Genomic DNA, 72,089 nt, shown 5'->3' with positions numbered 1-72,089 from the left:
ATTTATTGTAAGGATTTCAGGAATCCAGAAGCCTTGATGATATGGATATATATTTATCTTTTGACCTGATGCCAAGGTTGTAGTTAAGTCAGTGGGAGTATTACATCTGAAATTAAAGAGTATGAGGATATTAGTATTAGAGAACTATCTTTATGCATAGAAGTGAAACGCAATCTCATTCTTATTTCACTCTTAGTTTATAAAAACTGTGTTGTTATTTTGTAAAACTGGTTTTATAAAATTGAATAGATATGCGATTGCTTTTGGTGCATTGAAAGATGGTTAATATACTATAATCACAAACTCTTAAGATTTGCAGGATGTAGAAACTAATGTTGCATCTTCTAGATTGAATGTTAAGAGAAAAATTGTTATTCCTGACTCATTGTATTTTTAATGTCTATTTTTGGGTTGTTATCAATCAAAATAAGATTCAAAGATTGGTCAAAGAAGGTTAATTACCTAGTGAGGCAGGGGAGCCTAAACCAAACTTGTGAACCCTGTTTTAAAGGATAGATAACTCTTAGGGCTTAATCAGCCAGATGAAATAGATATAAAGGACAATTGGAGTCGGTACACACTGACACGTGTGGTCTTATGAACATCCAAGCAAGATTACTCACGTTTTGGATAAGTTTATCTGATGCAACACAAGTCTTAAACTCTTGGTATTTTTTGAGAAGGTTAAGACTGATGTGGAACACATATTAGGTAAACTTATCAAGACACTTCGATCTGATCGAGGATATGAGTATTTCTTGGGATAGTGCAAAGACTATATGGTCAATGAGGGTATTATGTACCAGTTTTCTGCAATTGACGCTAAATGTATTTAGGTGTCAAATAGGAATAACAGAATTCCACTTAATATGGTTAGATCTATGATCAGCTATGCTACATTATCTCTTTCATTTAAGAGTTTAGCGTTAATGACATCGATGCGCATTATGAACTGCATTCCATCTTAGTCTATCTCAAGGATACCATTGAGCTGTGTTTTTTTACTAAATATTAGTTTGAATCATATGCACATATGGGGTAGTCTTGCACATGTGCGCTTGATATGGACAAGTAAGTTGGAAGCAGATCATAAGCATGCTAGATTTGATAGCTACTCTAAATGTCACTAGGATGGATTATTTTATGATCTCAAAGATAAAAGTTGATTGTTTTCACTCACTGTTTATCTATAGGAGAATCATATTATGAATCACATACCTAGTAGCATAATGTTAGAGAATTTGGTATGAGTACCAAATGTACCACATGTGAACACACTTATTATAGATATTGAGAATAATATATGAATTCCCTATTGATGCGTTAGCATCATCTACTACACAGATTATTGCATCGATACATTGATGTAGTGGGAGGATTATCATCCAATTCGACAGAATCATGTTTTTAGGTGAGACCATTATGGACATCCCTGTTAAACATGAGTTGGACCCAGTAAGCTACACGGAAGCGTGAACCGATGTGGATACAGATCGTTTTGGTGAGTTACTATGAAATCAGAGTTGGAATCTATGTATTCTAATAAATTCTGGGATCTTGTAGAACTTTCTAGTAGGGTGATTCCTATAGAAGGCAAGTTAATCTACAGAAAGATACCAGAAGATTTCTTAGTGAATAAATCATGAGTGTACAAGGGAATGTTATTATTTTTCTAATTCTATATATATTGATGACATCCTACTCATTTAGAATGATGTGGAAGTTTTGTCATCAATAAAGAGGTAGTTGTTCAATTACTTTTAAATGAAGGATTTTCAGGATGTAAGCTAGATTCCTATGATCAAGCTTTTGCAAGATCAGGTTAAAAGGAAAATAGGCTTATCTTAATAATCCTACATTGATAAAGTTTTGACCAGGTTTGGTATGCATAACTCAAAGAATGAGTTCTTACTTTATTGATATGGATGGCTCTCTCTAGTAAGTAGTTTTTTAAGACTATCAAAGGAGATTGAGCAAATGAGACTGGAACAATATGTTTCGGCATATGAGAGTCTCATATATGCCATGGTCTATACCAAACAGGACATCCGCTACATAGTAGGGATAGTCAGTAGAGATCAGTCCAATACTGGACTTGACAATTGGTTTATTGTGAAAAATATCATTAAGTACCTAAGGAGAACCAATGATATCATATTCATTTATGGATGTGATGATATGGTCCTAGTCAGGTATGCTAGTTCTGATTTTCAATCAGAAGTAGATACTATGAGGTTCATGACTTAGTGTATGTTCACTTAATGGAAGGGAGATCAGTTGGTAGATTGTTAAGCAGATTTCAACTGCTGACTCAAACCTGTAGGTGGAATATATTGCAGCCTTAAAGGCGACAAAGGAAGCCTATTAGTTTGATCTCACTGATTTAGAGGTTGTGGAGTATACTAGCCTGCCTATTGAGCTATGTTGTGACAATAGTGCAGAAGTAGTCCAAACCAATGACCCAAGATTCCATAGAGGAACATGATACACTGAGAGGAAGTATCATGTTCTACATGATATTGTCCGGCAAGAAAATGCACTTGTAGTTAGAACATTGCATTGGAACACAACTTTGTTGATCCATTATCAAAGGTGTCATTGATCAATAATTTTGATCATCATCTGGATAACATTGGAGTTAGGTGCAATTTGAATTGGCTATGAGGGCAAGTGGGAGCTGTTTGGATTTATATGCCCTGGCATAGCAAATTCCTATCTGGATTATAGTGACATATGTTTCTGACATATCTGAAATATTTATGATTTATGTAATTGGTGAATTCAATGTATTATGTTTCGATTCACTATGAAATTGATAGTGTCCATGTAATTACAAGAAATATTTATATATATATATATATGTGATGGCAATCAATGCATGATATATAAATAGTAATTATAAATTGTTCATAGTCGGTAATTATGGATGGACTCATAATTAATTAAGACTTGAACTGGATCCGCGTTAGGTTGAGATATATTGCGAGAGCCGTCGTGTGCAATTACTCCCTATCACCGTCATGGCATTTGACTCTTAAGCATGAGAAAAGTATAGACTCTTTTATTAATTAATAATTACTTTGATTTGTTCGGCGGATTCTTCGGGATCCTTAGACCGATACTTTGGGTAGTTATGTAATTAATAGTTAGAGGGTTATATTTTCAATATTTGCATCATTGCTACTTGTATTTATTTTGTATTGATTATGGTTGATCACAAAGTAAATTCGAAGGCCTTCGTGTGTTTTTAGACAAAATCATTTATTATATATTTATTTATTTAAATTATTATTTTTGTCAAACAAATGTTTTATTGTGATCGAGCCATAAATAATCAGAGGTACCAAAATAGATATATTAATTAAGTAATCGGATTGATGGCTTTATTTATCCGATAACTAATTATGCATAGAGGGGTCAAAGTGCAATATTGACTTAGAGGTTATTTATTATTTAATTGGAGTTCAATTAATTTCTTTTAGTGGAGTAGAATTTAATTTATGAATTAATTGAATTGGGTCCATGGACCGGGCCAATTATTAATTCATTGTAGCCAATAAAATAATAGGCTCAGTGGATTCTCACTCATAACCCAACTTGATATTGGAATCATATTAGATTTGAGACATATGAATTAGAGATGGAGAAGGATTTGTTGTTTCCTTTTCTTTATTTTTATGTTGCCTATAAATATACATGGTCTATGTATATTTTAGGGGGTGATTTTTAGTAGAAGGAAAAGGAATATATTTTTTCTCTCTAGAAAATTAGGGTTTATGTTCTCATCTAATGGAGGCTCCCACAAGCCTAGTTTTCCAAGGTCATTCATGGAGGCATATGAGTGATTCCTAAAGGTAAAACAATTACCAAGAAGATGGATATTCAAGAAGAATGCATCTTGCTAAGGAATGTACAATAAGTGAGAATATTCACTTTAGAGGAGAGATCTAAGGTTTACTCAAACCTTGATGTAAGTATTCAATCTTTTAATTGAATGATACATCATGTTTTATTTTTGCATAAAACTTGTCTCTATGTAATGAATCAAGGTCTATGAATTTAAATCCCTCGAAAAGTTTTTAAAACTTGCACGTTTCCTAACAATTTTATCGTATCCCAAAGCAAAGGAAAATGCCAGGATGCAAATAAGATCACAGGTACAGCAGAAATAACACTTGCAGGAGCAAAAAACCATGCTCTGTTCTCACCAAAAACAAGGTAGAGTGTGGCTTCAAAGGCCACCATCATAGATACAATGGAGATGAATATGGTTACCAGACCAGTAATCAATCTTCTAGGTAAGGTGTAAAGAAAATCAATTTCTGCGTAACGCGAGGTGAGAATAGACAAGAACATTAATAAAGACAAAGCAGATGAAAAAAGAGCTAATGCAACTGATATAATAAAAACTTTGAACGCTATATCTTTAGCGAGAATTGGATGGCCGTTATTTCCATCATTTCCACTTGGTACCGTAATGGCAGCTGCAAATACTATAGTGACAATCAAAGCTGCAACAATTGTGCATGAGTTAGCAGTGTTTTTTAACCATTTCTCTCCTTCTTTCATCAAGTCCTAGTGCGTTTCAGAAAATATCGTTGCAGGGGTCTTTTTTCCAATTTCCCCCTTGTTTTCATGATAATATGATAATTTTTGTACTTCCTGCGTTAAATGGATGGTTTGCGCTTAGAACGCAGATTTATTCCGATTCAGAAGTTGAGGTTTCAAAATATAAGATGATATGAAGAAAATTTAGATTTCTTCTATTTTTCGACCAAAAAAAATGAATTTTATGTATTCCTCATGTTGGCAAGTGAAACATAAATTTCTCTACTTATGCATTCTGAGCACTTGCAAAGGTGCATTAGGGGTTTGGGTTGGCTAAGCAGTTATATTTGTCAAATCTTTTCTTGTGGGAAAAATAAATATGTATGTGTGTGTGTGTTAATTGGTCATGCTTCTTCTAGCATTTGAGGAACAATGAATTTTGCAGGTCAGAATATAAAATTTGATACTCAGTTTTTTATTGGACCATATAATATGTCAAATCCAACTGGCCAATGCTTGTTGGTGCCAACTCTAACCAAAATCTTCATATTAATCAACCATTTTTCGTTTCATTACTTCTTATATTATATATATATATATATATATATATATATATATATATATATATATATTCTTACATTTATAATGCAATATTTACTATTAATTAAAATTAAAGGAATATATAAAACATTATATTATAAATAATTTTTGGATACATTTGTAATTACATATTACTTCTTTCAGCAAGGCCATATATTGAAGACCTAGTGATTTAGAACATAAATAGAAAAAAATTTCAAAAGTAAACTTATTGTTCCTAAAGAAAATATATAGGAATTAGTAGTCATTTAATGAGAAAAGTAAGACATGAGGAAATTTTTTTAAATAAAAAATGATTACCTGAAATCACTGCAATTCAAGTTGCATTTGTAGAGCTGCACCAATTGCATTAGTTTTAAGTTTGAGTTTTTGTTCACTTGTCAAATGTGCAGCTAGATCCAGACCAGTCTTGTCTGATGAATTTTGCATTATTAAAGCACATTAAGCTTGTCTCTAAATTGACAAATGAGCTTGAATATTGTTTTTTGACGGTTCAAAATCGTAATACGAAATAAGTTTTGATCCTCGTTTTTGAGATAAATTGCTTCACAAAATACTGAAATGATAACTTTAACAATTTCAGGAATTCCAGAAGTTATTGCAGTTGTTAGTGAAGTTTTAATTGTATCTTCAACTTTTAGGGATTCTGATTCCGCAAGTTTCAAGCAAAAATATCTGAAAAATTCAACAGCGTGATAATGTTTCCATTTTGCGTCTCGGATGCGCTTGATCGCGGGCACTGTCTGAAGTCAAATAAATTTAATATTGATACAAATAATACACATAAAGTTGATAACGTTAATTTACCGATTCCTTACCTATCGTCATCATTTCAGCGACCTTCCAAAATACGCAAAGCAACTTTTGCTTCATTGTACCTACAAACCAGAAAAAAATAAAAATAAAAAAACTTCAATGCCCTTTAATAACAAAGCCCAACCTGTCAAAATTTCAAAATCAAGAAGAGGAGTTCAACAAGAGAAAGCTACTTACCCAAAAAAAATAAAATCCTTTATTTTTAATTTTTATCAAAGGTCATGCATAACACTTAACAGGCTTAACTCTAGTCTATATAGATTTTATTTTATTCTATTTTTTGTCTGTTGTCCTTCAATATATTATTTATTTTATTATGTTTATATCAAATAAAATGCAATATAAGACAAATAATCAAACTAATTAAATTGAATTAAATTAACAAAAAATTATACTAATAATAAATAAGAAAGTGAGGGTTGAGGTTAGCTCCCCTCTCCGCACCAAAAAAATAAAACATAAAAAATAATAATAAAATTAAAAATGAGTTGTTTTAAAATTTTAATTTCTAACTTAAGAAGTTTTTTTTTTTTTTTGGCAAGGCAAGAATTGTACTTAGATATTAAATAAGGTCACATTCCAAATTTACCAATGGTACCAATCCATTGGGCTTGCACCCAAAAAAAAAAAAAAAAAAAAAAAAAAAAGTAGAAATTGATTAGTCGTAAACATCTTAGCCCAACCCCACTGTGGGCCTACTGTACTAGATCTCCTACCCAAGGCAGGCGGGTTTAACACTGATGCCTGAACTTTCTTGATTAGTTAGATTATTATTATTATTATTATTATTATTATTATTTTATTTTATTTTATTTTATTTTTTTATTTTTATGAATTAAGAAAAGCAACATAGGCCACAAAGAGGGTACTACTAGGAAAAAAATACCATCATGATTGTTAATTCACAATAAGAAAATAAATTGTTGCAGTCGTAAACATCTTTTTTGTGTGGCTGTCTATTACTACTAGGACATGTTTATTTAGTTTAATGTTCGTTCCAAGTATATAGAAAAAAAAATTTCTTGCATCCGTTGCACCGTGCAACGGGCACATCCGAATCGCACAAGGGCAATTAGCAATTATTTGAGGCCAAAGAACAGTTTGTGGCAGTGGTCCTTAATTGTTTTAGTAAAAGCTTCATGAGTTTTTGGGTTACGTCTTAAGTTAAATTAATCCTACCCTGAATTGATTAGGGCCAACAATATATGTTGTAAATTTTAGACATTAATTCTAAAATGGAAACCAAATGGGTTATAGTCAACTGGTATAAACCCACCTCTTTAAAAGAATGATCAGAAATTCGAGTCTCATTAGGAACATGGTGGGTGTGTGATTTGTTTAACCTTCTAAATATATATATATATATTCCAAAATGAAAAAGTAACATTTCAGGTCTAAGGTAACATTTCAAAAAGTAAAAAATAGCAATGAACTTAAAAAACAAACCATAAATGTCTCCTCCACTCGGATTGTCAGTAGACTCTTTCACCCTAATTGGAATACCTGGAATAGAGATAAGCATCATGTTAAATATACAATAACTAAAGACTAAAGTGGTTCATATAAGAGTGACTTTCTAAAAAGCATAATCCAATAGTATTACAAAACAAGTGGTAATTTATGTACCTTTCAAAAAAAAAAAAAAAAAAGTGGCAATTTATGAGAAACTTTATACCCTCAGTTTTTGGATTAAGGATGTAATGTTGAAACAGTACGTTATGGAACTTATTTAGCAACCCTTCCGGTCTAGTGATTAGAAACAACAGTTTTTGGGAGATAATTCTTTTAGGGGGTGTTTTATGCTTTTATGCATGTTTTTGTTTTTCTTTATTAAGCTTTGAGTTTTGTTGTTCAAAGTATAGATTAACTCCAATGCATTGTGAAGCTTTGATTAAGTTAAGCTATTTGTCTTATTTTTAACAAATTTATAATTTATGATGTTTTTTATTATGTGAAAAACTATACTCGATAAGCATTTTAATAATATATTATTTTTTTACAATTTTGAATTCTTTTGACCACTTAAGAAAATCCCAAAAGTCATATCTTGTGCTGAAAATTTTCTAGAAGTGAGTACAATCGATTGGAGATTTTCTTGAACCAGTTGGGAATATTTTAGAACCAGTTGAAGGTGTTCAAACTTATTTAAAATACATATTTTGTAATATTTTTTAAACTCTTTTTTAACCCTTGATCCATTTTAAGGACTCTCTTAATTATAAAAACTCCTCTTTGCTAGCACATATAGACTTAGATAAAGACATAATTATTAGAGTTTAGCCGTCGATAGAAAAATCTTTGAGTTTGTTTCTTTGTTTTAAGAGCACCACATACATGTGACTATGGAATTGTTTTAGAGTGATGCTCTAACGAGAGTAGTAAAATTTTCATACATCTTCAGCCTCGCGAGGGAAAGGAAGGGAATCAATCACTACGTAGGAACTAAGTTGTTTCGTTGAACAATAGTGTTTTACCGGTAACCCATCAGCAAGAGTAGAGAAGTAACACTGGAGTCTGCAGGAAGTGGTTATGGAGCGGTAAGAGTAAGATAGGGATATTTGATGAGCACTGAAAAGTGCGCATTTAAACCCGTTAAGCTTAAGCATTCTAGTACCTTTATCTATCTTACTTTGCCATTTTAGACTTATTACGTGTTATTCATATTTTCAGGCACTAATCCCAAAATTGAGCTAACTCAGCAAAATAAGAGCTTAATTGAAGCAATCCTGAGATAAACCAAAGGAGGGAGCAAAGTGGAGAAAGAAAGGAGCAAAAAGGAATCAAAGTTGTGCAGCTGAAAAGTTCGATCGATCCAACTTAGAGTTCGATCGATCGAACATTTATGATCGATCACAGTACTTCTCGATAGATCCAACCTTGGCCTTTGCTGAAATTCCAAGTTCGATCGATCCAACATCACCTTCGATCGATCGAACCCTATTTTGTCCTATTCAAATGATTGATCTTATCCACAGCTGTACGCCTACTAACCACTTTTGTCCTTTTCCGCATAAATATCTTCGAAATATCTCAGCCTTGTCCTTATCCGGAGGAGTCAGACCACTTCGATCGATCCAAGATGCAGTTCGATCGATCGAACCCATCTTCGATCGATCCAAGTTAAGGTTCGATCGATCGAACTTCCTCTAGCGAGAAAAAGTCAAAGTCCAGCTCATTTATTCCGTCCTTCACCCAATCATTGGAGAATATGCCTTGCACGACCATAGCTCATCATAGGGTGTATTTGACCTACCTATATAAGGAATATGATACACTTTTTGGAGAGGAGTCTAGAGTCTCTTGTCACACATTGAAAATCATCTTGGAGGCTATTCTTGGAGAGGAAGAAGGGAGGAAGCTAGAGCAACCATTGGAGGAGATCTTCATCAACAAGGAGCAGCCATGGAGTTAGCCCTTAAGGGTTGGATCATCACTACCATGAGTGGCTAGACATCTTCTTGAGGCTAGAGTTAGCCCCAAGCATGCTTTCTATACTCTAATCTTGTGTATTATTGAGGGATTAGTGTTGTATGATATATCTTGATATTCATGTATATATAAATCTTGATTATTTCATGGTTTGTATGGTTTAATGCTTCCAATTGACTATTCTATTCTACCCATATGTCTATGTATGCTAGAGTAGGATATTCATGTGCTTATCTCTAGATTTAGTGTTTTTGATGCATGTCTATGTGTATTGATGCTATAGATCTAGAGATTATCAAGATGATATGCTTAATGAATGCTATTTTGGTTAATTTGATGGTTTATGCCTATTCTTGATGGTTTGTGCCTCTCCCCTAGTCTAGATAGCTTTATTTTCATGCTAGTAGTGTAGATTTAGTGTAGTGGTAGTGTAATGTTAGATGGGAGGACAATCTATTCTTGATGTTTGATGTTCCATGCTTGTGAGTCCAAATGGCATATTCCTCTAACATTGTGTTGTATGTGGATTGTGAGCTTAATGAAGGATTAATGACTTGTTTTGATCTATTGTGCTATCCCCATGTTGTTTAGACAATATATGCTCTATTATTTAGATATATTGTGCTCTTCACATGATGTTTAGACAATACTTGCTTGATTTGTCATCCTTGCCAATTGAATCAACCTAATGCACACACACCCTTATTATATTGCAACACATCCATTACCCTTAATTGATCACTTGTTAGTAGTATAGAAAGTATTGCTTGGTGGTGATCTCTACACCCCAAGACCTCTCTCTCTTTTGTTTACCTCATATTATTTTATTTAGTTGAATTCAATTTAGCTTAATCAACCAACCAACCAATTGTATGATCACTCGACCTACTAACCCTAATTATCATAGTTTCACAATTCGATACACCATCAAATCCCTTGGGACGATTCCTACTCGCCCTATCTATATTTTATATAGAGAAAGGTAGTAGTGGCTTTCTATAAATGTAAAACTTGTCCACCTCCTAAATTCACACACAACTTTCAAGCTTGACTTGGTATCGCGACCCTTGTAAAAGAGGACCGGTCAGTTTTTGGCGCCGTTGCCGGGGATTAACGGTTTTGTTGGAATTAAACTAGACAATAGTGTTCATTAGATTGGTTCTAATTTTATTTTATTTTCCATTGTATATGCTTTTCTCTTGATTCTCATTATTATTTGTTCAATTAGGTACTTGACTACAAGGAAGGCGAACTTTGGAACTTAAAGCAATCATTGGAGCTTAAAAGCTAAATTTGGAGTTGAAGTGCTAAAGGACCATTGTGAGCAATTCTTGGCACTCTTGTATTTTAATTGTTTCACTTCTTTGTATGTTTGTGATAGCCCTTGTTGAGGCTCATTTTATTGCTAAATTTTTGTCCAAGCATAGGCCCTTGTTGAGGCCAATTTTTTCTTGCATTTGGGTTTTAATTGTGAATGGAGGAATTGTTTGATCCAAGTTTGGGGGGGGGGGGGGGGGGGAATTACATCCCTTCACTTTATACTCCTCCATCACATTTTAATCCTTATGAGATTGAGTCCAATTCATTTCATGCATCATCTTATTATGGACTTGATCACTCATTTAATCCTTCTTATGACTATTGCCCTCCACCACCATTTTATGATGAATGAATTCCACCATCTTCTAAGTACTCACCCGGATTTGAAGAAAAAATGATAGCTTTACTTGATGTGCATATTTCACACACTTCACTTATTAATTCTCATTCTCAAGCTTTAGCCAACTTAGAAGCTCAAGTTGAGCAAACTGTAAGTACTCTTTCTCAGTTGAAATGAGACATGCAAGTTTCAAGGGGGTCCTTGCTTAGAATGAAGGGGAGAGATTCTTTGACCACTTCATCAATGACATCAACAAGAAAACAATTATCCTCATTGGAAGGATGTTGAGTTGCATAAAAGATATGGAGTTTGACTTGCATGTTTCCAAAAGCAATGTCCATCACCCCGGTTTGGCAATTAATTGATACATTAGCCGTAGCTAAGAATGGCCTACCAAGGATCACTGGAATATGCTTTTTTGGATTGTGGACCGGTTTCGTGTCAAGAACCACAAAGTCTACCGGGAAGTAGAATTTGTCCACTTGGATGATAACATCCTCAAGAATGCCTCGTGGATGCTTGACCGATCTATTAGTAAGTTGCAAAACCACGGAAGTCGGCTTCAAATCTCCCAGGCCAAGCTGTAAGTAAACTGAGTATGGAATTAAATTCACACTAGCTCCTAAGTCAAGGAGGGCCCTCTCGATTTTATTGTCACCAATGACACAAGAGATTATGGGGACACCCGGATCCTTATACTTTGGAGGAGTGCTGTGTTGAATGATAGCACTAACATTTTCAGTTAACCTCACTTTCTTTGGCAAATGACTTTTAGAAGTGCGCTTTTGAGTGCACAAGTCTTTGAGAAATTTTGCATAGAGAGGGATTTGCTTGATAGCATCCAAGAGGGGCAAGTTCATCTTCACTTGCTTGAAAACTTCCCACATGTCTTGAATTTTACAATTCTTGTTCCCAATATGTGTTGACTCTTGAAGACGTTGCGGAAACGGAGCTTTTGGCTCATAAGTAGTTTCCACATTTGGGTTAACATGTGTGGGATTTCCGTGAATGGTGTTTGGACGAGAAGAGCTTGGAATTTGATTGGAAGAGCTTGAATTTGGATTTTTCAAAGGAGTTTTTTTTCATTTTTGTCTCCATCAACCTTGTTGTCAACCACTCTACCACTCCTAAGGGTGGTGATTGCTTGAACATGCTCATGACTCAGCCCACTTGATGGAGGGGTTTCATCAATCACATGCATCCCTCTAGGATTTTCAAATGGTTGAGAGGGAAGCTTACCCTTGTCCTTTTGAAGCAATTGATTCACAGAGTTAGCTATTTGGCCCACTTGATTTTCGAGCTTAGCTATGGATTGAGTATGAGAGTGAACCATTTGAAGAGTAGGCTACAAAGATGTCAAGAGTTGCTTGTTGGAATCCATGATTTGCTTGTTTAATGACTCCATCATTTACTTGTTTGTAGCCACAATTTCATCAGTTGGGTACACCGGAGGTTGATTAGAGACATTTGGATTATACGTAGGACGGTAGCTTGAGGAGGCTGGAAATTGCCTATTTTGAAATTGAGGAGGGGGCTGATTTTGATGCCCTTGATTTTGGAATTGGGAATTTTGTGGGGCTTGTTGCCGCCACGAAAAATTTGGGTGATCTCGCCATCTTGGATTGTAGGTATTGGAATAGGGATTATTCCCGGATCTTGAGAACATGGCATTAGCTTGCTCTTGATTTGGATTGGAATATTGCTCCGATGTGGGGCAATCTTCCGTGAGATGGAATGGACTAGTACATGATGAGCATACCGAACTTACCGAATTTTGAGATAATGAAGGAGAGAGATGTGGTGCCATCAATTGATAGAATTTATGAGCTATGGCATCCACTTGGGATGATTCCTACCTTATTGATTTTGGTTGAGGTCGGAGCCCTACGAGAATTATGTTGAAGCGAATTTTCGCTTAAATTCTCTAGTAGGGTCCAAGCCTCATCCGCATTCTTGGACATGAACATCCCACCACAAGAAGAGTCAACCATGAATCTATGGGGTTCGATCAAGCCAGCATAGAAAGCTTGCACTAATTGCCACTTTGGAATCAAATGATGTGGACATTTTCTAAGAAGGTCTTGTAGCCTTTCCTAAGTCTCGTAGAGTTGTTCTCCATCCGTTTGAGAAAAGCTAAGAATGGAATGCCTCATCTGGTTGGTTTTACTCACCGGATAATACTTCTTAAGGAATTCTTGTTGTAATTGAGCCCAAGAAGTGATGGAATTTGGAGTGAGTGAGTTTAACCAATACTTTGCCCTATCTTTTAAAGAAAATGGGAAAAGATGCTGATGGGGTGCATTCTCAGGAAAACCTCTCAACCGGATGGTCGAACAGATTTCAAGGAATTCATCAAGATGCTTATATGGATCTTCATTATCAAGGCCATGGAAAGATGGAAGCACTTGAATGGTACTTGATTTGATCTCATATTGAGCCTCATCAATGTTTGGCATCACTATGCATGAAAGTGAAGCATATGTAGTAGGGATGAAATGGTCCTTGAGAGTCATTGGCTCTTCATTTGGAATTTCGGCCCTAATTCCCTCATTTTTAACATCTCCTACAGTTTTAGCCATTGTGTTAAATTCAGTTTCAAGTTTTCTTACGCTAGAAGATTCCCTATGGTTTCGTCTAAGAGTTCTTTCAAGTGAATTTATGTCAACTGGCGAGTCAAGAGTTGGTAGGGAGAGTGATCTACGGCTAAACATCAACAATACACAATGCTATCAATGCTACTATTCATCATTCACAACTCCACATACGATGTTCCCATTCTCCTCAATTATCAAGACAAAATTTAAATGGCCACAACAAGGACCGATGCTTGTACACGAAATTTAAACAAGATAATAACCTCAACCAGGGCTTTAAAACTAAATTATCACTAAGGTTAACACATGCACAATATATTACAAATTCAAAACTAGAAGGTCAAGAAACTTACCTGGAGTCCCCTAGACTTACAAATTTGTTAGCGTTCCCTTAATGAGCCCTAAGTTCCTAGAATCTCACACAACTTACAACAACAGAATTGTCAAAACCACACAAGAAATATCCACAAAACACAATATTAACAATCACACTAAAATTAACCCTAAAACTTCGGTTGCCAAACCGTTTGCATTCCCAGGCAACGACGCCAAAAATTGATCGGTTGAGTCGATTACAATTATAAATCAACCTTTGCAATAGCACGAATCATTGTAAAATAGGGCTATTGGTCGGGTAAGTCGAACCACTGGGACTGCGCTAATCTATGGCAACCTAAGTGTCTAGAGTCTTTTTAGAATGATAGGGGTGTTCATAGAGGATTTGTTGGTTGTTACTTAAACTATGAAATTAAGGTGCATAAATTAAAAGTTTGCAAGAGTTTAAGGAAGATGAAATACAAGTAAAGAGGACTAGGGAAGTGAATCCGCCTCCATCCCTATACACATACTAGATTAGAGCTAAATTGGGAGAAAACAATATATATTATGGTCATGATACATAGCAACACTTGGTTGCTATAATATCCTCAAGAAGTTCATTAAATCTGAAGCAAGCATGATCCATCAAAGGTTAACATGTTTAGACTACCTAACTAAGGTGTAGCTTAACCCATTTACTTGAATGAAAGACTATCAATCCCTAGATAAAATGATGAAGCACATGAAGGTAAGAAATAAGCATAAATCATCAAAGGTTTCACCTAAGCAATGATCTATCAAAGTCCTTATCAACATGCCATTAAACCATTTCATAACCTTGTCTCCATTCTCACCATGAAAACTCAAGCAATATATTAATATAAGACATCATCTAAAGCAAGATAATCAACTTACAGAAATCATCCTTACATATATCAACATTCATTACAAGAAATGAAGTGCTCTTGGTTATGAAACGACCATAGAATATACATTTTAATCCCCAAAATATAGCCTAAATTAGAACATGCTTACAAGGGAGGGGCCTCATCACCTCCCTAGATGGAGGTTTAGTTACCCATGGGAGCTTTAGAAGAAAGAAGAAGCTTGGATGCAACCTCCATTTTCGAGCTCCTTTGTTGTAGCTTCAAGAACTCTCTCTTCTCCTCCTCCTTCTCTCTCCACAAATCTTGCTAAGATGAGATATGATCTTGTTATGTGTGGTCCTCCTCCTTTGTAGACATTCCTCTCCACCAAACAAGGCTCAAAAACCCCACCAAAAGACATCTCCAACCAACCCATAAAGATGGAAATCAGAAATGAGGGAAACAAGGTGTAAGTGAGCTGAAGTGATGGTTCCCGGAGAGTAGTTTGCCCATAGTTCAAGCGCTCGAACTAAGCACTTCGAGCGCTCGATGTTGGACCAGTATGCTCCTTCCTCTTGACCTGCTTTGCACTACTTTGATAGAACAGCCATAACTTTCTACTCCAAACTCCAAATGACAAACCGTTTGAAGATTTGGAAAGCTAATTCAAAGCTCTAAATATGTGATGTTTAATGGAAGTCCAGTTCTCAAGTTTGATAGGTCAAAAATTGCGAACAAAGTCAGATTCCACTGTTGCCAGAACTTTAGCCTTGAGCACATTGCTATTCAAAGATTGAATAAAACACCATTTTTGCTCCTTTTTGGCCAATGAACCTGAAAATATATAAAAACGTGCAAATGAAGATAATTTATAAAGAATAATCAAATAATGGATTTAACTAATGCAGCTAAAGGCGCTTGAATATGCAATATTCGGCGCTTATCACTAATGAAGTTAGCACCATGGGTAAAGAATTCCTTTCTCATTAATTTGCTTTTATATGAAGAATTTAGTCTTGAAATTCTAAGCATCAAGCTCTTTATATGCTACTTGTTGCTAATAGATATAAAAATGTCTACAGTATAGATTTTGATTTTTTACATGCAAGTAGTGTGTTTTGACATATGAGTTATGAACATGCTAACATGAAATGATTCTCTATCTTTCAAATAATCATTAGATTAAAATATAACCAATCTTTGTGAAAGATTTGTTTTTTGGAAAATATGCCATCAAAGAAAAGCATACATTATCTCATGTAGACCATCAATGTTAATTCATTTAAACCTTATCAAATCTATTAAAGTAGCAATGTTTAAAAAGTCATCTATATGCATTTGTGATCTTAAATGTTTTATCCATACTTTATTATGTCACCTCCATGCATATAAAAAATGAAGTTGTTCAACTTGAAAAGGTTTAGATGGACTTGAGAAATGATAAATCATATAGGTCCTACTTTGAATACCTAAATGAACAAATCTTATTGGAAGAGCCATCTCATGAAAAACAAGAATTCGAATTTCTAATGTCTTACCAAGAGTTAAATAATTTGATCATTTAATAGTGAATATTTCTTTGTGCTAATTAAAGGAACTAATTATTTCTTAAAAGTTGATATACTTTTAACCATATTCCTTTACCATGTGATCACATCATGATATGTATCTTGAGTATCATTTGCAACTAAGCTAGACTACTCCCAAAGGTTACACCAAAAAGAAGAAATTGAATACATGTCTTTGTGCAAATATGACTTTCAATTGAAGTAATAAAAATGCTACATGTTTTTGCATGAAATGATTTTTAATTGACTTCATTTTTAAAATCTATGAAGAAAAATCACCCAGAATTGAAATGTATAAGATTTTGAACTATATGTTTAAAATTATCCTTGGCCTTATGTGACTAAAATAAGCTCCTAGAGCTTTCCTTGAAAGGCTTAGTGATTTTCTCAAGATTGATGGTTTTTGACCAAATTGATATATATGTGTTTTCAAAACCATTCATGAAATTATGTTGATTCAACTTATATAATATCATTGAATCAACATTTATGATTTGTGCAAAGAAACTTATCTCTAGCATGCAAAATAAATTGAAATTAGCTTGATGAGTAAAACATGATTTCTTTTAGAATTTAAACTCCTCAAGTGTCATGAACTTAAATTTCATATATCTATTTGACTTTTTTAGTCTTGGGAATATGACATTCAAAAGACACTCTGTTCTAGCTTAGATGGCAAATGTGATATCAAGTGTTATTTTATTTTGATGTATCCATTTTTAGCACTTTAGAAATTCATATGATATTTCTTGATCAACTCTTAAAGAATGTGTCTATAAGAGATATTTAGCTCATCCACATAAAGAATCATGTAGCCAATTTCTCACCACATCTCTTAAAGAAGATATTTTGATATCAAGACCTTTTTCTATACACTTCATGAGATACTTTGACATCACCTCTTGACAAATATGTGCAAAGAGAAATATTGAGCCAATTCACATATACAATCATGTACCAATTATTTCTAATCATACATGTCTAAGAAAATATGCTTTTGCATAATTGGAAATTTATTGCACATAACTTGAGTAATGACACTACTTGCATATATCTTATGCTTTACATGCCACATGTGATTTTGATCATTCAATTATATGCTTACAAAAAGAAGATCCTTGGCATCAATGGCTCATTTCATATATCATTGTTTTATTACATTATCTAGCATATTTCCACTATTTGATATATGATATAAATGGAAACACACTCATAGGTGGAGATTATTGATAATCTCGTATAAATGTTCATTGCATGACTTGTTATACTTAATTGACTTATTTTGGAAATTGTCAAGCATGCTATAAAATAACTTGTTGGTCATCATATTCATACCCATGAGCTTTCATGATTTTGATGATTTTCCCTTCTTCTTGAAAATATCAAATGGGAAAACTCTATTAGGATTGAAACACATTTAAATTCCTAGATTTGCCTTACAAGGTTTTTGCCTTTTGGTTTATTCTAGTTCATGTTTCATTTTTATTTTTATTATGCTTCACTGTGTATGCTTTTGTATACTTTTGCCTATTTAAGTTTATGCTCCATTCTTTGGTTTATATCTTATGTATACTTTTGTATATGCCATGAACCTTAATGATCTATTGAACTCATGCTATCAATGAAATTGATATCTTATGATATAATTGCTTATATGTTGCACTTCAAAACATATTATAGTCATTACCACTATATTGCCAATTCTTGATGCCATCACTTCACTATCCTTAATGATAAATGTTAAATGAAGTTGTCTAGGCCTCCCACCTTTTTGAGATGACAAAGGGGGAGAAATATATGTGATGTGATTCAAATACTTGATGTTATTTATATATCATTATCTCATTGTGCTTACATGTCAAATGAATGATATATATCTTTTAATGAACACATCATATTGACAGGGAGAGATTTGTAGAAATGTCTTAAAGAGTAAAATGATCTTAAAAGCATGTTTATGTCTAAAGTTCATGAAGAATGTACAAGCATGCTATTTTATAACATTATGTTCATTGAACGCACTTTGATAAGGGGAGCACTTTTCAATTGCTACTTCACTTGCAGATGAACACATCAATGTTTTGTCATCATAAAAAAGGGGGAGATTGTTGACCTTGAGAATTCCATCCAAGGACAATCTAGAGGTTTTGATGATAACAAACCACTAATGATGTTTAAAGACTAATGTTTACATTGAGTGTTATATAGATTATTCACATTCAAAAGATGACTTCAATGAAGAGCACGAAAGATCATTCCAAGTATTCTATTACTCAAGATCACATCTATGGATAACAAAGGAGACAAAGAAGACATGAAGTTGCAAGGAACCAAATGTAAAGTCCATCCAAAGACAACTTGGACATCAATGATCAAGAAAGCAACTTAAAGAAAGGAAGAAAGCAAGAATACCTCAAAGCCTAAAAGATCATGAACAAAGCTTGAAGAAAGGGGTAGATAGCTTGGTGAGTACAACTTAAATTGTAAAGTTATTTTTGAAGTAACTTCATTTGAAAGCTCATCTCTATAGGACCATGCATATCATATCATCATTCATATGCTCCTATATCCATTAGCAATAGACTATACACTTCATTTATATACAATTGACATATGGAGTCATTGCTAAAGAGTGAGTGAGTTCAAGCTTGCATAAGCTTTGAAAGAACTCATCACTTATGCTAGAAATGCTAAGACCATACACATCAATCATATAATTCATATTGGTCAACAAATAAGGCATGAGAAACCTTCATTACCATGAGTTGGTAACGGACATTAGGACCCCAGAATGCGCGTCATGAAAAACTGTGTTTTTGGCTAAGTGTGAAAAATGGATTTTTGAAATAATGATTATTTCAAAATAATTTTTCCCAGTAATAACTCTTTATACTTAAACTAGCCTAAACTGATTTTATCAGAATTTTTGACCAAGTCTACATTGGTCTACATAAGGATTCAATTTTACAAAAACAGTCAAAAATTCAAATTTGTACTAAAACTGAATTTCTACATTTTGATTTAGTTGGATTTCAATTTTCTAGTATTTTTTATTGAATCCAAATGGGGGGTACTTCCTTATTTACATTGTAAACTTAAAGTAAATTAAAGACATTTACTTAAATGTTTTCAATGAAAATAAGGTCTCTGTAGATGTCCTGTAGAGCATGTCTAATCTGTTAACTTAGAACAACTCAAGAAGCAGCTGTTTCATTTTGGCAGACCAAAATGCATAGGCAAGTTATTTCGGCCTACCGAAATAAGGCACTCAACACATCTCATTTTATTTCGGTCAACCAAAACAAGTGTAGGTTTTACTTCGGTCTACCGAAACAAAAGTACTGAGAATGATGAAACCATTTCGGTTGACCAAAACAGAAAAGGGTGTTACTTCGGTCTACCGAACCAAGAGTACTGAGAGGGTGATATCCAACCTTAAACCATTTCGGACGACCGAAACATAAGGGTGTTTCATTTCGGTCGATTGAACCAGCGCGAATTCAAATTCAAAAGGCTATTTCACCTAGAACTGTGTGCCCAACAACTCTATTGATATCAGATGCATTAGAAACTCTATAAATAGAGTTGGGGTTTTCTAGTTTCGAGTTGAGGCTTTTAAAAGGAACTTCTACAGAGCTTTTGCTCTAGTTCCTCCATCTCCTTGTGGAGCTTTTGCTCTAGTTGTCCACACAAGTAATCACCATTGAAATACATTGCATATCATTCATGTGATTCATCTTGCAAACTTAGAGTTGAGCTTCTATTTGATTACTTTATTTGTAACTCTAAGTATGAGAGCTGTAATTTATATATTTGTCTACGGGAGAGACATTCTTTGTAAGCTTCATTATATATCTATTCTTGAGAGAAGAAGACCAAGAGGTACTCTTGGCAAGGGAAAGCTTATTTAAACTATTGTAAGGGTTCTCTTTCTCAACCCATAAAAGAAAGAAGGTGTCTCTCTAATGAGAGGATTTGGTAGAGCTCTCCACCTACAAGAGTGAGCAATGGTTCCTTCTTAGCCGTCAAAAGAAGGAGAAGCGAGATGGCTTCATTACAAGATCGGTTCTTTACCCGTAAGCAAGAACATGTAAAGGTTTGCTCTCCACCCGTATGGAGGAGCAATAGTGGAATCCTTGAGTGGTCTTCTTAAGGCATGGACGTAGGCCGAGGTTGTGCCGAACCATGTACATTGCGTGTCTTTTGGTTTACAATTTCTCTAACTCTTACTCTCTTCATTTCCTTAGCATTTTCCATTTCATAATCTTAATGCTTTATTTATGAATATTATGAGATGGACATGTTAATTTGTATATGAGGAGGATGGGATGAATGCTTGGATTAAGTTAAATGAGTGATTGATTTTAGCTTAGACTATACGTCCTATAATTGATTCATATATAGCTAAAATGATGTTGCATACCAAGTGTTTGACAAAATGTATATTCAACACATCCTTTATCTTTAGAGTTTTTGTACACACCAAGTGTTTGATAAATTTGTAATAAACTCTATGACTATGTGTTTCATGTTATTTGCACCTTGAATATTAATCACATCAATATTGTGCAAATGCTAATTCTTAATGGTTAGTTGAATTGAATGCATTGAAGCTTAAAGTAATTCATTTATTTGAATCAATGTAATCACACTTAGATGCATGACTAATAAGCATGATTCAATGTACAAAATGAATTGGTCATTTGCTAAATCAATCTACTAATGTGTAGTAATCTCATTAGATTACATTTCAAGTAGTTGGTGATAGCTACACTACAACTCATTAGAAAAGCATTCATCACAATGAATCAAATTAGGCTCTAAAGTTTAGAGTTAAAGAAAAGGAGCTTAGAGAAGCTAAATCGAAAAAGTTTCATAGTTTGCCAATAACCCTATTCACCCCCCCCCTTTAGGGTCATTACTTGGGCAACATAACATATAACTAGCAATTTCACTTCACATTCTTCAATTTTAATCATGCTTAGTATGAAAGTCAAAACAAAAACTCATGAAGAGACAAAGCATAAGGCATTAAACAACCCTACCTCAATTAAGCAAGCTAAACAAGCCCTTGAGCTATGTCAAATTCGAAATTCCTACAAATGGCCTCAATGTTGATCTCAAATGGAAGTCCTCACTAAGAAGAACAACTTAGTTGTCTACCACTAAACATAAATCTCACTTTTAAACCCTGAAATATTAGGTAGAAGCTTCAAGCATAAATGTATTTGTGTGTATATATGATGATAGAGATAGAGAGAGAGAGAGGAAAAAAAAAAGTGGCCAAAAATGGAAGAAAGTCACCATATGGTCCAAACTACCTTTCGACTAAAGTTACCCATTTAACCCTCTCAGGTCATGCAACTTCCCCACTTTACCCTTAAAATATCTTCCACATATATATATACACATACATATATAACATGCCAAATATAATTAATGCAAAATAAAAATTAGGAATAATTCCAAAGCACAAAGTCGGTCCTGACTCCGAAAAATTCTAAAATCTATCCCGTAAACTCTAACATGCTCAAAATGAATAAAATACATTTCCAAAGCTCCTAAATTCATGAAAATGCCCCAAACAACCCTCAGGACCCACGTGGCATGCAAAACAAGAGATGAAAAGAAATAAAAGAAAAATATCAAAAAATCCAAGACATTACTTGTATCCCATATGATGGGCAGACCATTGCAATTTGACGTTGATGCCACTCACTATGGTAAAGACAATGTGCATATTCTATACAAGAATGGTTAGAAGATTGTTCTGGGTCACTGAAAAAAGTCAAAATTCTCAAAGGAAATTCAGTTATGTTGATCAACAGTGAGGAATTTTGTGGCGAAGAATTAACCGCCCCTAAAATCTTTGTTGTTATGTGCAAGGGAGAAGTGGTTGAATAACCTCATTTTCCAGTACCATCAATAATGCAGCCATTATTGCAAGAGTTTATTGAGTTGGTGTTAGAAGACTTGCCTGATAGTCTCCCTTCCACGAGAGACATTCAACACCACATTGACTTGGTGCCCAGGGCAAGCCTGCCAAATCTACGACATTACTGTATGAGTCTCAACAAGAGTTGATTTTTGCGAGAACAAGTGGAAAAGTTACTACAGAAAGAGTTGATTCAGGAGAACATAATCCCATGTGTTGTTCCGGCCTTGCTAGTACCGAAGAAATTAACATGGCAGTTCAAAAATGTGCGTTGATAGTCAGGTAATTAAAAGAATCATCGTCAAGTATAGATTTTCCATTCCACGGTTGGATGATATGCTAGATATGTTGGTGAGATCGAAATCTTCACCAAAGTGGACCTCAAGAGCGGATACCATCAGATCATAATTCACCCTGGAAATGAGTGGAAAACAGCGTTGAAGAAAAAGAAAGGACTATACGAGTGGTTAGTTATGTTGTTTGGATTATCTAATGTGCCTAGTTCTTTCATGCGGCTGATGAATCGGGTACTCAAATCATTTATTGGTTGATTTATAGTTGTTTATTTCGACGATATTTTGGTTTATAGTCAAACAGAGGCAAAACACCTTTTACAATTGAGAGGGGTATTAACAGCTTTGCAGAAGAATAAGTTGTTCATAATCTAAAGACGTATAGATTTGTCACCCCAAGCCTATTATTCCTCGGCTATGTGGTTTGTAGTTATGGCATTCAGGTAGATGAGGAGAAGGTGAGGGCCATTCAAGAGTGGCCTACACCGAAGAATATGGGGGAAGTGTGCAATGTCCATAGCTTAGCCACGTTCTACCAATGGTTCATTAAGAACTTCAGTAGTAATGTGGCTCCCATCACAAAATGCATGAAAAAAAAAAAAAATTCCAATAAGAAAGAGAAGCTGAGATGAGTTTTGCCTTAATCAAGGAAACACTGTTAACAACCCAATCTTAGTCCTTCCATATTTTGAGAAGCTATTCCAACTAGATTGTGATGCCTCAATAGTGGGAATCAGATCAGTTCTATCACATGAAGGATGGCTAGTATCGTTATACAGTGAGAAGTCGAGTAAAGCACGCAATAAGTGGACGATCTGTAAGTTGGAATTCTATGCGGTGGTGGAAGCTTTGCATATGTGGGAGCATTATCTTATCCAGTGAGAGTTTGTGTTGTTTACAGATCATAAAGCACTAAAATCCATTAACAACCAAAACAATGTTAATCGGATACACGCACGATGGACGACTTATATCCAGCGATTCATTTTATCGCTAAGACACAAGTCAAGTAAGCAGAACAAAGTTGTAGATGCACTATGTCAGAGAGCAACTTTCTTAGTGACTATGAGGGCCGAAATCACAAGGTTCGAGTGCTTGAAGAAGATATATGAACTAACAAAGAATTTGGCCAGGATTGGGCAGCTTGTAAAACAAGTCAATCCTTTAAAGCGTTTCACATGCAGGAAAGATTTCTCTTTAGTGGTAATTAGTTGTATATCCCCCAGAGTTTTTTGCGAGAGCAAGTAATTTGTGAATTGCATGGAGGAGGAATATGAGGATATTTGCAGTGTGATAAGACGTGAGAGTAGGTGGATGAAAGATATTATTGGTCGCAACTCAAGCATGACGTGGAGAACCATGTGCGGCGGTGCTCAATCAGCCGAACTAATAAAGGTTAATCTCAAAATATTGCCCTTTACACACTGCTGCCTATTCTAGATGCTCCATGGGAGGCTATATCCATGGATTTTGTTCTAGGGTTGTCGAGGACGCAGCGAAGAACAGACTGTAAGAAGATGAACGATATAGTCCAAATGGCCAATCTGTTCTTTAAGGAGATGGTTCGTTTACATGGGGTGCCACGATCCATTACCTTAGATTGTGACACCAAGTTATTGTCTAATTTTTGGCAAACTTTATAGAAGAGATTCAATACCTCTCTTAATTTTAGTAACACCAGTTACCCCTAAATTGATGCCCAAATAGAGGTGGTGAATAATATTCTTAAAAACCTTATTTGCTATATTTTAGGAGAGAAACCAAAACAGTGAGTTCTTACTCTTGCCTAGGCAGAATTTGTTTACAATTGCATGGTGAACTGGTACATTGATAAATCCCCATTTGCAGTTATGTGTTGATCTCCTCCAAAGGTTCCTTTGGATTTGGTATCCTTATCGAAGTTATCGGGGAGGAGTGTTGCTGCAGAAAAAATGGTTGAGCACATTACTATCGTTAAGGAGATTGAGTGTTAAGAAATATCTAGAGGAAACTTACGCGAAATACAAGATTGCAGATGACGAGAGATGAAGGAAGAGAGTATTTGAAGAAAGGGACCTGATTAGGGTGTATTTAAGAAAAGAGACGTTTCGAGTGGGAACATACAAGAGGCTGAAGGTCAAGAAATATGGTCTGTACCAGATTCTAAAGAAAATAAATGATAACGCCTGTGTGATTGATTTGCCTATTGATATGGCCATTTCTTCTACCTTCAATGTGGCACATACATGAATATTATCCGCCAAATTCGGATAACTTGGGGACGAGTTCTTTTTACGTATGGGACACTGATATAGAACAGTAGCTCGCTCATGAGTATTTGAGCATACATAATCATCGCAAATCAGTGAAGCTGATAGGGAGAATAGAAGAAAAAATAAATAAATAAATAAGAAAAAGTCAAAAGAAAATTTTGAAAATAAACAACAAGATTAGTAGTGGAGTTCACAATAGGCAACAATTTAATTGGTGTAGTTGTGAATAATAGATAGCTTGATTGAAGATTGCCAGATTTAAGGAAGATTTTGCTCCATTAAATCTCGACAAATATCCTTTTGAAATTTTCATTTAGTACAGTTTGATTGAAGATTTAAGAACGATTATGCTCCATCAAATCTTAGCAAATATCTTTTTAAAATTTTTCTTTAGTATTATTTGAGAGATACTTTATTTTTTTATTTTTGCCTTATTTATATAAGGCAAGAGATGTATAAGTTTGCAAGCAGACATTTTTATCAATCTAATTAGTTTTCTATCTTGTGAGTGTCTTCGTTGTGAATTTCCAAAATTTAATTCAATTTTTTTATCGTTTTCGCTACGCTATATAATACCAAAAAAAGAAAAAGAAAAAAAAATAGTAATTAATATTTTACTTGAATAAAGAATTACGTCATCAATTGATGACATCACTACTCGATCACTCACACAAATATTGTCATATTAATACAAGAATCTAGACTCTGTATCTCCTCGTAAGAAAAATAAATACAGTACTTCAGCAACTTTTTTAAAAAATTATATTTGTTCACCGACTGCCATGTGAAAACAATAAACCCCATGGCATTGCACCTTGGTAAGAAAAGTCAAAAGGAGAGAGATAAGTAAAGCCTGTAAAGGAGGTGATAAAATTAATATTGAAGTTCCATAAAATATTGTACAAAAAATATGACATCACTACTCGATCACTCACATAAATATTGTTATATTAATACAGGAATCTAGACTTTGTATCACCTCGTAAGAAAAATAAATAAGAGTACTTCAACAACTTTTTAAAAAAATTTATATTTGTTCACCGACTGCCATGTGAAAACAATAATTTCACCTTGGTAAGAAAAGTCAAAAGGAGAGAGATAAGTAAAGCCTGTACGGCTGTAAAGGAGATGATAAATATAATATTGAAGTTCCTTAAAATATTCTACTTATAAGAATTTCCAAACATTTAAAAAAGACTAAGGACAAGTTTTTAAAATATTTTCCAACAATTATTTGTGTGTACAAACGTAAACAAAGACTACAAAGACTATCATTCGGAAATAAGACATAAACAAAGACTACCATTCGAAAAAAAAAAAATCATAAACAAAGACTCACAAGTTAAATAATGAACTTTCAAAGTATTACTCCTCAATTATTGTACTTATAGGATTTACCAAACATTAACAAAGACTGAACAAGTTAAGTAAAACGAGTTTTTAAAGTATTACTTCGCAATTATTTGTGTGTAAAAAACATAAACAAAGACTATCATAAGTTAAATAATGAGCTCCAAAAGTACTACTTAATATCTGTGTGGGGGCAAACATAAACAAATACTATCACAAGTTAAGTAATGAATTTAAAATATCAATTAAGCTGTTGGTATGTCCAAAACATATGCTGGATGTGGTAGTTAAGCTGGATCATATCACACCTGTTTATACAAGATGACACTTCAAAACCTTAAAAAAATAAATAAATAAATAAATAAATAAATAAAAATAAAATGATTGCACTTCATATGTCTTGGCCAGAAACATTTTGGAATAATTAGTTAAAAATAGGATAAATTACATTGAACTATTTCAAGGTTTGGACAAATTTTACATAAATGAAGCGTTTAAGATTTATTGTTTTGACCTTCTTTGAGGTTTGAGTGGTATACTCAATAACCACATTTTTCATAAAAAATTATAATTAAAAAAAATCATAAAATGACTAAGTTGCCCTTACACTCATTTTTTTTTTTTTTTTTTATAATATATTTTTTAGTAGAGGGTAATGGTGTTGGAGATAAGAAACTAACAAGAGATTAGATAGAATAATTGATTTTTTAAAATTTTATAATATATTTTATATTATAAAAATATATTACATATAAAGGTATAATTAATTTTTTATAATCTCAAGAAAGTCGGAGTAATAAATCTTAGAAAAAATAAGTATAATTTACCCTAAAAAGATAAGACCGGCCATCACTAGCTACTGGTGTTGTGATTTCCATTTATCAAATATATGGTTAAATTTGTGCAATACCATTTCTAGTGTAGTTGCATTATTGAATTTGCATCACAGCATGATTCAATTATAATATTGAAACATTATTGTATAAATAAAACAGTATGAAGAATTTGTAGACGTGGTGAGAGAGTAAATAATAATAATAAAAAACCCTTCACTATTAAGGGGCAATTTCGTCCAAAAAAAATGGCTCAGCAAATTATTTAAACGAACATTAGTTAAAGTATCTTGAGGGGGGTTTTTTCCTAAAAATATTCATAAGGGGTGATTTTTTGCAAACGGATGAAAGTCAAGGGGTTTTTTTTTACTATTCTTCCAAGAAAATAAAAATTTCTATTAGTGGTAGTGAGACGTTGCAGAAGTGAAGCGATTTATATGTTTATTTGTTTGGTATGTACTTACCTTTTATAATTGTAATTAGTGGTATTGGTAAATTTTAAATTTAGAAACTAGAAATAATGGTACTGGTTTTATATTAAAAGGAAAATATATAGGTGAGTTTGGAATTTGACCATTAAATTTAATCTAATGATCACTATAGAAAGTGTCGAATAATTTTCTTGCTCCACGGGGAGCAAGAAATCACTACACTGTATATATATATCGAGTTACTTAATCATCCGAAAGAATATTAAAATGCATTCTGAATATATTGACTAATTAATAAATATTTTGAAAACAGAAGTCCTTATAAATAGATATTTTGCAGAAATTATTATGTTTTTTCTTTGATTGTTAGTTCAGTGAATTGCTGGATGGTACTATATATCGTTGTTGTTGGCTGGATGAGGTAATTAAGCTTCACATTGGACCAGCAATTACTAAAAAGGGATATTGCTTCCATGACAACCCTCATTATGGATATGATTTTATTATACTATTTTAAAAACTAGGATTAATATAAATATATAAATTGATAAAGAAGTGCTACTCTGATAATTTTTTTCATAATTTACATTACCTTATACGTGAGACGTGATGTCATGGATTAGGCTTCTTAAAAGAAAAAAATTGACGAGATGGAACTCTACAAGCCTTTGAATTTTTGAAATTTTGAAAATTACTACATGTCATGATTAAAGGAATTTAATTTAATTAGTATAATTTGAACAATTATATTTTAGACAATAAGTCAAAAAATATAACCTCTCAATTTGTTGAGAGGTTTTTGGACAAAAAAAATAAAAAACTTTTAAAGGGAGGTTTAGAGCAAAATGCTACAATTTAAGTTCCTTTTGGCATCATGAGCCTACGTCTCTAAAATTGAGCTTTTATGATTGCACCAGGAATCCAATATAACTTTTCTTTTTCTTTTTCTTATCTCATATCATTTTAAAACATATAAGGTGTATCCCAATTTAAGCCTATAAATACATGACCCTCCACCTCCATTGGGCCACACATCAGATCAAAATCTATTACAAAAGAGAGAGAGAATGGAACAAAACACTTTGGAGAGCTTTCTAAATGCAAATAATGGGAATCTGTCCCTTCAAATGCCAGGTGGTGAGCAATGCTTGATAGAAACCACTACTGATGGAAAGGTGAAAATTGTGGGAGCTGATGGGGAGGTGAAAATTTTCGATTGGATTACTCGGGTTGACCCAAACGACCCTGTAGTGAAAGAGACCGGAAAGAAGGCTGCGGAACAATATGGTAAGGTGTTCGTGAGTGTCATTGATGGCTTCAAAGTAAAGGTTATTTTCACCACAGCTTACTTTCTCGTTATCGAGGCCAAAGACAGCCAAGGTGCTAAATATCTATACTTGACTGCTGTTGTTGGAAACAAAGTCCTGTTTTTCCAGGCTCTGATTCCGATTTAAAAGTTGTGTGTGCAGTACGATACTGCATGTGTAGTTAATTGGCAGATGAATGGTCCCATTAAGATCATATATATATATATATATATAGACACACACACACTTAATCTTATCTGCCAATCTCTAATAATACTAAATAAAAGGACTTCTTGTTAGCCCAGCTCTATTATGTTTCTGTATTATTATATGTGTTATTTTGTATCACGCCCAGAATTTTTTCCCAAACCAAAAATCCAAGCTGTGAATTGTACGGTTTAAAGGGTACTTAATTATTAGAAGCATATTATCGGATGGGTTTAAATGAATTGTTCACCAAACTATTACTAATTAAAAGATGAGCAGTGATGGAGCAATCGAATCTTATTCTCAAAATAGTCACCGAATCATGACGTGGTTTGGCCACGTCAGACTCCGTAAAAAATAAGACTCCAAAAATAAACCTCCTCTACAATTTTTGGCATAAATTGAAGGAAAAAATAAAAGAATAAAAGCATGCTCAATGATTGTGTGGATAGATAAAGTCAACGGTGTGAAGATATGGTGATTAAATAAAAAATCTGATATATATATATTCTCACAAATTAAAAAGTTAAATAAGAACATATTCTCACAACAACGTCGATCTGGAATTCACACTTCTTCTAAGCTTTATAACGAGTTTTCTTCTCCAATAGCTATTCAATCGCTACCCTCTTTCACAATTTTTGAAAGCAAGAATTAAGGCAAAACTTGAAATCGACATGGTAATGGTAGAATCGAAGAAAATGGGGTTTTTTTTTTTTTTTTTTTTAATTTTATTATATAGTCTTGATAGTAGTTTATATAAATCTTTGTGATCTATCAGATGGAATCACTAGCCCACAAAGTCCAGAGAAAGTGAAAGTGATAGACTTACAAGATCTCCAATTTACTAAAAAGTTTTTCTGAAAAATGGAGTCTTTGTTTATATCTAAAAGATGGGGTATTAAAAGACGATTTTTTTTTTTTTTTTTTTTTTCTTCTTAAAATTCTTACGTGACCAATCCATCTCACGATTCGGTGATTATTTCGGGGATATTTTTCGAGTATTCTATCATTTTCCTTAAAAGATACACAGTTTGACAAACTCACGTTAAATAATATCTAAATAATGATCTAGAACTTCGTTGGAGGCCAAACAAGAACCATTCGCCTAAATATTTATTAGGGACTTCATAATTAAAAAACGTGTCAATTCTAAATAAATTGTTGATAAACTTGTCATTTAAAAGTAGAATCAATGTAGTTTAAGAATAATTGAGCCATGATTTTATTTCAGGGGAATATATATATCAATTATCCTATGTTTTTCATTGATTTTATTAGCCTTAGTTGATTTAACAATGTATTATAGTCTCATTAAAAACAATAATTGAGCAAGAAATCAATTTTATATGAAATATATTCAAATTAACAACGCGGCAAGATAGAAGTGTAATAATGGTGCATGAATTAATATTGAAATAGTACGTCATTATTCACAAAAATTACATGAAAGAAAAATTTTAAAATACAAAGTACACACATTGAGTTCATAACGTCATAGTAACAAAATTAAATAAAAGAAGAGAAAGAAAAAAGAATAAGAAGTGAAAAAATGATTGCAGTATATACCTCATGTATGAGTGCAAAAAGAAAAGAAAAAATTAGTAGAGGAAGAAAGAAAAAAACAAAAGAACAAGAAAAAGGAAAGAACTTTGAAAGGAAAAGAGATAGGCTTTAACTAAATAAGTAAAATGTAATTTTTTTTTTTTTTTTTAATAAGGAATTTGAAGAGTAAAATAAAATAATAAAAAAAAAGAAAAAATTCAAGTATTTTTAGAAATAGCTTTAGGGGGCATTGTCTAATAAGGCCAGGAGGCCTGTGCCTCCTTAGGCCTTAATTGGCTCCGCCAATCCATTGGTTCTAGCATTCCTGCATTACCCATTTTCTAAATCGGCTGACCTTGCCAATTTAGTGGTCAACAACATTTCCATTAAGAGATCGACTCTCGTGTGAAAGTTTTCAACTATTGTAGTTTTAGCTTGGATCGATTAGAGATGTGGTCGAACATAGTCTCTTTTAGAATAAATAATCAAACAGGTGATTATAGAAAGTGAGAACATAAAACTTTCTTTAAGGTTCTAATTACCTTAATTAAAAGGACTTTAAAAGAAATGAATTACAACACTATCGTCGTCTTCCACTACCTCCACACCACTGTTGCCTTCACTGCCTTTTGCCACCACCCTAACCTCCACCACTACTGCCACTTCCACCACCATCCACCACCACAACATTCTGCCACCACCATTGCCACTGACTTCCAGTACTGCCATTGCCTTCCACCACCATTTCTACCACACCACCATTGCTACCTCTATTACCTTCCACCACCACCTCCACCATTATCACCTCCACTGCCTTCCACCACCGCCATTGCGATACCCCCCAATTCTCCAAGCGTGGGTTGATTAGGTCTACACCCAAAAATCGGGGGATATCAAAAAATTAATCATATGCAAGCACGAATTACAAATGAATAAATAATAAAACGCTGAATGAAAAACCAAATAATTAATCATTAATTTTTTCATAATATAACCTCCAATAAAATCTCATAATAAATAAATCTCCAATATCAACATTGTAATAATAAACCTCCAAGAGTACAACTCGGGAATCCAAAAATCATGGACCCCTATAATCTATAAGTATGAAATAATAAATGTCTAAATCTTACGAACAAATAAATAAAGATAACATCATACGTCGATAAATCTGGAAGAGGTGAAGGCTGTCTCTGATTAGCACGAACCCACTCTATGAGTGAAACTGACGTGGACCTGAAAAATATAATAACGATGGGATAAACCCACGAGTAAGTCCTCTTTACTACTACCCAATCAAAGAACTGATAAACAATACATCCTAGCTATAAACTCATGCAATAGCTACATAGTCAGACATATATATACATACCAACAGACGCTTACTCTATATAGGGCAACATCATTCGAAAAATCGCACACAAAGTGATCAAGCATCCTCATTAGTACCAGGGCTGACAAATCACATATACAATGTAATAACCCTGTCATTTTCCTTCCCAACTTTTTTCGAGTTTTCTTTTCCACCACTTTTTCACTATCTTTTCATTTTGCATAACCTATCGAGTCGTGCTTGGATTTGATTCCGGCCTTGCATGCATTTATTTTACTTGATTTCCATATGATACACATTTTTACCTTTGTAGAAAAGCATACTAGATGTTTACTTTTACCCGTAGGGGTGTAAATACAAAGATTCTTGAAAATTATTTTCTTTACTTAGCGTATCTCTCGTAATTATCTTTTGATGTTATTTTGTATATAGGGTACTTTTAAATGTATTTTTTGAATGACACTATATTTTGGAATTTTCGGGAAATTCACTTTTTAAGTTATCTAATAGAGGGGTCTTTGTGTAATTATGAAAAGTTTTTAGAAAAGTTTCTCATTTTGAGTTCAAATATTCATGACTTTGGCACTTCCAGATTATTTTTCGGATTTTATTTCATTTATTTTGAATTTTTCTTTCCCGTTAGTCGTCAAACTTGTTCGGGGAATAACTTTTAGCTCGGGACTCGGTTTTCGACCTCGTTTCTTCTGTTGATCTTAGAATTCCATTTTAGAATTAAAAATTTTCATTCGCGGACCATCTTTATTTGAGTGCATATTGATAGTTTTCACTTTTTGGACCCGGGTAGGGCCCGTTCGGATTGTTCGGGACACCTTTTTGACCTATTTTAGGTAGGTGCAGGATAAAGAAAGTTACTTTTTCATTTCTTCTCCTCCAAGCTCACTCCTAGCCGCCATTGAAGGAGCAAGGGGCTGCCATCTCTTCTCGTGTCTTTTCATCTTCTTCCTCTATGATTCTCCTTTTCCCGATGAAGACTTTTTTTATGTCCTCAACGACGTGGTGATTTCTATCCGATCAGATTTTGATTTGCAACACTTTGATTTTTGGGGTGTGAGTTTAAGCTTGGATTTGGGTGTTGTCAAAAGGGGATTTCTTTCTCTCCTCGTTGTCCTCATCATAACCCCGAAGTTTCACCGCATTTGGTGAAGTTTGATTTTGGTATGATTTAAGATTTTTATCTCAAAGTGAGGTATGGGGTGTTTCATGTTTATAATCTTAGTGTTTTACATGTTTTTGAGGTTTATATAACTTGTATACATGTCTATAGTTTAGATTTAGAAATGAGTATTATTTTTTTATTAAATGATGATTTAATTTCATAGGTGAAGTTCCATAGACATGTTGTGTCAGGAGGCGGTGTTGCAGTTGATCCGTCAAAGATTAAGTCACTAATGGATTTGGAACGTCCAAAGATAATGTTTGAGATTCGAAGTTTCCTTGGCCTAGTAGGCTATTACAGGAGGTTTGTTCGGGATTTCTCTTGCCTAACAGCACCTATGACTTAGCTTACTTGCAAGAGGGTCAAGTTTGTATGGAGTGAAGCTTGTGAGTTGGCATTTCGGGAGTTGAAGGTCAGGTTGACATCAGTACCAGTTTTGATTATACCTAAATGTGGTTTGGGTTATGTGGTCTTTTGCGATGCTTCCCGAGAAGGCTTGGGTTGTGTTCTGATGCAGTTAGAATGGGTAGTTGCTTATGGGTCTAGACAGTTGAAGACTCACAAGTTGAACTATTTGACACATGATTTGGTGTTGGCAGCAGTCATATTTTCCTTGAAGGGATGAAGATATTACTTGTACGGGGAGAAGTTTAAAGTTTTCTCCGATCACAAGAGTCTCAAGTATCTTTTCTCTCAGAATCATTTGAACTTGAGACAGCGCAGATAGGTTGAGTTCATGGAGGACTATAACTTTGAGTTACAGTACCATCTGGGTAAAGCCAATGTAGTGGCCGATGTGTTGAGCAGGAAGTCACGAGGAACTCTGGCTAGCATTTCCATTCATAGATGGAAGATGCTGGAGGAGCTTGCTAATCTTAGATTGCTGTTGTGTTGGGATGATTCTCCGACTACTTTGTTTAACCTGGTTGCCCAACCAGCTCTTGTTAGCAGGGTTATTGAGGCACAATATGTGGATAAGGAGATGAAATCCATTTATGCACGGATTTCTATTGGTGAGGATGTTGAGGGTTGGACTTTGCATTCAGACAATGGTCTCAGGTTCAAGGGCATGATGTTCGTTCCTCTGTCTTGTCGTGATGATGTCTGGTGTGCTTGTCGCTGGTATACCCAAATTTGTGCCAAGATATATGGGCTAAGAGTGTAAGTGTATAATGTGGACAAGTTTTACATTTATAAAAGCCACTATTACCTCTAACTTAAAATATAGCTAGGGTGAGTAGGGATCGTCCCAAAGGATTTTAGGCACTAGCAATGGAAACAATAAATAGGCTTAGTAGGTCGAGAGATCAAAGATTAGTTGGATTGATTGATTAAGTTTATGCAAATGAGATTAAAGTAAACAAAATTCAATGATTAATAAAGTAGAGAAAGATATAGAGGTGAGGACTTGGGGTACTAGAGCTCACCACTAAGCTTGACTTCACTAGACACTAGCAATTCTATACTAATGGGGAAATTGACTTGTAACTTGTGTGTGTGTGTGTGACATTAATTGAAACTAGGCATGGATGGTAAATAAGCATAGATTGTCAAGCCAAATCAAATGGGAAGCACAACCTATCAAATGAGACTAAAATCCATTCAATGAAACCATAATTTATGCACAAACAACTATCTACACATATACATCTAATGCATTTATAAGTATGGAACACCAAGGAACAAGAGTAGATTGTCCACCTATCTATGAATTTAAAACAACTACATTACATCTACACTAGAGACATGAAATTAAACTAAGTAAATTAAGGGTGTGGTACAATCCATCAAGAAACAAGTGTGAACCATCAAATAAATTGCAAGAGTATTTAATTAAGCTCTATGTTTTGACCATCTCTATATTGACTTCATCCATACTCATAGACATGCATAAATTCCACTAAATCTAGAGAAAAACACATAAATCATCCATTCTAGCATACATAAACATATGGTTAGAAGTAGAAAATCAATTGAAAGCATTAATCCATGCACATCAAGTAGAAACCACAAGATATATATATATATATCTATAAATCAAAGATCAAAACATTGTTACAAATAAATCTCCAAAAATATACAAAGAACTAAATCTAGGAAGCAAACTTAGGGGCTACTCAAGCCCCAAGTAGATGTCTAGCCACCTATTGAAGTAGTCATCCAACCCTCAAGGGCTATCTCCATGGTAGGAATGACTTCCTTCTTGATGGAAACCCTAGAAGAATGGAGGAACTCCTAAAATGTGTAAAAATCTTTAATCTCTAACCTCTAGCCTCTTCTCCAAGATATGAATATCCAAGTTATGAATATCAAATCTATAACAATTATTTGCTCTAAAAGTGGCTCTTAATCCTTATATAGGTAAGTCAAAATATCACACCAATGGTCTGGATTCGTGCACCAAGGTCCTCCAATGATTGCACTAACTTTTAATGAGCTGGAATTTGTCTTTTTTTCAGACTTGAGGAAGTTCGATCGATTGAACTGTGTTAAGATCGATCGAACGTGCTGAGATCCATTGAATGCTGTAGAGATCGATCATCCTTGGCGACGCCTTTTTGAATAAAGACAAATCTCTGAGATATTTTGGGATATTTTTGGGAAGAAGACAAAAGTGGTAGGTGGGTGGTAGGTGTGGATAAGATTAAATCATTTCGATTGATCTAGGAAATGTTGGATCGATCGAACTTGTTGGATTCTTTTGGATAAGGACAAAGGCTTGGATCCATCTTGAATTGTTTATATCGATGAACTTTCGATCGATCGAAGAAATGTTGAGATCGACCGAACATGTTGAATTTCCACACTTTGCCACATTTTGCTTCCACTTTGCTCCTTTCTTCCATCCAGCTTGAGTTGACTTCTTTTAAGCTCTTATTTGGCTGAATTAACTTATTTTTGGGATAAGTGCCTGAAAAGGGCAATAACATGAAATTAGTCTAAAATGGAAAAGTAAGATAGATAAAGGTCCTAGAATAACTTAGCTTAAGGGGTTTAAATGCGCAGTTTTCAGCGCTCATCACACCCCCAAACTTAAATATTGCTAGTCCCTAGCAATGAACTAGAAAGTAAAGGAATGAAATGAACAACTATACAACTATGAACTAGAAAGCAATAAATAGATAACGATTGCATTTAGCATATGCAACAAGCTTTTTAAACTCCTAGGTTACCCCTAGTGGATGACTGAAGTCTCGTGAGGGTTTCTAGAAATGATACCCACAAACATTAAGCTCTTTCTCACTAAAGGGACACTAATGTTCCAAACAAGTATTGGGAGAAAACTATCTCAAGTATGCAATTTTTCAACCATTTCTAAGCAATCTCCCAAAATTTCAACACCAAGTAAACAAGTATGGTCCTCCACACATCAAGAAAATGATCATGCAAATCAAAACAACTCTAGAATCCTTTTTGAGTGGACCGGCATCAATTATATTGCTATCTTAGCCAACTAAAGAAATGATCACATCCTTACCCTCAAACAAGCACACAAATCTAGTCCCGATCATCAAAACAAAGAGTAGACCTTTTATTAAAGCTTTATTAAACTAGGTGCGTTTATTCTTTTCACTCGATTTTTTTCATTTTTTTTTTGTTTTTTTTTTATACTAATCCTAAGGATTATAGATGGAAGCATAGTGTAATGTGTTGATCTATTAAGCTTTCTAGTGATCCATGAGGTCGAGCGTTAGGTCAATGACTCCCAAACCAGACGGCTTTAGGGAATTAGGGGTTCAAACACCCCTAAGGACTTACAAGCTCAAATCAACTAGGCTATAAACCAAGACAACCTTCATCTAATCATTTCTTATTTCTCATCTTTTGGGAGAAGTCTTCACTTTTTTATTACTTTTTTTTTTTTTTTTTTTTTTTTTTTTTTTTTTTTTTTTTTTAAGTTCAATTATTAACCTAGAGTTTGGGCCCTCTACCTTTCGGCGCGAGAAATTCAGTGCTTGATAAGGCTAGAATCCCGGCTACTCAATGAAAAGTGTTCGTTATCCACTTTTATCAAGATGAAAGCTTTCAATGCACTACTAGCCCAATTGGAATATAACCAATTCGATAGTCAACAAAGCATATACGCTACAAATGAATGCTACTGTGCGCCTGTGCTAGTGTAGAATCTTAAAGTAAATCTCCAAATAATCACAAAATCATGATAATGTGGACCACAAGTGCAAGCAAGATATCAATCTTTCAAAAAATTTACTCCTAAATGGAATCCACAAGGCATACAAGGAGTATTGGACTCTCAAGTCAATCAATTTTTTAAATTTTAAGCAATATAGTCCTCAAAAGATCAAAATCATAGCTAGTCATGGATCAATCATAGAAATCCCTCAAATACACAAGTTATGCTCAAAATTTTGAATTGAAAGCAAATACTGTAAATCACATATTACCCCCAAACTTAAATGGCACAGTGTACTCAATGTGCAAAGAGAACAAAGGAAAGAGTATACCAGTGCGGCTATAGCAAAGAATGGCCAGGACAGAAGTATCCAAATTGGGTGGATAACCCCCCCCCCCCCCCAAACTTGGGATTAACTGTGGTCCTGAAAAAATGGCACTAGGAAAAAAGCTGATCAGATAACAAAAGGGACAATAATGGTGCACAGTGGATATGCAAGTGTAAATGGGATAATAAATGAACTAATGAGAGGGGAAAAGGGTGGTCCTGAAAAATTCGGGTAGCACTCTCTCATTAAAGTCACTGGAATGCACCTGATAATGGATTAGTCACAGACAAATATATCAATAAAATAATATGACATCCAGAAGATCATGCATAACATAGGAAAATAAAAACAGTATTATGGTACATCACAGTAATAAGGCCAACAGACTAGCCGCAAAAATATCAGATCAGTATTAATATAGTAGTAATGTATCACAAATATATAACATGATAAAAGAGAGGAATATAGATCAGGCAGATGAGTAGGGCGAGTGGGGCGTGATACCCTGATATCTCTAGATATGCCCTGCAGCGCAGCTAAGACATCAGAGCGAAGAAATGCAACATCTGACCGAAGAGAGACAATTACGTCCTCCAAGGCCTGGATACGCTCTCCAAAGCCAGGTGTCGGTGCTGGAGCCTCAGGTACCACTGGATCAGGAAAATGATGTGCATCCTGGGCCTGCTCTAGGAAATGTAATGGTGACCCCGCTGGAGAGTGATGTGGTAACTCCTTTGCTAGAGGCTCTCGCTTCAGATCAATGTCTATATGTACTACAGCCGTCGGTGCGACTGCTGGATTGTCTGCTACTGCTGCGGCTGCTGTTGCTGTTGCCATTTCCTCCTCCTCAAGCTCCTCAGCTGCTAGAATAGTGTCATCTACCAAACTCTTGATAAGAGCATTGTAGCTCTTATTCTACTCCTTTTTGCCGTAATGGCAAGCTCCTGTCTCTGAATACTCATCTGGATGGAAAGGATAGTGCTAATCTTAGAGGATCTGAGTGATAAATGGCCAAATGGGAGGAAAGTGGCTGGCCTGGGCTTGGCCTTGCTGATATAAGTCGAATACAATCTTATCATGACACTCCAGTAGAGTGCCGGCATGGATACCCAGTGGCCTGTGTAGAATGAATATAAAGCAACCAGAAAGTCTGAACGCCTTTGGATCTTATGGCCCGCCATAAATACGTTTCGAAATAGTGCCGAATCGTAGAACCAAAGGTCATCAGGCAGATAAGTCTGGGTGGCGAAAGTCTCGCCATCCGCATAGTGGCTAGTTAGTGCTACGGTTATGTCTGCGTAAGAAGGCCTCCATTCCAAGAGAGGATAATGAACATCAAGAGGGCAGATATGCGGGCATCGAGAAGATCTGGCAAGAATATAAACTGTGATCCGAATGGGGTGGCCATCAATAGTAATGTGTAGCTCGGATAGGTTACTCGGGGCCGGTCGGAGGTTTTGGTAGAACAACAGAACAAGCCGCGGGTAAACTGGATAGGTGACTGGGGCCAAAATAACTTAAATGCCCCTCCAGTCAATATCATTGTAAGCGAACCGGGTCAGGAGATATCGGGAGAAAAAAACAATATCAAACACTGACTTATGCACCACCTCAAGGCATGAGTATCTCCTGGTAGGTCTGTCGTGGTCCTGGCTTAGCTGTGCCGATGGTGGTGAGGGAGAATGTATATACGCAGTCTCAACTGAAGAAGATGATGCAGAAGTTGAAGACTGTAGTCTAGAGTCAGCTGATGGGGACTGAGTTGGATCTGCCTCTAACTGCTCAGTCTGCTCGGCTTGCTTAGCCTCATGAACCTGCTCTAGAGCTAGCTCCGGAATGTGGTCCTGAACATGAGATGGTCCAGCTTGCTCTTTTACTTGCTGCCTCACTCGACATGGATAATGTCTATGGGCAATAGTCTTTACCCTAGCCATGGCCTGTAAAACAAAAAGAAAAACACTTGCAATATAAGTTAGTACCGGCATAAAGAATTAAAACACAGTATATAGAAACATGTATGTCAAATAAGATAGACAACTTAGAATAATAATCATGAATTTATGCAAGTGATGACGCAGCCAAATAAACAGTGACCAAGTGAAACATGCTAAACAATATAAGTATAGAATGCATCTAATGTGGAAAATACAGGCATTAGGCATAAATAAGATAGCATGGAACACAAAAGATGGTGTGTGAAATGTATGGGCAAATATGTGAAGTTCGATCGATCAGGAAAATATGAGATCGATCCAAGTTGGATCGATCTGGACTTAAGTGAGATCGATTTCTCTCAGATCGATCTGAGAAAAACAGAGATCGTTTGAACATGTTAAGAATGCAAACAGTCACAAATTTGTGATGTGGATGGCACAGGGGCACCCAAACAAGCTTGTGGGGCCCTCTCACACAACAACTACACAATATTGGTCACTTGTCTTGGCACATGACCCCCAAAATCAATTTGGAATCAAATATATACACAAATATATACATGTATATACACATGCTTTATCAACTTAAAAATGGCAAGAATCAAACATGGGAAGCTTAGATTTAACTTGGCAACATCAAAAATATATGATTGAAACTCAAAACCCAACTCAATCGTACTAAAACGGGAGAGAAGTGGAATGGGAGAGAGAGGAATGTGAGATCTGAGACAAAGATGGAAGATTTGAAGCCATGGAAGCTTGCCGGAGGGTCGCCGGAGGTTGGGAAGAAAGGGTGTTGCAGCGGCGAAAGATGAGGGTCTGAGATCGATTTACAAATCGATCAAAATGACCCTAGGGTTTTATTTTAAAACTGGTCCCGACAAGTTCGATCGATCTGGAAAAATCTCAGATCAATCGAACATAAATCGATCTTGAAATAACACAAATCGATCTATGCTTCGAAATGATTAATTATTTTTGAAATTTTGGATTTTTTTTTTTTTTTTGTAAACTGAAAATATTTTTATGGATTTTTAGAAAATTTAAAATAAAATGGAATTAAAAAGAAAATATTTTTTTTTTTAGATAATAAAAGTAATAAAACTCTTTTGGAATTTTTGAAAATATTTTTAAGATAAAAATTAAAAAAATATATATATAAGATAAATTGAATTTTTTTTTTAGATTTTTGAAAAATTTCCCAAAACAAAAAATGTTTTTTTCTTTTTTTTTTTTTTTTTTTTGAGAATAAGATGAAATAAACTAAAAATTCAAAATATTTTTGGATTTTTATTAAATTAAAGTTCAAAAGTCAAAATCAAAGTCAACAAAGGGGGTACAGATTGATCAATTCAAGATCGATCTGGAATAATCTTCGATTGATCGAACAGGTGAAAACCTGCAGATAAGTTCGAACGATGCACAGAGAGGCCTTTTTCATGGATCTCAAAAATTTTCTAAGTGTGGAGTGAAGATCGATCCAAGAAAAAGTTAGATCAATCTAAGAACTTTTAGATTGATCCAAAAAAAATTTTCAATCGATACACAGGGAGCTGATTTATGCAGGAAAATTTCGATCAATAGAACAGAGGGATGATTGGATGCAGGAAGGGATGTTCGATCGATCAAACCTCTTTTGAGATCAATCGAATAGGAACAAAATACCTATTTTCAAAATGAAATTGCATGCATTCTCAATCGTGGTTCCTATCAATGTGTATAAACCCTAAAACATATCTAGACGATGCAAGAAATGAAAGGTAAAATAGAAATGAGGGAGGAATAGGGTTGTAAACCCTATGAAATGCACTAGTCTTTAACGTTTCTAGCAAGACGTTGGGCTCTTTTAGCCCGGATCAAACATCTTGTTATGCAACCCCTCCTTGGCGAGGTGAATGGATTTTTGAACCCCACCCAACAAATTGCTCTCTAAGGAACTCATTAGATTTGATTCAAACAATATTGACGATCCTTGGTCAAAACAACTCTTGGGCTTCCATGCCCTTAGAGCACTTGGTTTAAATATAACTTTCTTTGCTTTCAAGTTGGTAGACAAACCATGGAAATGTTCAACATCAAGTAAAGACTTAACTTCATTAAATTCATAGTTTACACACTCTTCTACAACACACACTTCTTCATGTTGGTCCATTGAATTCGGGGTTAGGTTAAAAATGTTCAACTTCACTTTCATATGGTTAAATGAGATTTTCATTATCCCCATCCTACAATTGATGTTGGCATTTGAAGTTGCCAAGAAAGGACAGCCAAGGATAACGGGAATTTGGCTCTTAGGATTTGGAACCAGTTCCGTGTCTATGACAACGAAATCAATCGGGAAGAAGAACTTATCAATTTTAATCAAAACATCCTCAATGATACCCCTAGGCTTTTTGATTGATCAGGTCGGCAAGTTGTAAAACTACCGACATCGGTTTCAAGTCTCCTAAGTCCAATTTAACATATACCGAGTATAGAAGAAGGTTAACACTTGCTCCTAAGTCTAGAGAGCCCGATTAATGACATGGTCACTAATGATGCAAGAAGTAGTAGGTGAACCGGGGTCTTTGAACTTTGGGAGAGTGTTATGTTGCAAAATAGAACTCACTTGCTTGGTCAAGACCACTTTTCTTGGTGCTTGGCTTTTGTTCTTCCTCTTTTGGGTGTAAAGATCTTTTAAGAACTTGGCATAAGCCAGAATTTGCTTAATTGCATCCAAAAGTGGGAGATTAATCTTCACTTGCCTAAACATTTCAATGATTTCATTGGTCTTGCTCTTTTGTTTGTTAAGATAAATAGATCCTTTCAAGGCATCCGGAAATGGAGCTCTTGGCTCAAAAGCTTTTTCAAAGTCTTTCTTTGAAACATCATCAACAAAAGAATTTTTCAAGTCCTTTTTCAAATCATGCTTTAATTCATCTTTTAAATCATTTTTCAATGCTTTCTCAACATGATGATCATGCACATGCAATGAAGGAGGAATAAAATGTGAAACGGGGTGGGTGTCAACTTTTGGTTGCACTGGTTCACTCTCTTCATTGGACATACCTACTTGGTTGTCCACAATCTTTCCACTTCTCAAGGTTGTCACCGCATTGACATGCTCAATTGTGGGACCTTTCGATGAGGAATGAGTCTCCACAACATATTGTTACTTTGTTGGGGCATTTAAAGGCATTTTCCCTTTCTCTCTAACATTTAGAGTACTAGCTATTTGTCTTACTTGGGTTTCTAGCTTAGCAATGGATTGAGAGTGAGAATGAAGCAATTGAGTGTTCGCCTCTAGAGTGCCTAAAGCGGTCAAAACTTTTTCTTCAAAAGCGGGACTCCTAGAATTTCCTTGAGAATAAGATGGTTGATTAGGGAAATGAGAATTTGAAAATTGATTGCCATGTGATTGAAATGATGACGATCTAAAACCTTAGGAACCTTGGCTTTGCATTGAAGGTGGAACATACTTTCCTTGAAAACCACCTTGGGGAGGGTTTGAACCTTCCCCTTGGCTTTTCCAAGAAAAATTCGGGTGGTTCCTTCAATTAGGATTATAATGATTGCAATAGGGATTATTCCCTTGGTTAGCAAAAATGGCATTGGCTTGCTCATGGTTGTCATTTTACATATGCCCATGGGGACAATTGGAAGTAGAATGTAAGGCACTTGAACAAGTCATGCATGATTCATTAGATGCACGATGATAAACATGATTAGGGGAGGAAGACACTTGGTTTGCCAAGTTTTGGTTGATCAAATCTTTGAGATAAGGATTTCATCTCGGCGGCTATTTCATTAGAGTTGTTGACTTGATATAAGCCAACATTCTTCCTTCCACTAGAATTTCTACCATTCTTAGAAGACAAAGATCTATGCATGAAATTTTCACTCATACTTTCATACAATTACCACACATCATTTTTATGTCTATCAAGATAAGAACCACCCACAGATACATCAACCATACCTTTGTGATTATTTGGTAAACTTTCAAAAAAATATTGAACTAATTGCCACTTAGGTATGTCATGATGTGGGCACTTCCTAAGCAAATCATTAAACCTTTCACATGCCTCATGAAATGTTTCCCCATCCCCTTGTGAAAACTCTCGAATTGAGGTTCTCATAGCATTGGTCTTTGAAACCGGATAGTACTTCTTCAAAAACTCTTGTTGCATTTTTGCCCAATAAGTTATCGGAAAAGGCCTAAGATTGTTAAACCAATATTTTGCCTTAACTTTAAGGGTGAATGAAAAAAGTTTGAGTCTTAACACTTCTTCTGGCATGTCCGTGTATTTCACTGTGGAACACACTTCAAGAAACTCATCCAAATGCTTATAGGGTTCTTCACTAGGAAGTCCATGATAGTTAGGAAGCATTTGAATGGTTTATGATTTGATTTCATAGTGATGTGCTCTAAATAGAGACAATTGAATACAAGTGGGTGCATGATATTCATTAGGGGTTGTGGAGCAAATATTGACCTAGGCATTCCCAATGAAACTTGGCCTTGTTGTTGTGGTGGGATAAATGGTCTAGGCATGCCTAATGGTATTTGGATGTTGTCATGATGCACATTAGGGTGGAGGATGCCTTGTTGGTCTATGTAACCAAGGTTCTCCACATGGTTGTCATTCAAATCCTCCATTAGTGAAATGGAGTGATGAAAACTACCTCTTCCCCTAGGGTTTTGAACAACCGATTCAAGATGAAAATTAAGAGGGACAAGAGTAGGATTTAATGACCTATGACCATGCATACATTAACAAAAACAATAACAAGAAATAAACAAGTAATAAACACTTCGCCCCGACAACAAATCAACAAATCTTCACATATAATGATCCTATACTCCTATGCTTAAACAACATGCAAAGAAAAGTAAATTGCCTCCACGTAGGCTCACGATTTATCTAAGAAATGAAAAACAAGCCTCCACGCGGGCTGACGATTTAACTAGAGTTTGAGTTAGAAAGATCTCACAAAGGGTCCTTAAGCAACTTCAATTTAACTTTCAACTTCCTAGCCTTGCTTAGCTTTGCAATTTTTTTAGATTTTTAGCCTTTTTCTGCTTAGCTTAGCTCCACTTGGCTTCCTTGCTCTTCAATTCTCCTTTGCTTGATTTCCTTGCTCAAATCACCTAGTCAATTAAGAACAAACACAATAAGTAACTAAGAAGAAAATAAAGAAAAAACACAATCAAAAGAGTACCAATTTCTCTTTGTTTCCAAAACACAATGTTGCCAATTCAAATCCCCGGCAACGGCGCTACAAACATGGTGTGCTTGTCGCCGGTACACCCAAATTTGTGCAAAGATATATGGACTAAGAGTGTGAATATGCAATATAGCCAAGTTTTATATTTATAAAAGCCACTACTACCTCTAACTTAAAATATAGCTAGGCTGAGTAGGGATCGTCCCAAGGGATTTTAGGCACTAGCAATGGAAATAATAAATAGGGTTAGTAGGTTGAGTGATCAAAGATTGGTTGGATTAATTGATTAAGCTATTATGCAAATGAGATTAAAGTAAACAAAATTCAATGATTAATAAAGTAGAGAAATATATAGATGTGAGGACTTGGAGTACTAGAGCTCACCACTAAGCTTGACTTCACTAGACACTAGCAATTGTATATTAATAGGGAAATTGACTTGTAACTTGTGTGTGTGTGTGACATTAATTGAAACTAGGCATGGAAGGTAAATAAACATAGATTGTTAAGCCAAATCAAATGGAAAGTACAACCTATCAAATGAGACCAAAATCCATTCAATGAAACCACAATTTATGCACACACAACTATCTAGACATTTACATCTAATGCATTTATAAGTATGGAACACCAAGGAACAAGAGTAGATTATCCACCTATCTATGAATTTAAAGTAACTACACTACATCTATACTAGAGACATGAAGTTAAACTAAGTAAGCTAAAGGTATGGTACAATCCATTAAGAAACAAGTGTGAACCATCAAATAAATTGCAAGAGTGTTCAATTAAGCTCTATATTTTGACCATCTCTAGATTAACTTCATCCATACACATAGACATGCATAAATTCCATTAAATTTAGAGAAAAGCACATGAATCATCCATTCTAACATACATAGACATATGGTTAGAAGTAGATAATCAATTGAAAGCATTAATCCATACACATCAAGTAGAAACCATAAGATATATATATAAATCCAAGATCAAAACATTGTTACATATAAATCCCCAAAAATATACAAAAAACTAAGTCTAGGAAGCAAACTTAGGGGTTACTCTAGCCCCAAGTAGATGTCTAGCCACTCATTGAAGTAGTCATCCAACCCTCAAGGGCTAACTCCATGGTATGAATGACCTCCTTCTTGATGGAAACCCTAGAAGAATGGAAGAACTCCCAAAATGTATTAAAATCTCTAATCTCTAGCCTCCTCTCTAAGATATGAATATACAAGTTATGAATATCAACTCTATAACAACTATTTGCTCTAAAAGTGGCTCTCAATCCTTATATAGGTAGGTCAAAATGTCACACCAATGGTCTGGATTCGTGCACCAAGGTCCTCCAATGATTGCACCATGAGCCAACTTTTAATGAGCTGTAATTTGTCTTTTTTTTTGGACTTGAGGAAGTTCTATCGATCGAACTGCGTTGAGATTGATCGAACATGCTGAGATCCATCGAATGCTACAGAGATCGATCATCCTTGGCGGCGCCTTTTTGAATAAAGACAAATCTCTGAGATATTTTGAGATATTTTTGGGAAGAAGAAAAAGTGGTAGGTGGGTGGTAGGTATGGATAAGATTAGATCATTTTGATCAATCTGGGAAATGTTGGATCGATCGAACTTGTTGGAGTATTTTGGATAAGGACAAAGGCTTGAATCCATCTTGAGCTGTTTAGATCGATGAACTTTTTATCGATCGAAGAAATATTGAGATCGATTGAATATGCAAAATTTCCACACTTTGCTTCATTTTGCTTCCAGTTTGCTCATTTCTTCTATCCAGCTTGAGTTAACTTCTTTTAAGCTCTTATTTGGCTAAATTAACTTATTTTTGAGATAAGTGCCTGAAAAGGGCAATAACACCAAATTAGTCTAAAACGGGAAAGTAAGATAAATAAAGGTCGTAGAATACCTTAGCTTAAGGGATTTAAATGCGCACTTTTCAGCACTTATCAATGTCCTTCGTGATTTTCACCATTCTCATTTTACCGTTCATCTTGGTGGTACGATGATGTATCACAACTTTCGAAGACAGTTTTGGTGGAAGGGTATGAAGTGCGATGTTTCACAATTTGTGGCAAAGTGCCTTACTTGTCAGGAAGTGAAGGCGGAGCATTAAAGACCGGTAGGATTGTTGCAACCACTACCGGTAGCAGAGTGGAAGTGGGAGCATATCACCATGGATTTTGTGATGGGACTTTCGAGATCCAAGGCAAGGAATGATGCCGTTTGGGTCATTGCTGACATATTGACTAAGACAGCTCACTTTTTGCCGATGTCGATGACAGATGGTGCAGAGAGACTGAGTGGATTGTATGTGAAGCATATTGTCAGACTTCACGGGGTTCCAGTATCCATTGTTTCAGATAGGGATCCCAGGTTCACATCTCACTTTTGGCAGGGCTTTCAATAGGCTCTTGACATGGGGTTTCACTTCAGCACAGCATTCCATCCTCATACTGATGGTCAGTCAGAACGAACCATTCAGATATTGGAGGACATGCTTCGAGCCTATATCTTGGATTTTGGGAGTAATTGGGAGGACTACTTGCCTTTGGTTGAGTTTGCTTACAACAATAGCTATCAGGCTAGTATTAGCATGGCACCTTTTGAGGCGTTGTACAACAGGCATTGTAGATCTCCTATTTGTTGGACCGAGGTAGGAGATACAATTGCCTTGGGTACCGACATAGTCATTGAGACTATGGAGAAGATCAAGTTGATTCAATAGCGGTTGGCTACAGCTTAGAGCAGACAGAAGAGTTATGCCAACAGGAGGAGGAGATCCTTATTTTTTGAAGTAGAAGATCATGCCTTTCTCAAGATTTCTCCTTGTAAGGGGCTTTTGAGATTCAGACAAACCGACAAGTTGTCTCCTAGGTTCATTGGACCATTTTAGATTCTGGAATGTGTCGGTGAAGTTGCTTATCGGTTGGCATTACCGTTAGACCTGGATAGGGTTCATAATATCTTCCATGTTTCTATGCTGAGGAAGTACGAGTCGGATCCATCTTATGTTTTACAGTGAACAGATGTAGTTGCTGATGATAACGTGACCTACAAGGAAGTTTTGATTCAGATTCTTGACTCTTGAGAGCAGGTTTTGTGGACCAAGACTATTCCATTAGTCAAGGTCTTGTGGAGACATCATGGAGTCAAAGAGGCTACCTGGGAGCTCGAACAAGTGGTTCGCTCTCGGTATCCCAGTTTGTTTTCATTCTCAGGTACGACTTGATTTCGGGTCCGAAATCCCTTTTTAAGGAGGGGGTGTAATGACCCTGTCATTTTCCTTCCCAACTTTTTTCGAGTTTTCTTTTTCCATCACTTTTTCACTATCTTTCATTTTGCTTAACCTATCGAGTCGTGCTTGGATTTGATTCCGGCTTTGCATGCATTCATTGTACTTGATTTCCATATGATACGCATTTTTACCTTTGTAGAAAAGCAAGCTAGATGTTTACTTTTATTCGTAGGAGCGTAAATGCAAAGATTCTTGGAAATTGTTTTCTTTACTTGGGCTATCTTTCATAATTATATTTTGATGTTATTTTGTATTTAGGGTAATTTTAAATGTATCTTTTGAATGACACTTCATTTTGGGACTTTTGGGAAATTCACTTTTTAAGTTATCTAGTGGAGGGTCTTTGTGTAATTATGAAAAGTGTTTGGAAAAGTTTCTCATTTTGGGTTCAAATCTTCATGATGGGTTCCTTTCACTTTTTATTGACTTTAGAACTTCTAGATTATTTTTTCAGATTTTTCTTTCATTTATTTTTAATTTTCCTTTCCTGTTAGTCGTCAAACTTGTTCGGGGCATAACTTTTCGCTCGGGACTCTGTTTTTGACCCCGTTTGTTCCATAGATCTTAGAATTCTATTTAGAAACTTTTTTGGTCAAGAACATATTCATTTGAGCCTGTTTTGGTAGTTTTCACTTTTTGCACTCGGGTAGGGCCTGTTCGGATTGTTCGGGACACCTTTTTGACCTATTTTAAGTAGGTGGAGGAGGGAGAAAGTTACTTGTTCATTTCTTCTCCTCCAAGCTCACTGCCAGCTGCCATTGAAGGAGCAAGGGGCTGCCATTTCTTCTCTCCTCTTTTCATCTTCTTCCTCTATAATTCTCCTTTTCTCGATGAAGACTTTTTTTATGTCCTCAACGACGCGGTGATTTATATACGATCGGATTTTGATTTATAGCACTTTAATTTTTGGGGTGTGAGGTCAAGCTTGGACACAAGAGGATTTCTTGCTCTCCTTGTTGTCCCCGTCATAACCCCGAAGTTTCATCGCATTTGGTGAAGTTTGATTTTTTTTGTGATTTAAGATTTTCATCTCAAAGTGAGGTAGGGGTGTTTCATGTTTATAATCTTAGTGTTTTATATATTTTTGAGGTTTATAGAACTTGTATAGATGTCTATAGTATAGATCTAGAAATAGGTTTTATTTTTTTATATATTAAATGATGATTTAATTTCATGGTTGTAACATGCTTTGTTTAGATTAAAAATATGATATTAAATTACCCCATCACTTGTTGTTCAACATATATTAATTTTGGAAGTTTTGGATGAGTTTTGAAATCATGTGATTTTTAATTAATTAAGTGTTTTAGTCAAATATTAATAAGATTTTTGATTTGATATTTGTGTTTGTCATGGTATGTTGCTTGTTGTATGTTAATTTCATGTCATTTGGAGATATTTTGCAATCTTGAGAAGTTAATTAATTTTTTTAATTAGTTTCCATTTAATTGTTCTATGGATTATATATGTCTTTGATGTTGTTCATGGCTTATTTTGTTACATGCCATGATAGTTGAAGACTTAAGGCATGTCTTGTGTGTTTCCACACTTTGATTCTGCATGGTATTTGATTAAGTGCATTTAATATGTGTGTATATACTTGTTGTGCACTATTTGTTGATTTTGGAAACTTGGAGATGTCGTAAGGATGATTATGGCTAGAGCTCGGCTCTAGTACAGGGGATATGAGAGCCCTCTATTTTACAGTGCCCACTTAGGGGAAAACACCCACGGGCTAGTAACCCAAATGATGCTTGATTTGTCCAGTTCTATTCCGGTGTGACGTCTAAGTATCTGTTTGGTTGATTTCGCATTTTAAATTTTAAGTTGGTTACTTTGAGAATAATTTATATTTGATTATTTGGTATTTGATATTCCAATGTTGTTCAAGTCGAATAATTATTTTGGTTTATTTCATGAATGTCTAAATGTAGTTTGGGATGATCTTATAGTCCCACATTAAACATAGACGTTAGTTGGCATGACCTACATGATTTGATTTCGCGTAAATTGCACTGACACCCCCTCAGGTTTCGATTAATATCACTTAGCAGTTGGTCAACGAAATTTTGGACAATGACACCCCCTAAGGTTTCAAATGATATATTTTCCACTTAATATTTTATTCAATTAATTCAGAAAATATAAGACATTTTAAATGACTAAACTACCTTTTACACCAACTCGCACCACAAACCTCTAACCCTTGAACTCTCTTTTTCTCAATCTACAGAACCGTGTGAAACCCAAACCATGTCAAATCCGAATCATGTGATCCATTCTCGCCATGTTATCTTAGTAGCCATATGATCTTTCTCCAACACTAACCCAAAAACCATCTGCAAACCGTAATATATATCCTTAGTGTTGATCGTGAGTACAGATCGTTCTTTGTTTATAATCTAAACCCTAAGATCATTCGATTTACAGGAAGAAAAGCTCGTTTTGAGTTGTCAGAGCTTAAAATTGTTTATTTTGAGCTTAGAAAGGTATTTCTTATTTTCAGTTGTGAGTATTGCGTTATTATTGTTTGGTTTTAGGATTTCAAGTATAAATTGTTCAACATTTTTTGCTATTCTAGATTTTTTTTTTTTTTTTCCATCAATTTTGTTACCACCCCATACTAATTATGACATTTTTCTTTAGGGTTTTCGTTAGTTGCTGCAAAGTTTTGAGTTTGGTTTTTTTTTTTTTTTTTTTAAAGTTGTTGCAAAGTTTAGTGGTTTTTTTTATATAATGGGATTTTTCATCAAATTTGAGTCATTAACTAAAATTAGTTGCAATTAGGGGTTTTTCATATATTGCTTCCACTGGTTTACCATTATTTAAATGTTCATCGATATTGTTGTTGTTATCATTATCATTTTCTCCACTTGAATTTTTTTTTTTCCCCCAGTAAATCCTCTGCTTGAAATTTTGCTCATGTATTTTTCATTATTTTAGTTTCACAAATTGATGGATATGTGATGAGTTGGCAAGTCAATTCCACCCCATGAGTAAAAAAAAAAATTGAAATCTTGCTATTTACTTTGTCATACAAATCTTCACACTTGATGGTAATATTTAAAAATTTGTATTTTGTCCCACAAAGTACTGATCTCTTGTTTTTTCACGAAAAAAAACTCTTTTAACACTTTAAAGCTTTCCCAGTTTTTTCCTGTTTGTGAACTGTTCTGCAATATATTGCTAGACTCTCTTAGTTTTTGAGTTTTGGGTCATTTATCAAATCTACATTTTCTTTGTCAGTTCAGTTGAGGTGATCCAAAAGTGTCTTAGTTGGTTCAGGTAGTGATTGTTAACACTGACTTCAATTAATCGTTTTTCTTTTTCATAGTTGAGTTATTATTTCCTACTTGGTATTTCCACTAAACGTCTTTCATGTATAATCACTTTGTTCATAAACTTCTTTCAAATTAGTCATCCTTACTGAATAATTAAGTGCTTATTTATGTTAGGTTTGTTGTCAATTACATTGCCTTGATTGTATATTTGATTTCATAGTTAATGCATATTTGCAAGGACATGGGACACTACAAAAGGGGCTGTCAAAGGGCTGCAGTTAATAGAAAGGGAAAAAATAGTTTTGCATCCACAACAGGTAGTTTTGCATCAGTAGTAGCACCAACAAGGAGGAGAAGAGAAGGAAGAAGACCAAGGACAAGGACAAGATCGAGCAGCAACAACAATTGCAGCAGGACCATCACAAAGAACTCAGTTCACTATAAGGCATATTTTTATTTTCAGTACAAATAACTTGGTCTAGTTGTTTTGCATGTTAATTTTCTAAACAGAGACCAAGTAATTACTTGGTTTTTTGGTGAAGTACTTGCTGAAAACAGAGATGAAGTAATTACTTGTGTTTTTGGTTTTTTTTTTTTTTTTTTGGTTACTTGGGTAAATAGTTTGTTACCTTTTTGGTGTTTTCTTGTTGGCTATGTAATCTGATTGATTGCTACTTTAATTAATTGCTACTATGATTATTGATACTTGGTGGTCGGTAATTGGTTAAAGTTTGTAAATAGACTTTGTTACTTTTGTGTTTCAAAGTTATATGTTAAAGTTTGTAATATGATATTCACTTTTGGTGACAGATTACGTAATATGATATTCAGTTTTGGTGCTTTGATTTTTACTATGTAAAGCTTGAGTTGAGTTTGTACAGGTTCAATTGGTGCAGTATATATAGGCAACAATAACTTTTTTCAAGTCAATTTTCTGCATCATTATCGCGCTTCAGTTTGTGTTGGCTGCCAAACAAATGCATATAAAAGGTTAGTTTGGTCTTTTAAATTTTGTAAGAAAGGGTTATAGTTTTCTATTTACAATTATTTTGCCTTTGTTGACAAGTTAAAGGGCAACATGGTCATTTTATAGCGTTAGGGGTCTAGCGGGGTGTGTGTGCAAACTTTTCAAGCCCGAGGGGGTGTTAGTGTCCAAAATTCGTTGACACAAGTGACCGAAACCTTAGTGGGTGTCTATGCAATTTACCCAAATAATTAATATACATGATTATAATCACTAAAACAACCCATTGTAATTATTATTCTTACAAATGTAGTAATTATAAACATAGTGTAAAGTGTAAACAACTTATACGTTATTTAAAGTATGTTCCAGCACATACATAGCATCTTAATTTATTTTATGTATTTTGGTAATTTATCGAGTTTTAGTGTGCCGAAAACAATTCCGAAAAATAAGCTTAAAAATAAATTTTCTCTAAAAATTTCTGAAAAAATAGAATAAGAAACAATATCTACAAAAACTACCAACTTTAAAATTTGAGAACAATCGGATTTTGTTTCAGGCTCCAACAAAAAAAACAAAAATATTCCGATGTCTTCTAACGGATTACAAAACGTGATTTTGGAACCCTAAACGATGGTTTTCGGCCAACTGATATGGACCACAAGCAAAAACTAGTGGATTTTTCTCAATCGTTCGTTTCCACAAAAAAAATACTTTGATCTGGTGAAAAACGGACTTATCGAACTATTGTTCAGAATTCTATCATACATATCCATAGCAGTTGTTAATAATAAATTAAATCATGCAATTACATAGTTTGACAAACTCACGTTGAATAGTATCAAAATACCGATCTAGAACTTTGTTGGATGCCAAACATGAACCATTCGCCTAAATATTCATTAGAGACTCCTGACTAAAAAAAACTTGTGTCAAGAATAATTTTCATGTTATGTTACTTTACAGTACAGTCAAATTGTAGTGTCGTAAGTATTTAAAATTCATAGAAAATTCAACTCTAAATAAATTGTTGATTTAAAATTCATAGAAAATTCAATTCTAAATATATTGTTGATAAACTTGTCATTTTAAAAACAGACTCAATGTAGTTTAAGAATATGAAATTTTTTTCTTAACTTTTCACTAGCTAGTTAAATTAAGTTTGAATATAAAGTTAATTGGGCATTGCGCATATGCATATACAAATCTGATCTAGAATACATTATATGTTACGCTCTTTACATAATAATTAAATCATGCTAAACAAACGGCATACCACATGTAACACGTAAGCACATAAACATGTTATCAAACCAAAACATATTATCATTAAGCATATAAACACATAGAGCATGGCAATATAAGCATGATATGCACCCAAAACCCGTCGTCCAAGGTATTCAAACCTAGGAGCTCTGATACCACCTGTAACGACCCGAATTTCTCAACCTAGTGCGTTAGTGATGAACCAGAAGTTGACCCGATAACAGACCCGAAATGCGTAAGTGAAAGAAGCCAAATGACCTCAAGAGATGTACGTCATCCCTAAGGCCCCAAAATGACTCTCCATGAAGCCACGGAACTCAAATGAGCCAAGCAAATGAAGCAAAAATGCCTAACCCGAAAAGAGATAAACTAAGGGCAAAATGGTCATTTCTCACTGAAAAGGGTGCCGCCGTGCATACCATTGGAAGGACAACGAAAAATGAATAAAATTAGACTCAAGAATCGTCTGATTCTGAGTCCAGGCAGAAAAGATATGAAATTCCAACACCCGATGCGAAAGTTATGAAGCAATGACTTAACATTTTCCAATATTTTCATAATAAACTTTGAAAACAAAAATGCATAGAAAACGAGATACATGTCATTGGCCGCCGGCCTCATCTCAATCATGTTAAATACATTAAAAATAGTGCATTTACGTACACTTTGCATATACGAATCAATGAATACAAGTTTAAACAAATAAGGCTACAAAGAGGCATCTTATGCTAACACTTGCATAAAATAGAAACTTAGAAACTGTAAGCCATCCAAGGAGCAATGGAATCTTCAAATCCTGAGTCCTGTACCTGAAATATGCCCCAGTATCATAGGGGTGAGTAACATAAAGCTACTCGTAGGAGATGAGGATGCATCGACCTAGCATTTTACAATTTTATCACCTTATGGTGAAACATGTTAAAGGGGCTCATGCCACCTAACGTCTATGTAAAGATGAGACCCAGGGAGCATCCTAAGCTACCTAGATCATTTATATCATAATCACATTGTTCATACAATTCAAACAACATGGAAACATGTTTTACAAGGCAACATGATATAGATTCTTAAAGTCTTCAACTTGAAATCCAAAATACGAAAACAACAAATGTGGGTCATGCCACTTAACGTCTATGTTCAAAATGAATCTATAAGGTCATTCCTAAACTACATTTGAATATCAAAACACAAATTATGATATCGATGCAATTTAACCAACAATGGAACTTCCAATACAACGCATGAAGCATGCTTTCACAAAGCTACATCTTAAGCTCAAAATAGGAAATCAAATAAGGAATAACAAGTTATGATATCATCTAGTTATCAATTTGAAATGAAATACGAAATCAAATAAAGTGGATACTCGGACGTCATGCCAGATCAGACCGACAACATAGTTACTTTAGGGTTACTAGCCCATGGGTAACCTCCCTATGTGCGCACAAGACTATACAGAGGGACAATCCCCCGTACTAGAACCAAGTCCTAGCCGTAGCCAAATAACGACATCCCCAAGTTTTCAAAATCAACAAATTGTGCAACAACGTATATATATCAACATGTATATACAAGATATCAACTATTTACCAAGCACAATCCAAATTTTGGAAACTTATACAACACATGCTCAAAATTCACAACTACTCTGGCATGTAAGATGTCAAATACAAAGTGTGCAATTCCTTATACATAGCAACAATATATTCAATAAGGAAAAACATATTCTCATGAATATAAAAGTAATAACTATGTTATCCAATACTCAAAAGTAATCAAGTGAACATACATCAAATCCAAATCCATGATTTAAATATAGAAACAACTTCCAAAATGCAATTAAATCTATGGAGTAATAAAGTAGAATTTAATTAAACATAAATAGTTAAATTCTCTAAATTCCAAGTTAATCCAAATAACCTCAATTTAATAGATATTGAAAGACATGTCATGGTCATCATATATATAACATCAAATGACAAGTTAAGTGATTAAAACACTTAAAACAAAATTAATCAAGCTAATTAATTAATTTTCTCTAGATTTTTAAATAATTCCAAATGCCCTCAATTTAATCTATGTTAGAGAACATGACAAGGCCTATTTAAATACCACATTACAACTTGATTTAATGTTTAATACAACCATGTGAATTAAACTTTCACTAAAGATAAATATTAAATAAAAGTTGTAATTCTTAATCAAATGATCCAAATTTAATATATGTTAACCAACATATCTAAGCATAATTTCCTAGCATGTTACAATTCAAATCAAAGTTATACATCATCATAAATTTTAAATCTTATACAAAGAAATAAAAATTACTAACTTTCTAGATTTGATACAAGGCATACATATATGTTGTATAATCATGGCAAACACACAATACAATACACAAATAATCCTAAAATATTCCCTACCTCAATTGGAATGAAAATCCCAATTACCACCGAAATGAAATCGCCCCAAATTTTCGGTCCGCAAAACAGATTTTTCAGCTTGCTACCTTCAACTTGTAAAATTCATAAAAAAATTCAATTCTAACCCAAATTGAATGAATCCAAAGCCCAATGAAAGCTTAAACACTGCAATTTGATAATATCAATTTAGTTTAACAAAATATTTTCCCAATTGAAACAGTTTTTCCCCACAACTTTGGAACAATTTCTGCCCAGAAAACACATTTTCAGCCTGTAGCTTCCAACTTTGAAAATTCATGAAAAATTCATTTGACATCCAAATTGTGCAAAACTAATTTATTTTGGAGGTAAACATATGATAGTGTAAAACTGGAAATTTAAGCCATGATCCAATGTTAAAAGGTTAGTGAAATAAATCATCTAAAAATATGTTTTCCAGCTGCAATAAAAACATGGACAGCAGATAGTTTCGGATTTTTAAAAAAATTTAGAAATGCTCTAAAATCGTAAAAAAATTCTAAGTTGTGTAAAACCTATGGGGGAAGTTCCAATAAAAATTTCAAGGCAATTGAAGTAACACAGCTCCATATAAAAAATTCATTTCCGGACTGAAAAGGAAAAGCTTCAAATTTCCAGCAACTAGCTTGCAACTTCAAAAATTCATAACTAATTCATTTTAAATTCAAATTACATGAAACCAAAACTAAATGAAAGATAATTGAGTATATTTTCATATTCTATATTTAATTTGACAAGATTAATTTTAAGTTAAAATAGGTTAAGGGAAAAATACAAGTCCTTCTCTTCCATGCATATAAAACACTCAATAATGACATAAAAATACTTCAAAATAATAGATCAATACCTCATTAGAGAATTGAATCTCTAGATACCAAAGCAAAACTAGAAGTTAGGCTAGATCCTTCAAGGGTTTTGAAGAGGATGATGAGGGGAACAAAAAGTATTACAAGTTCAAAGTTCTAAGGTGAGTGAAAGGGCATCAAAAATGAAGTCAAAGCTACTAGTCAAGCTTTTCTCCAATGGTGGCTTCCTTAGGGTTCTTGAGAGGAAAGTGATGAATGAATTAAAATGTGTAAACCCTAAGCTAAATTGGTGGGCTTCTCCACTCACTAGGTGCTCTTACACTACCTCTCTCACACACACTAATGCAAGACTAAATGTGAGTCCTACACTTGTCATGAATCCAAGTAAGCTTCCAAGATTAAATATTAACCCTACACTTGTCAACCATCCATGCCAACAAGTGCACCAATCTTAGGACAACAAGTGAGTGAATCCTCACCCTCCAAATGTCATCATCCAATGCATTAAAGTGTTTCCACACAAATGTCAACAAGTGGACCAATGAGAGTGTGACACTTGTCACACTTTTCAAAAATTGCAAAAAGGTCCTTTTTAAAAATATCTTCCAAATTTAATTGCAAAATGGTCCCTAAGACGAAAAATAATTACTTTACTTAATTACCCAAAAACCCCTCAAGTTATGGATAATTGCAAAAAGTCTTGTTTTCATGGCTTTTACAAAGAAAGTAAGCATTTAATATGCATTTCTACAAAAGTAAAAATGTAGATATCATGGAATTTAAATATCATGAACGTATGCAAAACCGGAATCAAATCCGAGCCCAAAAAATGAGGTTATGCAAGTAAAAGTGAAAAACGAGAAGAGGACGAAATAAGGAAAAGACGAAAAATGAATAGTGTCAAAAAACAAAAAAATGTGGAAATGACTCGGTCCTCAAAGGAAGTTGTCAATCCGAAGGAAAGAGTCTCAGAAACCATTTCCGAGCACTTGAGATGACACTAAGAGGCGGGAAATCGAACCCGAAAAGGAAAAGATAATGAAAAAAAAATTTATCCACAAAATTTGAAGAAAAAGGGAAAATGAAGAAAATGACCGGGTCATTACAACTGAGCAGGCCTAGGACCGGAGGATCAGTTCGGAAGCCCGAATTAAGATAAAAGGAAATGGGCCCAAAATGAAGGTAAGCTGACAAGGCCAGCGCATCGCAAGAAAATGAGTTAGAAAGGTTTAAGAATGGTTGTAACCGTCTATAAATAGATAGAAAAGAGAGGGAAAAAGGATCGATATATTTTTGAAGTGTAGAATTATTCTTTCCAAATTGAGAGAGCATTTTTCGTACATCTTCAATGGCGCCGTCCGTGGGAATCTGAGAGAGGATTCAGTTGATCATTGAGTTTTTGCAAGTGAATTGATCGCTCTTTCGAAAGATTCAAATTGATTTGTGAGGCAGAAGCTAGATTTCTGGAAATGGAATCTGGATCTGGAAAATTGAGATTTGTTTTGAGGAAATTTGATTTTGATTGACAAAAACCAGATCTAATGAGTTTACAACAGCAAAAGTTTAGATTTAGCTAACGAAGATCGGAATTCGGCCGTTCCGAGGCCAGATCCGGTGTATTCAGGTAGTTAGGGTTTAGATCTGGTCAAGAGTTTCTGTTTGATGACTCTGCTTCGATCAAGAACGATGATAAGAGGTAAGAGTTCTAATCCACAAGAGAATGATCAGCAGATAAAGCTTGATGAATTGATTACCATAATCGAAGCTCTGAGAAGAGAGAAAACGGAATTGAGAGCTGGAATGGAGCATCAAGAAGTTCCGGTAATACCACAGCCGCCTCCAGTTCGTGAAAGAGTTGTGAAAATTCCAAGAGAGCCGCTTCCTCAGCTTTCCACTACTCCTCCGGTTCCGTCTCTGAAATCTCCACCACTACTTGAGCTTAAGCCGCTCCCGGCCCATCTCAAGTATGTATTCCTTGGTTCAAATCAAACTCTCTCGGTCATCATTGCATCGGATCTTCTAAAGGACTAAGAAACTGACCTTTTAGCGGTGCTACAAGAGCACAAAGAAGCTATTGGTTGGGCAGTGGCTGACTTGAAGGGAATTAACCGCTCCATTTGAAGTACATATACGATTAAAATTATATTATTACACCTTATAAATTCAAACCTCTTTATTAAGACACCTTTAAATATGTGTATCTATAAATACCGAGTCATTTAATAGACGTTTCTAAAACTCCTTGGTTTCAAGGTTTTTCTCTCCTTCTACTTGCTCTCCTTATCAAAAAATAATTTCAATGGCCTAGACTTTCCCATGCACGGCATTGCAAAGAGCGTCTTAGACTTCTACATTCCTTTTGCCCCTTTCCATCTGTATTAAATTTTTTTATTACTTTGATAATGATTGACCAGACAAGATAGAACATTGCTCAATGGGAACAAAGAGAGCAATTTCTTTTCTTTTCTTTTCTTTTTTTCACAGGAGTATCTTGGATAAGTTAATTCCGTCAACTGAAAAATAGAGTTTTAATAACTTGTAACCGCTGACAAGTGTTGACCAAATTTAAGGAAGTAATATTTCATAAGTATTGATTTTCTAAATTACAGTTTTTATTTTTATTTTTTCAATTTCCTTTACTTGTGTTAGATTTGGCTTGTTTTGAAGCCCTTCAAAAAGATGCTTGAGTCCTTAATACCATACCAATATAGAAATAGGCAAGGGAAACTGATTTCTATTGGTTGTACAAGGATGATTCTTTATTTTTTTGTATACAAGTTTAATGCTTACAATGTTCGCTTTAAGAAATTAGAATGATTTAATATTTGTTTATTTCTTTTCAATTTATTTTTTAAATATTATTTTACTTGTTAAATATTTGCTTAAGAGTTTTAATTTAGATATTTTATAATAAAGAAAACTGTATGTTGATTTTACTACTAATTGATTTTTTTTTTTTTTTGATAGATTAAGACAAAAACACTCAAATTGACACCCCATGTGTGAATACGTATTAGCAGGAACTAGGAGAAAGACTTTTAACTTATAATATTTTGTTAGATGTGCCATCAACCAATTATATTATGTTATATTAGAAAAAGTGCGGTCCTACCATACTATCTGTGACGACCCTAGTTTTTAGGCCAGCGTGTCCTCTGATGAACCGAAGATTGACCCGATAATGGATCCGATATGAGGAAGCGAAAACAGAAAACAAGACTCTAAGAAGTCAAAGTGACCTTCCACGAGGTCGTGGAACTCAATGAGAACTGATGCGGGAGCAAAAGATTAAAAACAAGACAAATAAGCCCCCAGGGGCAAAATAGTCATTTATGAAAAATGTGGATTCGGGTGCCACCGAGCATGTCGCTGGAAACACAACAAAAAAATAGTTAGGATGGACTCAAGAATCGCATGATTCGGAGTCCGGACGAAGGAGAAACGGCTTGACGAAGAAAAACGAGCACTTAAGGCTAAAAGGGAAAACTGGTAATTATTCAAGAAGATCTGGGTGCAACCGAGCACACCATTGGAAAGGCAGCGAAAAATTAGTCAAGTTCAAAAAAAAGTTCACTCGATTTGGAGTCCGGACGAGGGAGAAACGAGGGTTTGAAGTTGAGACGTCGCGGCTGCCCGACGAAGGCCATGGCGCACACGGTGCCCGTGCACGAGCCCACCGGCGCCCAATGGCATGCACCAGCTGACAGCAAGAAAAAAAAAGTGAGGTTCCAGAACTGAGGCTTGAAACGGAGGCCGAAACGAAATTTTCTAGAAAAATACAAAGAAGAAACCCCCCCTAAAATCGAGTTTTCTACCCGACAGCACAAACGGAATCGGAAAAACCTCACTGTGAAATCCCCAAAATGCCCCTAGATCAGAACTGAACAAGAGGGTTAAAAGTTGCTATAGTGACTGTCTGCAACTGAGAGCAAAAACGGGCTAGAAGATGAATTTTTCTAGAAAAACACAAAGAAGAAACCCCCCTCAAAATTGAATTTTCTATGTGACTAGTGATAGATTTAAAAAAAAAATGCAATGTAGAATTCCCGAAATGCCCCTCCATGAAATCTGGTCATGGAGGTTCAAAAAGCTGCTAAAAAAAAAACAGAAAGCTGAATTTTGTGATCGATTTCCGGCACCAAGACGACATTTTCTGGAAAAACACGAAAAAGAAACCCCCCTAAAATCATTTTTTTTAAGTGACCATGAGGAGACCGGAATTTATTTCCTGAAGGAAAACCCCAAAGTGCCCCTAAACCATATTATGCAAAAAAAATGCAAAATGAATCCCTAGGAGGCTCAAATTGCCAAGAAGAGGTTTTTTCTGGAAACGATCATGCAAGCAGACATAAATGATGATTTTGAGCGTGCGGGAATGGTCCGCTGCTCCCGAAAATGGCCGAGTCAAAATCCGACCCCCCAACGGCCAAAAAGGCGAAAATGAACTTGAAATGGAAAATATGGAAACCAAAATTAGGAAATGGTTTCAAATGACCGTTTGGCCCTTGGCCACACTTCATACAAGATGAATGAGACCTAGTGGAGGTGCCAGAACACACTTTGCACCACCCGATTTGAAAATGAACCCTTAAAGGCTCGGATTCTACTATTTTAGCCCAAAATGCAATATGTGAACTAAAATGCAAAAATGAACACTAAATGGTGTTTGGCCATTGGCCACACCTCATACATGATTATAGAATCCCTATGAAAAAGAAAGAGTGGAATTCCCATGCCCAATGCAAAAGTTATGAAGAAAAGACTTGTGAATTTTTAATGTTTTCATAATAACTTTGAAAGTAAAGTGCATAGAATACATAATACATGTTATTGGCCTCTAGCCTCATCTTATACAAGTGGAATACAATGAAAAGAGTGTACTTATGCACACTTTACATACACAGAATCACATAATACAAGTATTGTCATGAGAAGCTACAAATCATCTAAGGCAATGAAACCTTCAAGTCTTGAGTCCTGTACCTGAAATATGCCTCAATAACGTAGGGGTGAGCAACATAAAGCTACTCGTAGGAGATGAGCATGCATCGACCTAGTATTTTACAATTTTATCACCTTAAGGTAAAATATGTCAGAGGGGCTCATGTCACCTAACATCTATGTCACAATGAGACTCAGGGAGCATCCTAAGCTATCCTAGAGTAATAATCAACAAGAATCATGATACTTAAACACGTATGAAACGAATCAAGATTTGGATAATTCAAAGAACATGACAAGAAGGATGCTTGAATACAAGTTAACAAGAATTACATTATCAATGCAATTAGGCAAAGTTTGGAATAATCCATACAACACGACAAGGAGTTACTAGAATAAAAGTTCACATTGTCAAGGCACTTTACATGATTGGAACATACTAATTAACACGACAAGAAGTATATTCGGATATAAGTTAGCAAGAATTACATTATAAATGCATTGGCATGATTGGAGCATCTCACATGCACGAAAAGTTTAAATCTTCAAGGAATAGTAACTTGAAATTTAAAGAGTGAAATCAAACAATGTGGAAACATGGAAATCGCCCGGATTAAAACCGTACTCTTGGGATCATTTTAGGGTTACTAACCCAAGGTACCTTCCCCTATTCTTAGGATCACTTTAGGGATTATCAACCCAAGGGTACCTTCCCCTATTCTTAGGATCACTTTAGGGATCATCAACCCAAGGGTACCTTCCCCTATTCTTGATTGATATCCCAAGTTCCAAAATCAACAAGTTGTGCAAGTCAAGATTGTATTAAATACAATAAATACATTAACCACGTTTCATGCACAACCAAGATTTTGGAACACGCAAGTCATGCCCCTAGTTCATCAACTATCATGGCATGTGAGATGACAAGAAATCATAGTATGCAACTATATAGACAACATCCAAGATATATAGCACATGGAGTTCGTTGAAGTAAATATACCACAAGTATAAGATACAAAAATCAATTACTTTCTAAGTAACATATGAGTAATTAAATCATTCCAAGACAAGAGTGCATGTTCATTAAGTACATTAATGAAACCTAGATACAAGGGGTCATGATTAAACTGATGGAAGCATAAAAAGGAAAATTTAATCAACCTAAGGGATTAAATTATCTTAATTACAAGGCAAGTTCAAATGTTCTATGAACAAGGTCTGTCAAGGATCATATTAAGGTCAAGTTCAATGTCAAGTTACAAGTCCATTTCATGCAAGACATAACCATGTGAATTAAGTTCCATACAAAGGAAGTAAATGAATATAAGTTTAAAACTTATCTGATTATTGTCAATTTAATACACGTGAAGGAAGATGTCAAGGAAATTATGTATACAAGGTTGGAAACTTAATCAAGTGCGTAGAACCATTGAATGGATTTTAATTATTTCATTTAATTAAAATCTCTAGATTTTGAAACTCGTCCGAATGATCTCAAATTAATATATGTTATTAAACATGTCAAGACTTGATTTAAGAGCATGATATAAGTACATTCTATACAAGTTACGGCCATGTGTATTAAACTTTAATACAAGAAAAATAATAAATGAAAGGCTTCAAAACCAAATCAAATATTCTAGATTTAATATATGTGAAACTATATTGCATGCACATGAAGAATTTCAAGTCGAAAATCCAACGGGATGAATAGTACACTTGGAGCAAATTAATTAATCTATTTAATTAAATATTACTAGATTTCAAAACTTCTCCGATTACTCTCAAATTAATCTATGTTGAAGAACATGCCAAGGCCTAATATAATATTCTATCACATGTTGATTTAAAGCTAGATAAGGCCACATGATTTAATATTTTATTCAAGATAAATATTAAATAAAATCTTCATTTCTTGTCCAAATAATCTAGATTTAATATATGTCAATCTACATATCAAGGGGTAATATTCTATCATGCCACATGATTAGACAAAGCTATGGACAACCGGGAAAATTAAATGCTTCACAAGAAAATTAAATAATAAAATCTCTAGATTTCATATTTAAGCATGTAAACAAGTTGTATAAGTATCAACAACATGTTATATAACAATAATTAATCCTATAACACCCCCTACCTCAATTTGAGATGAAAACCTCAAAGGCCCACCGAAAAAAAAGTGTCCCGAATCCGCCGAAACCGATGGGTTTTGTCGGGGACAACACAATCTACATGAATCCGAAGGAAGCCCCATGAAAATCACAACTTGACCTCAAACCCAAACTCAAGAAATGGTCAGAAATGAATTCTAATAAGGGAGAATGGTAGAACATGTCGAGGGGAACAAAAACCGTAAAGGTCGAAGACTTTTCACTTAGGAAAAGTAGATCGAAGGAGGAGAGAGAAGGTGGCAGCTCCATGGGCCTCCATGGCTGCTTCAAGTCGTGCAAGGAGAGTGGGGAAGATGAAAAATAAAATATTTCACCCCCCTTTTATAGAAATCTCAAAAAGTGCCCCAAATGGGCCCCACCGGGTCCGAAAAAGTGGAATTTGAGCAAACACGCTCAAATGGGAAAACTCCGTGAACAAAAAAGATTCAAAATAAGAAAATATGAACAATAGAAGAAGTGCCGTCAAAAACCGAGTCCTGAACAGAAAGTTATGCCCCAAACAAGTTCGACGGCAATTAGGTCCAGAAACTCTGAAACTGGAGAAAAACGACCAGAAGAAAATTCTATTAATTTATGAGTCAATGAAAAGTGAAAATGAATCCCATACAAGGATCCAGGCTCCAGACGAGATATTTTGTAATAACTTTCGTTAATTGCACAATGGCCCCTACAAAAAGGGTTAACTGCGAAACTACCCCAGAATGATAATATCTTCTAAAAGATATTTTCTTAGATACCCCTGAAATAAAATATCTTCAAAAGAAATTTATGAAAAACACCCCAAGAAAAGAAAAAGATTCTGAAGAATTGTGTATCCACGCCCTTATGGACACCGGGAGCTACCAGAGTACTTTATTGCAAAAGTAAAGATACGTATTTTGAGGAAACCACTCAAGATGAAAGCACGTGAAGTCAAAAACCAACTCCGAGCATGAGAAGTGAGGTTGTGCCAACAATGTAACAAATGGGGAAAAGACAGAATAGGAAAAAAACGAAACAAGGAAAAGGACGAAAGGCGCATAGTGTCCGAAAAGTGAAAATGCAGAAATGACTCGGTCCTCAAAAGAAGTTGTCAATCCACGGAAAAGAGTCTCAAAAACCATTTCTGAGCACTCGAGACGACACTAAGCGACAAGAAACAGAGCTCAGAAAAGAAAATTAAACAGAAAAAATTTATTCGTAAAATTTCAGGAAAAAGGAAAGGAAGACAAATGACCAGGTCATTACCACCTACCTTCCTTAAAGGAATTTCATCCCCGAAATTAGGAACATACCAGAGATAATAGAATAATGATCGAACAAAAGGTCAAATCAAAGGATAGCTCACAACACACTGAAGGACAAATTCTGAAGTCTAAAGATCAACTGAAAGAACGCGAAACCATGAACTGAGACAACACCTCATATGAATCAGCACGTTAACTCAACATCAACAACTGAGAGAATCCCAAGACAATGAAATGTTGAAACATGATAGAAGAAGAGAGTGACATGGCAGTACGAACAGTAACCAAAACCCACCCACACTTACTCGTCAGCAAGATAGCATGACAGTATAAGGCATTAGTTCATAACGTGCCCCAGAAGGGAACTTTTCGATACAAATGACATGAATGTTAGAAACGATCATTACGAAAAGCTCTGCGGGAACCAGGCATCTGCAAGAGTTGGGGTAGCTAATCCCAAAACTTTGATAATAATGACACTGGCACCATAAGCTTAAGGCCTTAGATCTAGAAGCCACGAGGGAAAGGAAATGAAATGGTGCCTCCCTGGCACGCGTCTCACTCCACCCGACAAGGATTGCGATTCGACGCTCACCTGAGCCTTACTCGCATCAACACAACAGACTGAGGTCTCGAAACACCCAATTAAGAAAACAGACAAGCAAGTTTCTGACATGGGTCCCTACAAAACGAATTTCTCCTATCCAAGGAGGAAACTCGTGAAACAAGAATGCATCTAAGGGATGCGACAGATCCTAAGGGACACTGTCAAAACCAAACATAAAAGGAGACAGCTAGAGTGCAACCTAGCAACGGACTATCTACTCAAGGTGCCACATAAGCAAACAAACATGTTATCAAATCAAAACATGTTATCAAGAGCATATATACACATAAAGTATGCTTAATAAATAATAGATATCTCAAAACACCCAAGCATGTGAACATGTTATCATACAAGACATGTTATCAAACAAAGCATGTTTTCAAGATATAAATGATACATCAAAGCAAAACAACGTGAGCATGATATGCACCCAAAACCCGTCGTCCAAGGTATTCGAACCTGGACGCTCTGATACCACCTGTGATGACCCTGGTTTTTAGGCCAGCGTGTCCTATGATGAACCGATGATTGACCCGATAACGGATCCGATATGAGGAAGCGAAAACAGAAAATAAGACTCTAAAAAGTCAAAGTGACCTTCTATGAGGACGTGGAACTCAATGAGAACTGATGCGGGAGCAAAAGATCAAAATTATGACAAATAAGCCCACAGGGGCAAAATAGTTATTTCTGAAAAATATGGATTCGGGTGCCACCGAGCACACCGCTAGAAATACAACAAAAAAATAGTCAGGATGGACTCAAGAATCGCATGATTCGGAATCCGGACAAAGGAGAAACGGCCTGACGAAGAAAAACGAGCACTTAAGGCTAAAAGGGTAAACTGGTAATTATTCAGGAAGATCCGGGTGTAGCCGAGCACACCGTTGGAAAGACAACGAAAAATTAGTCAAGTTCAAAAAAAAGTTCACTCGATTTGGAGTCCGGACGAGGGAGAAACGAGGGTTTGAAGTTGAGACGTCGCGGCGGCCCGATGAAGGCCATGGCGCACACGGCGCCCATGCACGAGCCCACCGGCGCCCATGCCGGCGCCCAATGGCATGCACCAGTTGACAGCAAGAAGAAAAAAAAAAGTGAGGTTCCAGAACTGAGGCTAGAAACGGAAGCCAAAACGAATTTTTCTGGAAAAGCACGAAGAAGAAAACCCCCATAAAATCGAGTTTTCTACCTGACTTCAAGGACGGAATCGAAAAAAACTCATTGTGAAATCCCCAAAATGCCCCTAGATCAGAACTGAACAAGAGGGTTAGAAGTTGCTACAGTGACTGTTTGCAACTGAGAGCAAAAACGGGCTAGAAGAATTTTTCTGGAAAAACACAAAGAAGAAACCCCCCTCAAAATTGAATTTTCTATGTGACTTATTAGAGAATTAAAAAAAAAATGTAATGTAGAATGCCCAAATTGCCCCTCCATGAAATCTGGTCATGGAGGTCCAAAAAGCTGCTAAAAAAAAAACAGAAAGCTGAATTTTGCGATCGATTTCCGGCACCAAGACGACATTTTCTGAAAAAACACAAAAAAGAACCCCCCCCTAAAATCACGTTTTCTAAGTGACCATAAGGAGGCTGGAATTTATTTCCTGAAGGAAAACCCCAAAGTGCCCCTAACCAGATTATGCAAAAAAAATGCAAAATGAATCCCTAGGAGGCTCAAATTGCCAAGGAAGAGGTTTTTCCCAAAAACGATCATGCATGCAGATATAAATGATGATTTTGAGCGTACGGGAATGGTCCGCGGCTCCCAAAAATGGCAGAGTCAAAATCCGACCCCCCAACGGCCAAAAAGATGAAAATGAACTTGAAATGGAAAATATGGAAACCAAAATTAGGAAATGGTTTCAAATGACCGTTTGGCCCTTGGCCACACATCATACAAGATGAATGAGACCTAGTGGAGGTGCCAAAACACACTTTGCACCACCCGATTTGAAAATGAACCCTTAAAGGCTCGGATTCTACTATTTTAGCCCAAAATGCAATATGTGAATTAAAATGCAAAAATGAACACTAAATGGTGTTTAGCCCTTGGCCACACCTCATACATGATTATAGAATCCTTATGAAAAAGAAAGAGTGGAATTCCCATGCCCAATGCAAAAGTTATGAAGAAAAGACTTGTGAATTTTCAATGTTTTCATAATAACTTTGAAAGTAAAGTGCATAGAATACATAATACATGTTATTAGCCTCTGGCCTCATCTTATACATGTGGAATACAATGAAAAGAGTGTACTTATGCACACTTTACATACATAGAATCAAAGAATACAAGTATTGTCATGAGAAGCTACAAATCATCCAAGGCAATGAAACCTTCAAGTCTTGAGTCCTGTACCTGAAATATGCCCCAATAACATAGGGGTGAGCAACATAAAGCTACTCGTAGGAGATGAGCATGCATTGACCTAGCATTTTACAATTTTGTCACCTTAAGGTGAAACATGTCAGAGGGGCTCATGCCACCTAACGTCTATGTCACAATGAGACTTAGGGAGCATCCTAAGCTACTTTAGAGTAATAATCAACAAGAATCATGATACTTAAACACATATGAAACGAATCAAGATTTGGATAATTCAAAGAACATGACAAGAAGGATGCTTGAATACAAGTTAACAAGAATTACATTATTAATGCAATTAGGCAAAGTTTGGAATAATACATACAACACGACAAGGAGTTACTATAATACAAGTTCACATTGTCAAGGCACTTTACATGATTGGAACATACTATTTAACACAACAAGAAGTATATTCGGATATAAGTTAGCAAGAATTACATTATAAATGCATTGGCATGATTGGAGCATCCCACATACATGAAAAGTTTAAATCTTCAAGGAATAGCAACTTGAAATTTAAAGAGTGAAATTAAACAATGTGGAAACTTAGATATCACCCAGATTAAAACAGTACTCTTGGGATCACTTTAAGGTTACTAACCCAATGGTAACTTCTCCTATTCTTGGGATCACTTTAGGGATTATCAACCCAAGGGTACCTTCCCCTATTCTTGATTGATATCCCAAGTTCCAAAATCAACAAGTTGTGCAAGTCAAGATTGTATTAAATACAATAAATACATTAACCACGTTTCATGCACAACCAAGATTTTGGAACACGCAAGTCATGCCCCTAGTTCATCAACTATCATGGCATGTGACATGACAAGAAATCATAGTATGTAACTATATAGACAACATCCAAAATATATAGCACATGGAGTTCATTGAAATAAATATACCACAAGTATAAGATACATAATTCAATTACTTTCTAAGCAACATATGAGTAATTAAATCATTCCAAGACAAGTGTGCATGTTCATTAAGTATATTAATGAAACCTAGATACAAGGGGTCATGATTAAACCGGTGGAAGCATAAAAAGGAAAATTTAATCAACCTAAGGGATTAAATTATCATGATTACAAGGCAAGTCCAAATGTTTTACGAACAAGGTGTGTCAAGGATCATATCAAGGTCAAGTTCAATGTCAAGTTACAAGTCCATTTCATGCAAGACATAACCATGTGAATTAAGTTCTATACAAAAGAAGTAAATGAATATAAGTTTCAAACTTATCCGATTATTCTCAATTTAATACACATGAAGGAACATGTCAAGGAAATCATAAATGCAAGGTTGGAAACCTAATCAAGTGCATAGAACCATTGAATGGATTTTAGTTATTTCATTTAATTAAAATCTCTGGATTTTGAAACTTGTCTAAATGATCTCAAATTCATATATGTTATTAAACATGTCAAGACATGATTTAAGAGCATGATACAAGTACATTCTATACAAGTTATGACCATATGTATTAAACTTTAATACAAGAAAAATAATAAATGAAAGGCTTCAAAACCAAATCAAATATTCTAGATTTAATATATGTGAAACTATATTGCATGCACATCAAGAATTTTAAGTCGGAAATCCAACAGGGTGAATAGTACACTTGGAGCAAATTAATTAATCTAATTAATTAAATATTACTAGATTTCAAAACTTCTCCGATTACTCTCAAATTAATCTATGTTGAAGAACATGTCAAGGCCTAATATAATATTCTATCACATGTTGATTTAAAGCCAGATAATGCCATATGATTTAATATTTTATTCAAGATAAATATTAAATAAAATCCTCATTTCTTATCCAAATAATGTAGATTTAATATATGTCAATCTACATATCATGGGGTAATTTCTATCATGCCACATGATTAAACAAAGCTATGGACAACCAAGAAAATTAAATCATTCACAAGAAAATTAAATAATAAAATCTCTAGATTTCATATTTAAGCATGTAAACAAGTTGTATAAGCATCAATAGCATGATATATAACATTAATTAAACCTATAACACCCCCTACCTCAAATTGAGATGAAAACCTCAAAGGCCCATTGAAAAAAAAGTGTCCCGAATCCGCCGAAACCGAAGGGTTTTGTCAGGGACAACATGATCTACATGAATCCGAAGGAAGCCCCATGAAAATCACAACTTGACCTCAAACCTAAACTCAAGAAATGGTTGGAAATGAATTCTAATAAGGGGGAATGGTAGAACACGTCGAGGGGAACAAAAACCGTGAAGGCCGAAGACTTTTCACATGGGCATCCATGGCTGCTTCAGGTCATGCAAGGAGGGTGGGGAAGATGAAAAATAAAATATTTCACCCCCCTTTTAAAGAAATCTCAAAAAGTGCCTCGAACGGGCCCCGCCAGGTCCGAAAAAGTGGAATTTCAGCAAACGCACTCAAATGGGAAAACTCCATGAACAAAAAAGATTCAAAATGAGAAAATATGAATAACGGAAGAAACAGCATTGAAAACTGAGTCCAAGCAGAAAGTTATGCCCCGAACAAGTTCGGCGGCAACTAGGTACAAAAACACTGAAACTGGAGAAAAATGACCAGAAGGAAATTCTATGAATTTACGAGTCAATGAAAAGTGAAAATGAATCCCGTATGAGGATTCAGGCTCTAGACGAGATATTTTGCAATAACTTTCGTTAATTGTACAATGGCCCCTACAAAAAGGGTTAACTGCGAAACTACCCCAGAATGAAAATATATTCCAAAAGATATTTTCTGAGATACCCCTGAAATAAAATATCTTCAAAAGATATTTACAAAAAACACCCCAAGAAAAGAAAAAGATTCTGAAGAATTGTGCATCCACGCCCCTATGGACACCGGGAGCAACCAGAGTACTTTGTTGCAAAAGTAAAGATCGTATTTCGAGGAAACCACTCAAGATGAAGGCACGTTAAGTCAAAAACCAACTCTGAGCATGAGAAGTGAGGTTGTGTCAACAATGTGACAAATGGGGAAAAGACAGAATAGGGAAAAAGACGAAACAAGGAAAAGGACGAAAGGCGTATAGTGTCCGAAAAGTGAAAATGCAGAAATGACTCGGTCCTCAAAGGAAGTTGTCAATCCACGAAAAAGAGTCTCGGAAACCATTTCTGAGCACTCGAGACAGCACTAAGTGATAAGAAACAGAGTTCAGAAAAGAAAATTAAACGGAAAAAATTTATCCGTAAAATTTCAGGAAAAAGGAAAGGAAGGCAAATGACCGGGTCGTTACACTATCACTACGAGTAGTTATTATGTGCGTCAAGTGTGCCATCTCATTACTATATCCACCCTATGAAAATGCGTTATTTCAAACAAAGTTGATTCATTCACTTATAAAATTACTGATAACGAGATAATACATTATATCTTATTGAGTTGGTACATTAATAATATGACGCAGTTGGCAACATGACATATTGGAGTGTTCAATTTACTCCTATCATTACATGACATTATTTAATAAATTTGTGGTACCACAAATTTATTAAATAATGTCATGTAATGATAGGAGTAAATTGAACACTCCAATATGTCATGTTGCCAACTGCGTCATATTATTAATGTACCAACTCCACCACAAATTTTTTTTTTTTTTTACTGAACTAGAGGATGACTGGTTGATTTTTAGATCAAGCTGTGATGCAACTACAGTACTAATACTAAGTTTTGAACGTAGTTGACCATATAATCCCATAGCCATCTGTTAAGAGAGATCACATTAGCCTATCGATCCAACGGTTTGATATATAGGGAGCACAACACTAGTGATAGTCATTTTATTGTAACTAATTAAAATGTTTCTGGGCAAGACATGAAGTGCAATCCTGTAGACACACAGAGAAAAAAAAAAAAAAAAAAAAAAAAAAAAAAAAAAAAAAAAAACCCTGATATGAATTGGATGTCCCTACTCTCAAGTATTTTCTTTTGGGGTAAATAACTCCCAAGTCTTTGTTTATATATATATATACACACACACACACACACACACAATAATAATAATAATAAAGA

General features: G+C 35.0%; 1 long non-coding RNA gene and 1 pseudogene across 1 annotated transcript; one reads left to right on the top strand and one right to left on the bottom strand.

The window, feature by feature from the left end:
• The first annotated feature begins 43,473 nt into the window (after positions 1-43,473).
• LOC132315355 (small nucleolar RNA R71) lies at positions 43,474-43,572 on the top strand (annotated as a pseudogene).
• Positions 43,573-54,079: 10,507 nt separating this feature from the next.
• On the bottom strand, positions 54,080-57,010 carry LOC132314859 (uncharacterized). The gene is made up of 3 exons (XR_009483526.1): positions 56,783-57,010; positions 55,918-56,009; positions 54,080-54,303 (listed from the first exon to the last, which is right to left on the bottom strand). It is a non-coding gene; the product is annotated as an uncharacterized LOC132314859 (long non-coding RNA).
• Between the last annotated feature and the right edge of the window lie 15,079 nt (positions 57,011-72,089).

Source organism: Cornus florida, unplaced genomic scaffold (assembly GCF_030987335.1).
Source record: "Cornus florida cultivar Cherokee Brave unplaced genomic scaffold, ASM3098733v1 CherokeeBrave_3.0.0_Hap2_Chr06, whole genome shotgun sequence".
Taxonomy (NCBI): domain Eukaryota; kingdom Viridiplantae; phylum Streptophyta; class Magnoliopsida; order Cornales; family Cornaceae; genus Cornus; species Cornus florida.
This window is presented reverse-complemented; position numbering and strand designations above follow the sequence as displayed.